The following is a 61,649-nucleotide window of genomic DNA, read 5'->3' as shown; positions in this document are numbered from 1 at the left end:
CGCTTCTCTGTGATAGGCTGTCTCCATGGCACAGTTAGGTACGCCACAGGCTACACTGTGAGGCTCCTCCCACCCACAGATGACACAATCTCCAGGTTCACATTCAGAAAGCAAATCAGGCTTTTGAAGTGGAGCAACAATGTTGATAAGTCGCAATTATTTTTGCTCCCTAAGGGCTCCAAAGGGTCATCGCCTTGTCCCACGTCTGTGGAAGCTGATTGGTTACCCAAAAACTATTCTACCATTTGGTTTCTAGTGTCTGGAAACACTGTGTTTGATATGTTTAGGGCATCATCAGAAATTTCTGGGCCCCATACTGGGAGAACCTACTGGGCTCCCCTTGTGAGCCCTCAATATTTAAAGAGAACCCGAGGTGGTTCCTTGGGGGGCAGATGGGACACTGAGGCATGTTCTCTGCCTCATGACATACCTCTGCGTCCCCACACCACTGCTCTCTGCCCCCCCCCCCCCCCACCGTCGCGCTGTAGCCACTCGAGATTAGCGGCAATATTTGTTGCTATCTCGGAGGGTAAATAGAGGAGAGGGATTCCTTGTTCAAAACTCCCGCTAGGGGCATTCCTACAGGCTTTCCAGAGCTGCCATTGAGCAGCTCTCTCTCCCTGGCCATGCCCCCTACCTCTCCCCGCCTCCCTGCACGCTGGTAGAGAGAGGACTCTCCCCTTCCAGCGTCGTGACCGAGAGGTCACAAAAGTGAAAGTGGGCCAGTGTGGATTCGCTCAGCCCCCCTGATCAGGTAGCATAATTTTTTTTTATTTTATGAGCCCACCTCGGGCTCACTATAAGGGCGTCCCCAGCAATCGGCAAAGCTCTATGACACATGTGATCCTATGGGATTACTTTCACTCAGAGCCGGGACAAGGTCCTCCAGCACCCAAGGCTAAGACACCAAAGTTCGCCCCTCCATCCCTCCCACCCCAGCCGTCACACACTGATTGCTATTAGACTAAGAGGCGCCACAGGGCCCACAACCTCCCCAACACCTTAATATCTAGTTATCTGGCATGCAGTCACTGCCATGTATCCCCTTTTCTTATTTCTTTCTGCTTCAAACACAATTAGGAATGACAGCTGAATGAATTCTGCACCCCCTCCTACCCTGCGCCCCGAGGCTGGAGCCTCTCCAGCCTATGCCTCGGCCAGGCCCTGCTTTCACTGCAGTGCTTGAGCAGCACTTGTGATTTGAAAATCATAAACACACTGCATCCAGCATTTTCTCAGCAATTGCGATTTTCATTAGCTGAAATGGGAATGGCAAACCACAAACATGGCAGAAATCATGAAAAATTGCAATGCAAATTGGCCGGCTGAGGCAAACACAGCCACATTCACTGACAGTCTGTACATTTTGTTACAGATTTGCATCTGGGGCTCATGGTCGTGGCATTGTTGACTGGGCCCCAGACTCACTCGGGCCCCATACTGCAGTCCCACCTGTGATGCCCTGAAGGCGACCCTGGATATGTTTGGAGTCAACAATTGAACTGCAGACATAGTTTGCTTTTTTTATTTACAAAAGAAAGTTCTACACAACATCCTTATATTTCTGCGACCAAAAAATGAGCTTCGATTTGACTTAGTATGGCGTGGGGGAGCATGTCTGTCGGAATACGGTTCCCTCTGATGCTGAAAGTGCACAGCGTTCATCACGGCAGTCGTAAGGTGCAGAGGCGTTTTGACTCTCTCTCTCTCTCTCTATATATATATATATATTGATATCGGATCAGGCATCACATATACATCCACTTTTCTGCAAGGGTGTTGGTAATTTCTCTGAGAAACCTTGGATCTGAAGACGATGCAATATATCATGTTGAGGGGTCTCTGAGCGGAGGGGTGGGTATGCACATGGACTTTGAATCTGGATTTTGTAGGGGTGCTTGTACTTGGTAGCACAGTCCGCAGCTAATGTCCTCAGATTAGTTGGCATCCATGATGCTATTATGGTTGGTATCAGCAGGGGGCGATGTGTCATTGTGGGGCAGTCCCATTTTTGAAGGCAAGTAGGAAGAATGACAGCGTACATTGGGGCATTCTTTATTTCAACATGCTGCATCCAGAGCAATACTGAGCATGACCCGTTCTCTCCAGTTGTGAGTGTGTCTGTATATATATGTTCTAGATCCATATAGACACAGACACATGCTGCATGCATTGACACATTATAGGTAGTTGAGAGCTAGAGATATAAAAGGATTTATATAATTTATATAAAGTGCCAGAGCTGCGTTATTCCTCTTTGTTATATTTTATTTATATTGCTGTCTCCTAGTAAAAGGGAGACGGATGAGGTTTGTACCGGGCGATGCTCAGTATCAGCCACCATCCCTTTGCTCACAGTACTGTGAGGCGCAAGTGTGGCGGAGGAGGGCCTGGGTACCAGATGGCGCTATCCAATCACCTCCTTCAGTGCTTTCCGCTCCCGCTGGCTGGACCGCTGCACTTTCATCTCTGTCAGCTGGATGTACCGAAGGACATTGGTATCTGGGGGAAACACAAGGCAAATATGTGTCTTAGATGTGTAGATAAAAATATACAAATACTGTATAAACATACTGTATGCACATATATAAACTGCCTATACAGCTACCGATTTTGCAGCCCAATCGACCATCTGATTTGATTATTTGATAATCGCCAGCAAGCAAAAATAATACTTAAAATAGTTTTGAAAGTACTTCCCACCTACTTTTTGAACTGCAAAGTGCTAAAAAGTTATTCTAAATAGAAGATGGAAAAATTATCACCTCGGAGAAAACACAAAAGAGAAAACTAATTGCATATGGGCCCTGGCCTTTTCCACTGTCACCCCTTTGGGGCACTTGGCCATGGGTGTAACAATAGCCCCTGTAACCCCGGCCCAGGGGCTTTGGGGGCCAGTCCTTCTCCCATCTGCATGCAGGGTAGTGTTACCTGCTTCCTGTGCCACGAATCTCTGTGCACTCTCTGCTGTCCTTCATCCAGCTCCCGATCATGTGACTCACATAGACTCACTATAGACCTAGGATGAACCATGCATTTTTTTTTTTTTTTTTGCAGGGGGGTCCCATACATGGTAGTTACAGCCCTGCACTAGGCGCATGTAAGTGACATCACACACGTGCCACGTGGTGACAGCGCAGGAGACTGGGAGTCCTGGCAGCGGGACGGGAATTCAAGTAAAACAGAAGTCCAGAACCAGGCACTAGTCACAACTTTAATTCCAGCAGCTGCAATCTGCGAAGCAACATGAGGGCTACAAATCTCGACCGGTGAGATTTTATACATTGTCTGGGCGCCGGGAGGACATTTACACTGGGGGGTGGCCAGGCAGGTGGCGGAGGCGAGTCACTAGGCTGGTTGGGAATTGGTCTGCAGTGTATGGGCAGGAAACAGATCTCTCGCTGATCAGAGAGAGATCTGTCTCTTGGTCGATCTGCCCATACATCACCAGATGTATAGGCACCTTTAGGCCTCTTTTCCATGCACTGTTGAGTTGTGTGCTCAGCAAGCAGTCACCAGGCAGCAGTGAGCAGTTGCCAGGCAGCAGTGAGCAGTTGCCAGGCAGCAGTGAGCAGTTGCCAGGCAGCAGTGAGCAGTTGCCAGGCAGCAGTGAGCAGTTGCCAGGCAGCAGTGAGCAGTTGCCAGGCATTGCCAGGCAGCAGTGAGCAGTTGCCAGGCTGCAGTGAGCAGTTGCCAGGCTGCAGTGAGCAGTTGCCAGGCTGCAGTGAGCAGTTGCCAGGCTGCAGTGAGCAGTTGCCAGGCTGCAGTGAGCAGTTGCCAGGCTGCAGTGAGCAGTTGCCAGGCTGCAGTGAGCAGTTGCCAGGCTGCAGTGAGCAGTTGCCAGGCTGCAGTGAGCAGTTGCCAGGCTGCAGTGAGCAGTTGCCAGGCTGCAGTGAGCAGTTACCAGGCAGCAGCGAGCAGTTGTGAGAGTTTGAGAGGCATTTGACTGCCTATCAACAGTCCGTGGAAAAGAGGCCTTAGTCACATTTCCCCTTTTATCCGGTCATTGGGAAGGGAAGTACACAGAAAATTTCCCAGCTCTGACACGCAATGCAAGTTTTTTTAGTTGACTAGAGGAGGGATTGGAACTTGACCAGCTTTATCAGTGCCTGTGTTCTCTCATGTGGGTCTGAATGCAAAATAGGAAGTTGTAAATATGGTCTTCTGTGACTCACAGGAGAAGAAATCACAGGAAGCGTAGAGAAGTCTAATGAGATGCGGATTGCAATCAAATTTCATGCAAATTGTGGGGTGATTTAAATTGGGCCAATCAAAGTCAGCAGGAAGTTAATTTAACTGGTCCAATTCCATGCTGCCTACGGTTTCCATGAAACTTCCATGCAAGATGGAATTATTATTGTTTATTTAGATAGCACCATCTTAAATTAAAATTGTTGACTTTGATTGGCTCAATTTTAATCAGCTTACAATTTGCATGAAAAATTGATTGCAAGCTGCATCTCATTTGACTAATTTGGAATAACTTGCATCTTGTTGACCATGGCTAAAGAAGTGTCAATAGATCAGGCGTTTACTGGGAACAGCATTACTAAAGTATGCCCTGCATGTTAAAGGACTTCCGAGGTGAAAATAAACTGATTAGATAAACAATTGTGTCTATCCTCTTTCTTCTAAAATTACTTTTTATTTTTTTTAGCTATCCCACAGTTTTATTTTATATTTAAAACTAGTTTTAAGTTTTTACAGTTTCATTATCTCTGCTTAATGACACCTTTATTGAAGTATGCCAGAGCTCAAATCTATGAATTATTGACCCTATTTATCTCTCCTGCTCTCAGATGCCATTTACTGACAGGAAAGTTTTATGGCTGTAATTACTTATCAGTGAGGGTTATGCTATAGTCTGACCCAGTCCAACCTGGTCCCGACCCGGACAGAAACTGTCACTTCCATACCTGATGTTTAACTCTTTCAGGCAGAAAAAGAAGAAATGGAACACAGCCTAGTTATTTGTGTGTTTGGCACTGTACATACACATGTCTATCTCATCATATCGCCTCGGTTGTCCTTTAAGGGAGGGATCTTTGGATCAGGTCATTTGGGTGCAGGGATCAGCAGGCATCTAGTAGACGCTAATGTAAATTATCAGTAATCGGTCACTCAGAAAGTGGGGAGGGGGGGCTCCTGATGCAGACAGTGGCCAATCCACCACTGCACAGGTTAGTGTTAGGTACTATGAGGGGAAGGTAAGTGTAAGAATTGGGGGGGGAGGGGAGTTATTCTATAGTAAGACATCCTACCTAATAAATCCCCTGTGTCTCTGCGTCCCATGTCCCTCTGTGTGTGTTTTTGTAGTGCGCATGTGCAGGGATGCAGAGACACTGAGAGGGAATGATGCGTGGCTTGCAGGGGAGGACGAGGACAGGAAGGGCAGGCGTGTGCGCGCAGCTGGGCAGATGCACGGTGACAGACCTATAGCCCGTTTTTAAACGGGTTTAGGTCGCCTAGTCAGTAATCTAAATTACTGATATATATACAAGCCACACCACCCAGAGCCCAACTGACACAGCGCCGTTGCTACACATAGACATCGCACTTGGGTCCGCAGAAAGTGGGGAGGTATTCTGCATGCGACTTTTTATTTTCAATATACGTTTTTAGAACATTTCAGGTGACAACAGCTCGCTTTTTAAAAGGGAAAGCAGGTGAGTGGTCAATTTACATACAATCATTAATCCTTTGCACTCAAAATGCTCACAGCAAGCTGCAACTTCAGTAGCAACAAAAACAACTAGGCTGAAAAATTATATTCAGCTGCAAAACGTGTATATATCATCCAAGATGAATTGCATGCAACAATATTTTGTACAGGACCCTTTCACCAGTATTGAGGTTCCCACCATAGAAAGGATCCTCACTCTATCTATACCAGTCAGCAAGCAAGCAAACATTGCATGCTCTTGAACCTGTGATTTGAAATGTTATACCAATATCTAAAAGAAGAATTAAGCTACACTTTGTGTTGGGAATAGGCCCTATAGCATTCAAGGTGAGGATGTGGCAATGTGCCCCCATAGTGACCACTGCCATGTCATCAGAGATGGAATAAGCACAGCTGTAACGGGGAGATAGAATGACCACTGTCTTTATGGTGTTAATGCTTGTGGCCTGTTGATGGCACTGTGATTGCTGAGATACTATTGTGACACCGCGTGAGTTCATCTATGCCACTGGTCCTCCAACTAAGGCCCGTGGGCCGAATGTAGCCCCCTAAGGCCTTTATATCGGCCCCCCACACAGAAAATGTATTACTTATAGATGCGTTCAGCTACACCATCGGTAAACTTCCGGAATGACTTTAAAGTCACAAACCACTGTGCCTTCGTGGCCGCGTCCTTGCTCCCACTAACGTCACCGGGAGCGCACTGCGCAGGCACAGGCTGCGCCGCAATGGTGTGTGACCATTAGAAACCCCAGGTAAGTTCAACTCTTTTCCCCCACTCCCTTACAGCATTCCTTTAATGCTTTACAGAACTGCAGTAACTTGTAAATAAACCTAGTTTGAGTTATTCTGCATAAGTGGTTATTGAACACAACAGTCTCTTTACAGAAGACTGAATGAAGACCGCCACATTACAGGAGCCTAAGGAGGTTAGTCACAAAATGCACTGTCAGCCCACTTAATATTTCAAGGTAATTTTGTAAAAGTACTGAGCCTTTCACAAATAGCATAAGAGTGGTATGCACTAAACACCACTTTTACGTAAAAGTCGGGCAATGTATGTGTTGGGTGCTATTTGCATAAGAAGCAGTACACAGTTTACATAGCGCTCTTTACATTTTACATGCATTATCTGCCCAATGTAAAATGTAATATCCATTTGTGAATGGCCCCCTAAGTGAGTGCCACCAGGATACAGGAGTGACTAACTCACCTTACAGACTGAATGATCACGACCATATTATGGAAGACTGAATCACTACCCCTGCGTTACAGAAGACTGAATGACCACTGCCATATTATGGAAGACTGAGTGACTACCCCTGTGTTACAGAAGACTAAATTACTACTGCTATATTATGGAAGACTGAGTGACTACCCCTGCGTTACAGAAGACTAAATGACCACTGCTATATTATGGAAGACTGAGTGACTACCCCTGCGTTACAGAAGATTGGATGACCACTGTGATATTATGGAAGACTGAGTGACTACCCCTTTGTTACAGAATATTGAATGACCACTGCTATATTACGGAAGATTGAGTGACTACCCCTACTTTACAGAAGACCGAATGACCACTGTCATATTATGGAAGACTGAGTGACTACCTCTGCGTTACAGATGACTGAATGATCACTGCTATATTATGGAAGACTGAGTGACTACCTCTGCATTACAGAAGACTGATTGACCATACCCATGTGACAGGAGCCAGAGTGTCCACTGCCCTAAAAAGTGTGTCCTTTTCTCACAGTAGAAAATTAAGAGATATGCATCACACATATATGGAGCAGAGTCCCTGCCACAGAAGCATGATGAAATTCTTCTCCTGTTAGACCTCAGCATTATTGTCGTCCCCCTCCCCACAACTCCCCCCCCCCCCCCCACTCCTCTTCTGTTGAGGCATTTCATTCCCCATCCCCTTCACCCCTGACCTTGTGTTTCATATGTTGCATGCCAAAGTTTAAAAAAAAAATGTTAAATGTTGAGTGATGAATATGCTGCAGGTAGGAGATGTTGTGTTGTGACCTGCTTTTCCTGTCACTTTCTATGTACAGTAAAGATGCGGGTAAAGGCCTTGCAGGCCAAATGATAGACATTTTACTAAGCATTGCTAAGCGGTCACTGTAGGGATGGGATCAGTTTGGTATTTTCCCTTGGGTGCTGAAACTGGTGTGTATTGACCCAGCACAGCAGTAACAATCCAGAAAGATTGTCACTGCTCTCTGTAAGTGGACTTTGTCACAAATGAAGTGTGGTAAACAGCATTAAAGGTAACCACCTTTTCATGCCCACTGTGTGGAACTAAAAACACAAAACAGCTCAGCAGGCCATCTATTGGGTAGGGGTGGAAATCCTCTAGTGTCAAGGACAAGGGGCTCTTCCCCTCCTCTTAGAGTAAATGGGTGCAATAGTGTGGGGGCAACATAAGGTCCCTGCCCGAAGAATCAACATTCTGTCAGGGGAATAAGTACTATAGGGCTACATACAATGACTGACCCAATCCCACATTGAATAAAAAGTAAAAAAAAAAAAAGTTAGCAATTTACCTAAGTAGAGGAAAGCCTCTGGATGATGATCCAAGTCCTCCTCCTCTCAAACCCTCTCGCTTTCCCTTTGCTGCTGAACAGGACCCCCTTCTTCTTCGCCCATGTACGAGTGCATCCATACTGCACATGCACGAGTAGGGTCCGCTCCTCCACAATGCTGCTTGTGCACGGAAGAAACAGCTGTGCACATACAGCAGGGCCAGTTCAAGCTACAATAGGGCCCTGGGGCAAAAGTAACTTCACCTTCCCCCCCACCAAAGGAGCCAGCTGCTAGGCCCAGGACCGGTCCGCCAATGAGGCAGGGTGAGGCGGTTTCTAAGGTGGCAAATTCTGATGGGCAGCACCCGCTTGGCCGTGGGTGGGAGGGGGTTGCAAGCAGGAAGGGGGTATTGGGCACAGTGGCAGGGAGGGAGGTCGGACCCCCCCTCCCTCACCTAAATCCCCCGATCTGTGCTCCCCCTCCGGCTATTAATGCATCAGCGTATATTGTCAGGCAGCGGGCAGGGAGGGAGGACTCACCTCTTCCGTGTTCCACTGTGCCCAATACCCCATTCCTGCTCGCTACCCCTCCCCAGGCTACCTATTGGGGGGGTTATTATACTGAGAGAACAGCATTTTTTTTTATAATCTGCCTGAGGCAGCAAAAAGAACCGGTCCCCTAAAAAGCAATTTTTGGGTTTGCATTATCCACCTTCTTCTTTTCAGTGTTTGCCATAGGTTCTATATTACCCAGATACACCCCTGGCTGCAACCGCACCTGGACGCCTGGACAAAGAAACCCACCTAGAACCTTATTTCAGCTGATGAGTTGTCTCTGTATTGGTGTCATTGTGGTAATGTTCACTAAAATGTGTGCTCTGCTTGGTGGTCTCCTCCCACTGTTTAGTCCTCTGTTACACTGAGGCTGAAAGGGGGGGGGGGAGGATAAATGGTTTGGGGACTGTATTTTTTAATTGCAGCCATGGTCAAAAGTTTGGAGAATGGCACAATTACTGGTTTTCACAAAGTTTGCTGCTTTTGTGTTTTTATATATTTTTGTCAGTTATTTCTGTGGTGTACCCTATGTAATAATTCCCATGTCCCTGCGTACACTCCTGTCCCTGTGTCTGTGCGTTTGCGCTACTTCACATGTGCCGCACGGACAGCGTTGGGACAGGGGGAGGACAGGGCCAGGGGGCCTTGTGGGCATGGGTGCGCGCACGCAGCGGGCATGCAGGCGAAGGTGGGCGCGTGCATATGCGCTGCCATGAGGCTGTGTAACAGAGACCTAGAGCCTATTTTTAAACGGGCTTAGGTCAACTAGTTGAAATATAGTATACAAGCATTCCATAAGCTTCAATTGATGTTACTGACAATTACATCAAGTTTATGCAAGGAGTAAATTTTTGCAGTGTTGACACAGCGCTTCTTTTTCAAGACCTCTGCAGTTCGCTCTGGCAAGCTGTCAGTCAACTTCTGGGCTAAATCCTGACTGATGGCAACCCATTACGTCATAATCAGTGCTGGGCGTTTGTCAGAATTTGTGGGGTTTTGTTTGTCCGCTGCCTCTTGAGGGTTGAAAAGTTCTTGTATTAGGGTCCAGGGAGTTTCCTGGCCATGGACCCAAAGTTTTAATGTATTGTTTCCTGAGCCACTTAGTTATCACTTTATGGCACGGTGCATCATCGTGCTTGAGAAGTTCTTCACCACATGGTTCTTGGATGGTTGGAAGAAGTTGCTGCTGTAGGATGCTTTGGTACTATTCTTTATTCATGGCTGTGTTCTTCGCAAAATTGGTAAGCCCACTCCTTTGGATGAGGAGCAGCCCCACACATGAATGGTCTCAGGATGCTTTACTGTTGGCATGAGACATGATTGATGGTAGAGCTCACCTTTTCTTGTCCAGAAAATACTTTTTTCAGATGGCCCAAACATTTGGAAAGAGGCTTCATCAGAAAAAAATTACTGTACCCCAGTCCTTAGCAGAGTATCAGCCTGTCCCTGCTTTTTTTTCTTGGAGAGAAATGGCTTTTTTGTTGCCTTTCTTGACACCAGGTAATCCTCCAAGAGTCTTTGCCTCACTGTGCGTGCTGTGCAGATGTGCTCACACCTGCCTGCCTGCTGCCATTCCTGAGCAAGCTCTGCACAGGAGGCAGACCGATCCCACAGCTAAATAATCTTTAGGAGATGGTCCTGGGCCTGGCGCTTGCTGGACTTTCTTGGGCACTGAAAGCATTCTTCACAACAATTGAACCTCTCCTTTAGGTTCTTGATAATCCAATAAATGGTTGATTTAGTTGCAATCTTATTAGCAGCAATAACCTTGCCTGTGAAGGCCGTTTTATGCAACACAATGATGACTGCACATGTTTCCTTGCAGGTAACCATGGTCAACAGAGGAAAAACAATGATTTCAAGCATCACCCTCCTTTTGAAGCATCCAGCCTGCTGTTCTAACACAATCAGAATGATAGACAGACAGCAGCCTTGTGCTCGTCAACACTCTCACCTGTGTTAGCAATAACATTAATTAAATGTCCCCAGCAGGGCTTTTTGTGGATGGGCTGAAACACAGTGGAAATGTTTTTTTATATATTAAAGAGAACCTGGGGGGGGGGCAGATGGTTCACAGAGGCATGTTCTCTGCTAGTGGACATGCCTCTGTGTCCCCACACTGCTGCTCTCTGCCCCACCGCACTATAGCCCATCCCCCCTTCCTGAGATTAGCCACAATATTTGCCGATCTCTCGGGGTAATGGGAGGAGAGGGATTCCCTGCTCAAACATCCACTAGGGGAGCTCCTGCGGGCTTTCCAGAGCTGCCATTGGGCAGTTCTCTCTCCCTGGCCACGCCCATGCACACTGGGAGAGAGTGCTCTCTACTTTAAGTGTCGTGACCCAGAGGTCACGAAAGTGAAAGTGGGGCAGTGCGGGCCTCAGGAGCGGTGGAGAGCAGCGGGGATTGCGGCTACCTGATCCGCCCAGACTCGGATCAGGTAGCCTAGGTTTTTTTTTTAACTACCATATGAGCCCATCTCTGGCTCTCTTTAAGTTGTTATTTTCATGGCAAGGAAAGACTTTGTAATTCATCTGGTCGCTCCTTATAACATTCTGGAGTAAATGCAAATTTCCATCATAAAAACTGAATCAGCAAACTTAGTGAAAAACAGTATTTTTTATATTTTTAAAACTTTTGGACAGGAGTCTATGTCCTTTTCTGCCCCTGCAAACGGTTTTATATAGGTCAAACCACACGCCCACTAAAAGAGCAAGTGGGGGAGCACTTAGAATCAGTGAAAAGTGGTAAAGGTTGTGCTCGCTTTATTGCACATATGAGGGAAAAACATAAAGGGGATGTCAAGGGATTGAAATTTGCAGGCTTGGAGAGGGTAAGACGGGGTGGCAACAGGGATAGGTTATTGTTGAAAAGAGAAACCTGGCTGATTTTACAAACTGAAGCCCTGGGACTGCTGGGCCTTAATGATAAGGTGGAGCTCTCAAGTACCTTGGATCCATAATTGTCAATTGATACCGATTTGGGTGCTGATTTCTCATGCTTGTATAAACTATTGGGCGCTAGGTATGAGTATTCCACTGGTGGTTAGTATGTGCAATCTCCGAGTCAATATTTGCATATCTAATGGTTCTAAATTAAGAAGCCACATCCATATGGCTGGCGCGGCCAAGGTTGACCACGATGTCTTTCCCTTGCCCCTTTCCTTTCCCTTTTTGCCCGCTTGGAACCAAATGTCCCATAAGTTGGAATGACAGCCCAGAGATATATTGAATGTAGTTGTAAAGTTTCTACTCCTTAACCCCAGTATTTAATTTTAATGGTATGTCACTTTATGCACTATCACTAATTTTATTATTCCCCCGATGGACGAGCTGGAGGCGTTTATGTAGCGGCAACAGAAATGTATGTGCCTGAGGCTAGCAAATTGGCATATGGGGAGCAGAGCGTAAAATTTTTAGCGCTCTCTACTGGGGATTTTTAATCCAGCATGCGGGCTCCCCAGCAGTGCGATGGAATTACGCATGCACTGTAGGTGAGCCGCATGAGACGCGTCATGTATGACGCATGCTTATGCGACTGTTTGTCTCTGCCGGGCACCGTCCGCGTCATGTGACGTCTCCGGTTCTCCCACTGGTGGAATTTTGAGCCCCAATCACGGCCGGCGCTGTGACGCCACAGTAGAGGCGGGTCCTCTCGTATGTATGCGGTGGCTTTACGGCGCCGGCCTGCAGTGGAACACGGCGTGACCAAGCGTCCAGGAGGACGCGAAATGGCCGTCTCCAGGCCCACATCTGTCCCACACTCCCACCTCCCATGCTGACAGGCCTACACCTGGATTCACAAGGTATCATATCCACAATATTTGCAGTCTTTATATGCAATCATGGAATATACTATGCACAGAATCCATTTTGATGTTGAACACTGGGAATAAATGTGTATGCTTATCTGTTTCTTTTTATGCATAGACTAAGAGGTGCCACAGGGCCCACAACCTCCCCAACACCTTAAAGAGAACCCGAGGTGGGTTTGAAGAATGTTATCTGCATACAGAGGCTGGATCTGCCTATACAGCCCAGCCTCTGTTGCTATCCCAAACCCCCCTGAGGTCCCCCTGCACTCTGCAATCCCTCATAAATCACAGCCACGCTGACACACAGCTTGTCAGAACTGGCTGTGTTTATCTCTATAGTGTCAGTCTGCTGCTCTCCCCGCCTCCTGCAGAACTCCGGTCCCCGCCTGCTTCTCTTCCCTCCCTGCTGATTGGAGGGAAGGGACGGGGGCGGGGACCGGAGCTATGCAGGAGGCGGGGGAGCAGCTGAGACTGACACTACAGATGTAAACACAGCCTCACAGCACGGCTGTGATTTATGAGGGATTGCAGAGTGCAGGGGGACCTTAGTGGGGTTTGGGATAGCAACAGAGGCTGGGCTGTATAGGCAGATCCAGCCTCTGTATGCAGATAACATTCTTTAAACACACCTCGGGTTCTCTTTAATATCTAGTTATCTGGCTTGCAGTCACTGGCATGTATCCCCTTTTCTTATTTCTTTCTGCTTCAAACACAATTAGGAATGAGAGCTGAATGAATTCTGCGCCCCCTCCTACACTGCGCCCTGAGGCTGGAGCCTCTCCAGCCTATGCCTCGGCCCGGCCCTGGACAGGACTGTATAATATTTTCCAAGGTGGCATAATTTATATTTTCTTTGAACTATTTGTGACAGTGGGTAAGGGAGAGAAAATATATCTGGGGGCCCTTGTATTATACAAGTCCCAGCCATCTCTTGCAGAGCACCCCACAATGTCAAGAATCAAGCAGGCTGCAGGGCTGATACTGTTCAGATGACAGAGCTCCACACTTGCAGGATTTGCTCTCCTGGACAATACCACCCTGTGGAGGAGGGAGGGTGACATAGGGTTTCGGCAGCAGGGAATGAGCTCCACAGGTGGAATCTTTGAACTGCCAGTTGCTGCGGACGCTCCCTGGGGAATATGGAACCCTCCACGTGGATGAGCAAATAATTGCCCCCCCCAACACCCAGCCCCTCCCTTACCCAATGGCACACTGCGTTACAAACCTCCCATGTGCAGAGGTTCATTTAAAAAAAAATGGCTACCATTTCCAGTATTGCAACATGAGGGGAGTTTTGTTTGTTTTTTTACATAGATGACATTACTTTAGAGGACAAAGGTAGGTAGAATAACTATATGAGCACGGGGCCAGTTCTCTCATGAAGCAGAGTGAAACATTTGCATCAGGCACAGAGATTACAGGGGCAGCATGTGTGTACTGTGTTTACACTAACAGCAGGCAGTCAGAGGAGGAGGAGAAGCGAGAGGAGAGCAAGGTGAATAGGTCATCATTGGGGAAAAGCAGCTTGTTGTGCTGTGTGAGGAGTCTAACAGAGAGAGAGGAGATGGGAGGCAGGAGAGCAGCAGTGTTTTATTTGACTTGCATAGCAGAAGGGAGGAGGTGGCACTGCTGTCCTGACTGAGAAGGAATGGAGTGGCTGAGGGTGAGCAGTTTGTTTGTCACAGACTCACAGCCAGCCAGTGTGCTATTGTGTTGATCTGCAGCATGTCATGTGAGAACATTAAATTAAGCAGAGTAAATTGTTGGGTGCTATGCGATCATTCCAAATCGGAGGGCGCATCCTCGCAAGTTTGCCTCGGGCAGCAAAAAGTCTGGAACCGTCCCTGTATGAGCAATAAAGCGTTGGGAGGTGTTTATTGTATATTTAAGTCAGATAGTAATTTTGATATAAAACTGGGCCACTGTAACCCTCTAAAAGAGGGTCCCAAAAGTTTTGCTAATGTATTTCTATGTGTGAGGTAACTTTAGCATCTAAGGCTAAGTTTCGCCTAAGATGCTTGCCTGTGGAACCAAAACGGCATATGGGAGGGGAGTGGAGGTGTTGTAATGGTCACATAGACTGTTGCTAAGCGACCAAAGCACACAGAGCAGTGGAACTTTCCAGGAGCCCTGCGCGGCCAGTCAGACACTACAGCGCAGGCGCGGAGGGGCCGAGCTAGAAGGGTGTAGCCAGAGGGAACTGGTCAGAGCCAGCCAGAGCGTGCCAGAGAGCGAGGAGAGCGGAACTTAGGAGACAGGAGCAGCGGTGAGGAGCAGGAAAGGTGGCCATAAGTAGAGGAAGGCTGCGGCAGTCACCCAGGAGACTGAGGGGACCCGGCGGCCACGCAGAGACTACAGTGAAGCAAGTAAGGCAGAGGCAACCCGGCCAGACAGTGACCGGAGACCAGAGGCAGCGTGCACAGAGTCCATCCGAGCTAGTCCGGACAGAAAGGACCCCGGCAGCCAGATAAGTATTAGGCCTGAGAGCCAACTTCAAGTTACAGTGTGTGTTCAGTTAGTAGCCAGTGTTCAGCGGAGGCTTGCTGAGATAGAAATATAGCAACCCAGAACCTGACGAGGCCAATTCTGTTCCAAGTGCTGTTACTAGAAACTGTGTGCTAAAGCTTTAAAGATACAGAGACCTTGTGTTGATGATACAGTTGTTGATGCAAGATAGAGCTGCCCAGCTAAAGTGAAGAAATCTTCTGCCGCTTATATAAAGTGTATTGAGAGTAAAGGCCTTGCTGTCACTAAGAGACATTAACAGCCTCCATAAGTACCCCGCTTGCATTAAGTCCTGTTATAGAGACATTGTTGCTGTCAAGTCCGTTTCAAGTCAAGAGTTAAAGGTTATGTATTCTTCTGTGTTCTAAAGTGTTGCTGTGAGTTTGATACTAGAAGTGAACCAAAGTGTGAATTATGCATATTACCTAAGTACACAGTCCTAAAGAAACCGGAAACTACTAAGACCGTGAGAGTAAAGAGAACCTGTCAGTATTAAAGAAGATAAGTGAAAAGAGGAGGAGTTGCATTGCGTCTTGTGATAATAAAAGTGTGCTACTGTAAAAGTGAACTGACATCTGACCAAGATACAGAGTTAACTTACTCGGGGTACAAGTTTTGCAACAACTCTAAATTAGAGCTTATTCAGCCTAAAAGTCAAAGTGCACTAAAAGAGAGTTATACTGTGGGAGAGTAATCTGGGTGGCATAGCTGGGTGCATTGGTCACTTTATATTTTATTTTGTTTACTTTTATTTTCCGAATCCTTTTTGATTATTTGATTTATATTTGATTTTGTTTGTTATTTTGGGAGGCCCTATCCAGACAGGTGTGTTAAGTGTAAAGTGGGTTTGGGGTAAATGATCAAGGGTAAAGAGTCTAAAGTTGGCCATACACTAGGCCGATTACCCGCCGATCGACAGCAGATTCGATCACTGGGATCGAATCTACTGTCAAATCGTTCACGATCAACGCTAAATTTCGATCGATTTCGTCCCGAAATAGATCGGTCCCGTCGATCGCTCCGTGCGGGAAATTACCGTCGATCGCCCGCGGTATGGGAGCGCATCGCTAGCGGCGTACGATCGACGCAGGTATACATTACCTGAAGCTGGCTCCCGCCATCTTCTCCGCATCACCTCCCGTCTCCCGGCTGGCATCTTCTCCGCATCATGGCATCCGTGTATAACTTCCTGTGTCACTGCAGTGACAGTGGAAGTACAAATAGAGAGCGCTCTATTTGAACTTCCGCTGTCACTGGAGTGTCAGAAAGTTATACACGGATGCCGTGATGCGGAGAAGATGCCCGGGACCAGGCTTCAGGTAATGTATGCAGGGGGGGGGGGGAGGCACAGGCGACAGCGGCAGCTCAGCAGATGGTGAATCGGTTTCAGGCTGAAATCGATTCACAATCTGTTTGCAGTAAAGGCAGCCATACGATCCCTCTCTGATCAGATTCGATCAGAGAGGGATCTATCTGTTGGTCGAATCTGATGGCAAATCGACCAGTGTATGGCTACCTTTACAGATCTTTGGGCAAGGTGAACATCCTTTTTGGGATCAACCAGCGAACTGTGCACCTGTACGGTGCCATCTTGAGAACTGTCACGAGTTCCCCCAAGGTTTTGCTGAGCAATATAGCTTGGACTTGGTTAGAAGTTACTGAGAACTGTTTAGGAACTGAAATTGCTCAGTAGACCATCCCCTTTCGCAGCCCACGCACCAACAGTGGTACTGTGATGTAAACCTGCTGTAAAGTGACTGATTGTTGTACAAGAAGACCTTTGTAGCTCAACTTTCTTTTATAATTTGTATGTAACTTAACCTGTTTTATTCCACAGCATTTACCGGTGCACCGGCTGTGAAGACTAGGAGATTGTGCATTTTGACCTGTGATGTGCAAGGGAAGTGTATTGTGTTGTGAAAAAATGTTGCTGAAACCCATTTTTGCAAAAAATACAAAATGATTTATTATGCAATTAATTTATAAAAAAGCAGTGCTGTGCCCATCCCAAGGATGCTAACCCCCAAAAAAAGAACCCAGACACTGACCTACGCAACCACCCACACACAAAACCCCCAGGTGTATTGTGTTGTTGAAGTGTTATGGGTTGATAGAAGCTGACAGTGACCACCGTTAGATGAAATTATCAAAGATTTATTTGTGACCTGAGTCAGTGTCTGGTGGATTCCTCTCAGCCGGAGCCCAGTGCTAACGGATAAATTGGGTTACACCACCACAAGGGCTTTGACTGCTTCTCTGACCCTTTCTGATACACAGTTTAGGGCACTACCAAAGGCCTTACCTGTTGGCTCTCGGCTGCGGGCTTCCTTGAGATAGAGCAAGGCATTGCCATAGTCACCCAGGTGGTAGAATGCGATGCCAGCTCGATACGTGGCTTTGAAGTTGCTATTCTGTTTCTCGAGCACCTTCAGGCAGTATTCCTTCACACGTTCATAATTCACCAGCTCTGACTGGAGTAAACAGGCTGTGGAGACAGCAATTGTCAGGGGAGAATGAGACAAATACACAAGTACATCACACCATAATCCAGCACATGCAGAGAGAGAGAGCTGAGCCATGCTACTGACATGAGAATCAGACAAGAGCTTATTTATATGAGGTGATGTCAGAACCCCACCAACACCCATCCCTCTCCAGACCCACTAACAATGCACAATACATAAACAATAGAAATCACAACCGTCTCCACACAGCCTATACATTTATCTGAACACATTAGAATAAAAGACCTCTGCTGGCACCGGAGTTGGATTTTAATAAAGTTAGAGAATGCTGGAGACCAAGGCTGTTTCTGCCCATTTTGGGGCCCCAGGCACAGATTAAGATGAGATTGGGCGCTGGGCAAGATAGCAGTTTTTGCCCACTGCTGATGATCACCTGTCTTTTTTTAGTTAGATTTGGTGGGGGTTAAACTGAGGCCCCTAGACTCTCTCCAGGCCCTTGGAAACTGCCTAGTATTGCCTTGTGGATGATCCAGCTCTGCTCAGGCAAGGCACTTTTTGTTTCCTTACCCTAATCCCCCCGACTACCCCAATCCTCCCCCCCCCCCAAATACTGTACTAGCAGGTTCATCATGCAGAGCCCCACATAGATTGTGGCATAGTTTGGGAAACAGTCTCCCCCTGTTATTTTGTATTATCAGTGCGCTCTTACGCTTTCTCTGCCTCACCATCATGCTTTAAGGAATTTATTGTGAATAAGGTTTTTGTATCTTAGTATTTGGGTCCAACAACTGTATATGAAAAGAGACTACTGCATGCACTAGTGCCTGAATCTATTCACTTTTTCTCCTAAGATTTCTCCCTTTCTCCAATACCGGGGACTATACTTACTTTAGATCAGGTGTTTTTGTGGCTGCGCTTGTTATGGGTGTGTAGATGATGAGTGACCCTTGTGAGATGGGCCCCAAGGCACCAAGGGCACCAAGGGGAGGGTTGTGAACATTAGGAGCCCCATAAATGTTTAGCTGGCCACCCAAGAGTTGTAGTTACGCCACTGTTTTCTCCTAGGAGATAATATTTCATCTTCTGTTTAAAGGGATACTTAAGCAACTGTAAAAAAAAACAAAAACTGTTTTACTCACCTGAGGCTTCTGTCAGCCCCTGCAGCGGTCCCGTGTCACTCACGGATCCTCCGGTCTCCTGCCGCCAGCTAGTTCTGTTTTCGGCATCAGGCTCGACAGGCCTGGCCAACTGTATCCTCCTTCGCGTTCCAGTGCGCAATAGCGTCCTGCGTCTGCGCAATAGCATCCTGCACACTGGAACCCAAAGAAGGATACGGGTGGCCAGGCCTGTCAAGCCTGTCGCACGGGACCGCTGCAGGGGGCTGGAAGCCCCAGGTGAGTAAAACTGTTGTTTTTTGTTTTTTTTTACAGTGGCTTAAAGAGAACCAGAGACAAAGCACCCTCCTGCATTTTACCTCATTTATCAGTGGGAACATAACAGTAAACACCTACCCTGCTTTTAGTTTTATTCTTCTCTCCTCAATCTGCCTGTTATCAGCTCTGATAAGAATCCCCGACTGAGCATTCAGTCTAGGTTTGACCTGGAATCATTATAGCGGAGTCAGTCTTCTGAGAAGTCTTTTCAAGCCCAACTCTGCCCCCTCCTGGCTCAGCTTTCCTGCTTTGCATACTCAGCGCTCTGATGACATGGGAGGAGCTGCTCTGCTAAGAAAGAAGCTCTGAAACAATGGACAAGTGTGGCTGCTGTGTGATTTGTGTGCACTGTGCAGTCATCATTATTATCGGTGCAGTTTCATTTCTATGAGAGACACTTCCTACACGGATACGGCTATTTAGCCGCACAATGAAATGGACGCGTGTGTTGTCTAACGGCAAACTTTAATGTTTCATAGCCGGTTGATAGCCGTATATTTTACTTTTTAATATACGGCTATCAACCGGCTATGAAACTTTGAAGGTTGCCGTTAGACATGAGATTTGCGGCAACACACGCGTCCTCTATCATCTGTTACAATGTTTCCTCTCTGGCTCCGGTCTCTCCCCCTCCTCTGATGTGAAATGTTTCCCCTGAGCCTATACATAACAGCTTGTGCTGTGTAAGCTGCAGTACTGGCGTCACTAGCGGGGGTGTGATCCGCACCCCACTTGACTCTATGAAAGGGCCGGAGGGGTGACACTTGCCAATGCCAACCTGTACATGCCTTGTAGCTCTGTCTCTATGCCGCAGTTGCAACTTTCAACAGCGCACAGCTTGTTACAGGCAGAGAATCTCCGACGCTGGCTACAGCAGAAGTTAACATTTCCCCTTCTCTCCCGCCCTCCAATCAGTAAAGTCCTTTACTATGCTGGTGCCTCTCTCCAACCAATGAAACAGAGGCAGCCAGCTGAGAGCCCGCCCACACAATCCCTGGCCAGACCAGCAGCAGCGTGAGTGTGAGAGAAGCGATCCTCCTCAGATTCTTGTGTTCCTTTTCCTGCAGCCAGGTTCATATAAGCTGTCCTGTCCAGGCATAATCTGCGTCCTGTTGTGATCTTATCTTCATTATTCACTCTCTGCACTTTCTGGACGCTGTTTGCCTCCTCCCCTTTTATTTACACTTTTGTTTAGCTCAGGCATGCTGTCTTTCTCAATGGGACAGCTTATTTTAATTTTAACAGCAATTGATTATATTTGGAAATACTGTATTATTAATAGTGCATGAATTATTTTTTATTTCATGTATTGTTTGTCAAATTACTGCAAACTGCAATAGATTAACTCTTAAATAGAACCAGAGATGATCTAAAAAAATATTTTATACATACCTGGGGCTTCCTCCAGCCCCATCCGCACGGATCGCTCCCAAGCCGCCGTCCTCCGTTGCCTGCAACTACGATAACCGGCTCCCCATTTGCGTATCTCTGCAGCAGCCGCTGGAGAGATACGTAGAGGGCGCACTTCTCCTGCATAGCCCGGCTCCGATGACGTCAGTGACGGGAGCCTGCTCTCGTAGTTGCGGGCAGCGGAGGAGGACGGCGGCGTGGGAGCGATCCGTGCGGATGGGGCTGGAGGAAGCCCCAGGTATGTATAAAATCTTTTCTTTAGATGATCTCTGGTTCCCTTTAAGGTGGCCATACATCAGGCGACTTGGCAACTGATTGACCATCTAATTATTATAATCGAAAGTGGATGAAAATTGGTGCCGCCAAGTGCATGCGCGACTGACAATGCAACCAATTTCAGGACGAAATTGGTTGCATTAGGCAATCGGACATGCTGCAAGATGTAAGGCCAACCTGCTTGATAGGGTAACAGCAAACGATATGGGGAGGAGCAACGAAACCCCCGGTACTGTTCCCGCAATATATGTGTGTGTAATGTGTAAATGTGCTGTAATGTTCGTTTATAAATTACCTGTCCTGTGTCGCGGTGGCTGCCTGTCTTCCACCTCTCTTCAATTACCCGCATACATGCTGCTGGCGCATAGCATGCCGGTGCGTGATGTCACACATGCGCCACACCGGCAGCGTGTATGCAGATAATTGAAGAGAGGCGGAAGACGGACGGCCAACGCAACACAGGACAGGTAATGTGTAATTGCACATTACAGCACATATACATTACACACATATATACATACATACACAGCGGCCAGGCAGAGGATGTGCTGTCCGATTCCCAAGAGATTTCAGCATGAAATTGATCGGGAATTGGACTGTGGTGTATGGGCAGCTGAAAGATCACTCTCCTATCAGATTCGATCACAGAGAGATTTGTCTCATGGTCGAATCTGCCCATCATCGCAAAGTGTATGGCTATCTCAAGGTGCCCATATATCTAGTGATGTACGGGCAGATCCACTAAGAAACAAATCTCTCTCTGACCGAATCTGATTAGATAGAGATCTGTTGGTTGCCCATACACAGCAGGCCTATTCCCAATCAATTTCAGCTTGAAAGCTCTCGGGAATCGGCCGCCTCCGTCGCTGCCCCCTAATGTATATGTGCCCCCCGGCCTGTGCATTTATACTGTCCACTGTTGCCTGCCACAGTGCCAGTCCCTCTTCTGCATTTCCACCCTATGTGGCTACTGTCATATAGTGCTAGGGGCCGTGTGTGTGATGTCATGTGCTATACGCCGGCAACGAGTGAGATGCGGAAATGGATGGGCACCACAACAGGCAACAGCAGACAGGTGAAGCATAACTGCACGGGGGCACATTTGCATTAGGGGGGGCAGAATGAGGGGTTCCGTCTTGCTTGTCACGATATCCCATGCCATTACTGCCATGGACCCAATTTACTACGACAGTCCGGGATTTCCCAGCATGTCCGATTGATACATTCAACCAATTTGTTGAATCGTTAAACGGGCATGCTTAGTGTGGCACCAATTTGCATCAGATTTGATCATTATTGAATCGGATGGTTGCTGGGCCGCTGAGTCGTCTCATGTCTTTAATTTTCCCTAGTATTGACTTTATTTAGTATTAATATAGCGCCAACATCTTACGCAGCGCTGTACAGAGTATTATCTTGTCACTGTCCCTCAGAGGAGCTCACAATCTAATCCCTCTCATAGTCATGTGTCTATGTATGTATCGTGTAGTGTATGTATCGCTGTCTTGGGCCATTTTAGGGAGACGCCAATTCACTTATCTGTATGTTTTTGGGATGTAAGAGGAAACTGGAGTGTCTGGAGGAAACCCACACAGACACGGGGAAAACATACAAACTCTGCGCAAAAAGTGCCCTGACTGTGATGTGAAACGAGGACTCAGTGCTGCAAGTCGAGCGTGCTAACCACTATGCCACCATTAGGAGAATTGATATTTTGCACTGGCCACTTTGAGTTACACTGCTACATTACAGTTGGCTCAGCACACACTCTGCCACAGCTATTTTCGTTGTGGTGTGCCCCGCGCGTTGTACTCATCCCTTTTCTCCAAACTTCAGCCGCAACACAGCATGCCACCCCCCCATGGCACACACACACCACACAAAAAAATTGACAGAGGGTGGAGGAGGATGGGGGGGGGGGGGGGGGGGGCAGGGGTGTCCATGAATAGTCCGCACCAGGTGTCAAACACCCTAGCTACGGCACTGCAGCCACCCCACATCCTCTATACAGAGCTGTAGTGTCGCACCCATCTACTTGCTGCAGGGAGACCAGAGGAACTGTAGCTGGAGTTGTCCCATGCCTAGTATAAGCATATAGAACGTGTGCAGGGCTGGTTCTCTCATGAAGCAAGGTGAAACATTTGCTTCAGTTGCAGCATTTTTGTACTGTGTACCTTCCTGGGATGGAGTGGCTGACGGAGAGCAGTTTGTTTGTGACAGACTTATGCTATTGAGCTGCAGCACGCCATGTGAGAACATTGCATGAAGCAAATTGGATGTGTGCGATCTTTCCAAAGTGTGTGTGTGGGGTCTCTGTATTCAGCAGTTGAGAGTGGCGGGATGGCGGCACAGCTGTGCAAAGAGCTGCATGCTACATCCTAGCTGCACTCTGTTCCCCCAGCTCCGGCCTACTCAGCAGCGCTTCCCTGACACCGTCACTAATAATCTCGGGGCTCCGGTGTATATGTTATTCTCTCAACTAATACATTTTAATGATCTTTCTGAATGTAGCTGCTGCCTGTTATAAGGATGATAGAGAAACGTGCATTTCCGGGGACATGGAGAGCTGAGTGCAATTAATAACCCCCGAGATGCTAGAAATGAGCAGTTGCCAGGTCCCCCGACTCCACATCTACATGGGTGGGCATCTGCATACAGAAAGGGAACCAGATCACCCGCTGGGGTCTGTACTCTGACATTCTCTATCCAGGGACAAACTAGCAGCCCTTCAGAGAAAGGTGGGTAGCTCCGAATAGTCACTGTGTTGGGGATGGGTCGACAGCTCCAGCTATACTCGGGTACCTCGGGTATACTCGGGTACCTCTAATTGCCGGAAGCTATTTATAGGACTATTATACTCTGAAGATCAGAACCAGCACGAGTCCACTGTACAGTTCCTGTATGGGTACTAAGCATCACCTAAATGTATGTAGAGGCCAGTGCTCTGTCATGCGTTTCTATATGCCGTGCACCCTCATCTATTCTACATTAGAGCTTATTCCTCTTTCATGATGTGTATATTTTGTATTGTACAGATGTAGTCTTGTCACTTAACTCCCTCAGAGTGGCCACAATCTAATCCTTACCATAGCCATGTCTATGTATGTATGTGAAGTGTATGTATCCTGTCTAGAGCCAATTAAGGGGGATGCCAACTAACTTATATGTATGCTTTCCGGATGTGGGAGGACAACAGAATGCCCGGAGGAAACCCACAGAAACGGGAAAAACATACATACATACATACACCGAGCCGGGGGTCCCAGCGCTGCTAACCTACCCACGCCATCCTGATCGTGCTGCCCCCAACGTAGGTTAAATATCTTTGTTATTCATAGGTGGGCGGATACGGCTATTTAGCCGCCCAATGAAATGATTTATTATTCTCTCTCACTAGTGTTTCAGGAAGCCCACCTATGAATAACGAAGATATTTAACCTACGTTGGGGGCAGCACGATCAGGATGGCGTGGGTAGGTTAGCAGCGCTGGGACCCCCGGCTCGGTGTATGTATGTATGTATGTTTTTCCCGTTTCTGTGGGTTTCCTCCGGGCATTCTGTTGTCCTCCCACATCCGGAAAGCATACATATAAGTTAGTTGGCATCCCCCTTAATTGGCTCTAGACAGGATACATACACTTCACATACATACATAGACATGGCTATGGTAAGGATTAGATTGTGGCCACTCTGAGGGAGTTAAGTGACAAGACTACATCTATACAATACAAAATATACACATCATGAAAGAGGAATAAGCTCTAATGTAGAATAGATGAGGGTGCACGGCATATAGAAACGCATGACAGAGCACTGGCCTCTACATACATTTAGGTGATGCTTAGTACCCATACAGGAACTGTACAGTGGACTCGTGCTGGTTCTGATCTTCAGAGTATAATAGTCCTATAAATAGTTTCCGGCAATTAGAGGTACCCGAGTAAACCCGAGGTACCCGAGTATAGCTGGAGCTGTCGACCCATCCCCAACACAGTCAGAGTACAGACCCCAGCAGGTGATCTGGTTCCCTTTCTGTATGCAGATGCCCACCCATGTAGATGTGGAGTCGGGGGACCTGGCAACTGCTCATTTCTAGCATCTCGGGGGTTATTAATTGCACTCAGCTCTCCATGTCCCCGGAAATGCACGTTTCTCTATCATCCTTATAACAGGCAGCAGCTACATTCAGAAAGATCATTAAAATGTATTAGTTGAGAGAATAACATATACACCGGAGCCCCGAGATTATTAGTGACGGTGTCAGGGAAGCGCTGCTGAGTAGGCCGGAGCTGGGGGAACAGAGTGCAGCTAGGATGTAGCATGCAGCTCTTTGCACAGCTGTGCCGCCATCCCGCCACTCTCAACTGCTGAATACAGAGACCCCACACACACACACTTTGGAAAGATCGCACACATCCAATTTGCTTCATGCAATGTTCTCACATGGCATGCTGCAGCTCAATAGCATAAGTTTGTCACAAACAAACTGCTCTCCGTCAGCCACTCCATCCCAGGAAGGTACACAGTACAAAAATGCTGCAACTGAAGCAAATGTTTCACCTTGCTTCATGAGAGAACCAGCCCTGCACACGTTCTATATGCTTATACTAGGCATGGGACAACTCCAGCTACAGTTCCTCTGGTCTCCCTGCAGCAAGTAGATGGGTGCGACACTACAGCTCTGTATAGAGGATGTGGGGTGGCTGCAGTGCCGTAGCTAGGGTGTTTGACACCTGGTGCGGACTATTCATGGACACCCCTGCCCCCCCCCCCCCCCCATCCTCCCCCACCCTCTGTCAATTTTTTTGTGTGGTGTGTGTGTGCCATGGGGGGGTGGCATGCTGTGTTGCGGCTGAAGTTTGGAGAAAAGGGATGAGTACAACGCGCGGGGCACACCACAACGAAAATAGCTGTGGCAGAGTGTGTGCTGAGCCAACTGTAATGTAGCAGTGTAACTCAAAGTGGCCAGTGCAAAATATCAATTCTCCTAATGGTGGCATAGTGGTTAGCACGCTCGACTTGCAGCACTGAGTCCTCGTTTCACATCACAGTCAGGGCACTTTTTGCGCAGAGTTTGTATGTTTTCCCCGTGTCTGTGTGGGTTTCCTCCAGACACTCCAGTTTCCTCTTACATCCCAAAAACATACAGATAAGTGAATTGGCGTCTCCCTAAAATGGCCCAAGACAGCGATACATACACTACACGATACATACATAGACACATGACTATGAGACTATGAGAGGGATTAGATTGTGAGCTCCTCTGAGGGACAGTGACAAGATAATACTCTGTACAGCGCTGCGTAAGATGTTGGCGCTATATTAATACTAAATAAAGTCAATACTAGGGAAAATTAAAGGTGGCCATACATGAGACGACTCAGCGGCCCAGCAACCATCCGATTCAATAATGATCAAATCTGATGCAAATTGGTGCCACACTAAGCATGCCCGTTTAACGATTCAACAAATTGGTTGAATGTATCAATCGGACATGCTGGGAAATCCCGGACTGTCGTAGTAAATTGGGTCCATGGCAGTAATGGCATGGGATATCGTGACAAGCAAGACGGAACCCCTCATTCTGCCCCCCCTAATGCAAATGTGCCCCCGTGCAGTTATGCTTCACCTGTCTGCTGTTGCCTGTTGTGGTGCCCATCCATTTCCGCATCTCACTCGTTGCCGGCGTATAGCACATGACATCACACACACGGCCCCTAGCACTATATGACAGTAGCCACATAGGGTGGAAATGCAGAAGAGGGACTGGCACTGTGGCAGGCAACAGTGGACAGTATAAATGCACAGGCCGGGGGGCACATATACATTAGGGGGCAGCGACGGAGGCGGCCGATTCCCGAGAGCTTTCAAGCTGAAATTGATTGGGAATAGGCCTGCTGTGTATGGGCAACCAACAGATCTCTATCTAATCAGATTCGGTCAGAGAGAGATTTGTTTCTTAGTGGATCTGCCCGTACATCACTAGATATATGGGCACCTTGAGATAGCCATACACTTTGCGATGATGGGCAGATTCGACCATGAGACAAATCTCTCTGTGATCGAATCTGATAGGAGAGTGATCTTTCAGCTGCCCATACACCACAGTCCAATTCCCGATCAATTTCATGCTGAAATCTCTTGGGAATCGGACAGCACATCCTCTGCCTGGCCGCTGTGTATGTATGTATATATGTGTGTAATGTATATGTGCTGTAATGTGCAATTACACATTACCTGTCCTGTGTTGCGTTGGCCGTCCGTCTTCCGCCTCTCTTCAATTATCTGCATACACGCTGCCGGTGTGGCGCATGTGTGACATCACGCACCGGCATGCTATGCGCCAGCAGCATGTATGCGGGTAATTGAAGAGAGGTGGAAGACAGGCAGCCACCGCGACACAGGACAGGTAATTTATAAACGCACATTACAGCACATTTACACATTACACACACATATATTGCGGGAACAGTACCGGGGGTTTCGTTGCTCCTCCCCATATCGTTTGCTGTTACCCTATCAAGCAGGTTGGCCTTACATCTTGCAGCATGTCCGATTGCCTAATGCAACCAATTTCGTCCTGAAATTGGTTGCATTGTCAGTCGCGCATGCACTTGGCGGCACCAATTTTCATCCACTTTCGATTATAATAATTAGATGGTCAATCAGTTGCCAAGTCGCCTGATGTATGGCCACCTTAAAGGGAACCAGAGATCATCTAAAGAAAAGATTTTATACATACCTGGGGCTTCCTCCAGCCCCATCCGCACGGATCGCTCCCACGCCGCCGTCCTCCTCCGCTGCCCGCAACTACGAGAACAGGCTCCCGTCACTGACGTCATCGGAGCCGGGCTATGCAGGAGAAGTGCGCCCTCTACGTATCTCTCCAGCGGCTGCTGCAGAGATACGCAAATGGGGAGCCGGTTATCGTAGTTGCGGGCAACGGAGGACGGCGGCTTGGGAGCGATCCGTGCGGATGGGGCTGGAGGAAGCCCCAGGTATGTATAAAATATTTTTTTAGATCATCTCTGGTTCTATTTAAGAGTTAATCTATTGCAGTTTGCAGTAATTTGACAAACAATACATGAAATAAAAAATAATTCATGCACTATTAATAATACAGTATTTCCAAATATAATCAATTGCTGTTAAAATTAAAATAAGCTGTCCCATTGAGAAAGACAGCATGCCTGAGCTAAACAAAAGTGTAAATAAAAGGGGAGGAGGCAAACAGCGTCCAGAAAGTGCAGAGAGTGAATAATGAAGATAAGATCACAACAGGACGCAGATTATGCCTGGACAGGACAGCTTATATGAACCTGGCTGCAGGAAAAGGAACACAAGAATCTGAGGAGGATCGCTTCTCTCACACTCACGCTGCTGCTGGTCTGGCCAGGGATTGTGTGGGCGGGCTCTCAGCTGGCTGCCTCTGTTTCATTGGTTGGAGAGAGGCACCAGCATAGTAAAGGACTTTACTGATTGGAGGGCGGGAGAGAAGGGGAAATGTTAACTTCTGCTGTAGCCAGCGTCGGAGATCCTCTGCCTGTAACAAGCTGTGCGCTGTTGAAAGTTGCAACTGCGGCATAGAGACAGAGCTACAAGGCATGTACAGGTTGGCATTGGCAAGTGTCACCCCTCCGGCCCTTTCATAGAGTCAAGTGGGGTGCGGATCACACCCCCGCTAGTGACGCCAGTACTGCAGCTTACACAGCACAAGCTGTTATGTATAGGCTCAGGGGAAACATTTCACATCAGAGGAGGGGGAGAGACCGGAGCCAGAGAGGAAACATTGTAACAGATGATAGAGGACGCGTGTGTTGCCGCAAATCTCATGTCTAACGGCAACCTTCAAAGTTTCATAGCCGGTTGATAGCCGTATATTAAAAAGTAAAATATACGGCTATCAACCGGCTATGAAACATTGAAGTTTGCCGATAGACATGAGCTTTGCGGCAACACACGCGTCCATTTCTAATCGCGGCCAATATTCTCGTACCGCTTCCTACAGGACTCCACACAGCATACCAGAATAATAAAGTTGAAAGCACACAGATGAAAGGCTGCAGCAGCAGCCCTGCTTGTCTATAGTTTCATAGAGCCTAGACAGCACATCCAGAAGAACTCATAACCTGGAAGCAGAAAAGATATGAGCCGTGGCCAAATTGGATTTTTCCTAGAGCAATAATGAATAAAAAACACTCAAAAAGACACACCAGAGCGGTGAAATGATCAGGTAGAGCATTTATTCTTTACAAGCTATCAACTGATATGTTTATTTTGTGTGAAACGTTCATCTCTGTTTTCCTTTAAGTGTCTCTTTACATTAACTTTTAAGTACTTTATTAAGTACCAAAACGTCGGTTAAAAAGTACTGACAAATTATTCTTATTATTTTCTTGCTTGCTGGTGGCTTAAAGGGCATTTTATTGATAAGATGTGAAAATATCAAGTAGGAGAAAACTTAGGAGAAAAAGTGAATTAGATCTGGCCCACTGAGTGTCAGTTCACACTAGACATGAGGATTGTATTGCATGCTAACGCAACACTAATGTGGTCATTGCAGAGACAGGTGTGTGACACTCATCAAATCAGCAGGAATGCAACTTGCTATCTGTTAATGAGTGCAGCAGGACAAAAATGAAACTGTTTATTATGAACTAGCCCTAAGAGAAATCATTGCATTCTTCAACACGTCAGTTTTGACACTGTCCACCAAAATGCTCGGCAGTAGACATAGAGACATAGCGTAAACCAGATCTAATGACTGGCCAGATTTATAGACATGAGCATTTAACCACACTATTAGTTCACCTGTTTGTCCTCCCTAATACTAACCTAACCCTTATCTGACTCCTAAAACTAAACCCAACACTTATCTGACACCCAACATTTACCTAACCCCACCTGACATCCAACACTATCCTATCCCTCATCTGACATCTAACACTAAACCCAACCTTACCTGACACCCAACATTTACCTAACCCTCACCTGACACCTAACACTAACCTAACCCTCACCTGACACACAACACTAACCTAATCCTCACCTGATTACTAACACTAATCTAACCCTCACCTGACCCCTAACACTAACCGTCACCTGACACCCAACACTAACCTAACACTCATCTGACACCCAACACTAACCTAACCGTTACCTGACACCCAACACTAACCTAACCGTTACCTGACACCTAACACTAACCTAATCCTCATCTGACACCCAACACTAACCTAACCCTAACCTGACCCCTAACCCTCACCTGATACCCAACACTAACCTAACACTCACCTGACACCCAATACTAACCTAAACCTCACCTGACCCCTAAAACTAATCTAACCCTCTCCTGACCCCTAACACTAACCTTCACCTGGCACCTAACACTAACCTAACCCTCACTTGACACTCAACACTAACCTAACCATCACCTAACACCAAACACTAACCTAATCCTCACCTGACCCCTAATACTAACCTAACCCTCACCTTACCTCTAACACTAATCAAACCCTCACCCAAGACTAACCTAACCCTCATCTGACACCTAACACTAACCTAACCCTCACCTGACACCCAGCACTAACCTAACCCTCACCTGACCCCTAACACTAGCCTAACCCTCACCTGACACCCAACACTAAACTAACCTTTACCTGACACCCAACATTAACCTAACTCTCACCTGACCCCTAACACTAACCTAACCCCCAACTGACACCTAAAACTAAGCATTGGTTCACACTGGGGGAGATTGAGATGCGTTTGACGATTGCTGGCGATTGGAAAAGCATTTGTGCAGTGTCACCCTATAAGGATGGTCCCACAGCCTTCAAAAATGGATTTGAAAATCGCATTGCAGTTTAAAATAAATCTAACTTAACTCTTACCTGACACCCAACATTCATCAAATCCTAACCTGACACCAAACACTACCCTATCCGATTTGTGACACCCAACACTAGTCTAACCCCTCACTTCAAACCTAAAGCTAACCTGACTGGCTAACTCTCACCTGACACCCAACACTAATCTAACCCTCATCCAGCACCTGTCACTAATAAAACCCTTCCCTTGATACCTAACCCCAACCTAATCCTCACCCAACACCTAACACTAACCTTATCCTCACCTGACACCTAACGCTAACCTAACCATCACCCAACACCTAACACTAACCTAATCCTCACCCAACATCTAACGCTAACCTAACCATCATCCAACACCTAACACTAACCTAATCCTCACCCAACATCTAACACTAACCTAATCCTCACCTGACACCAACGCTAACCTAACCATCACCCAACACCTAACACTAACCTAATCCTCACCTGACACCTAACACTAACCTAACCATCACCCAACACCTAACACTAACCTAATCCTCACCCAACACCTAACACTAACCTAATCCTCACCCAACATCTAACGCTAACCTAACCATCACCCAACACCTAACACTAACCTAATCCTCACCCAACACCTAACACTAACCTAATCCTCACCCAACATCTAACGCTAACCTAACCATCACCCAACACCTAACACTAACCTAATCCTCACCCAACATCTAACACTAACCTAATCCTCACCTGATTCTAAATACTAATCTAACCCTCTCCTAACTGAAACCTAAGAAGAAATTGTGTGCAGTAACCCATAGCAACCAATTCCACGCAGTTTCCTGTAGTCAGATCAGTGCAAAATCAAGCAGAATGGGTGATATGGGTTACTGTACATTCCCAATCACGTCTTGCTTTCCTAATATAACCAAAGGAGCCCTGTATGCAAGTCTCAGTAAATATAAAAACTGATTCATTGATTCAGTTCCTAAATCCAATTGACATTTGCATACAGAGTGAATTTTATACTAATTCCAAGTGGGTATATCATAAATAATCCAGCATACCTTGGCAGGATTAATTAACAGTTGCCTGCTCTTATGTGGTTTGGATCCCCCCATACCTGGGTCAGATCAGATAATAGCCAGGTCTTCTGAAAGTTTTTTTGTTTTTTTTAATAAATCCAGGATAGCCTAATTAGATTTATCACAATGTTCTCTTTATAGGACAGCACATATCAGTCCAGTCATACAACAGAAAATTTAGTAAGCTCTCAGCGGGCGAGCGCTGTTAAAACAGCGCAGGAGATTTGGGCGCAGCTAGCACCACCATAGCCATAGTAGAAATTACGGCTATAGCAGCACTCAGTGAGTAATTTGGGCACTGTCAAAAGATGGAGCTCAAATTACTTTTAAAGCACTGTAATTCAGCCGCAGCAATAGCTGTAAGCCAAATTACATCTTCCACCCACTATCCATGGCTGCCTGGACGGAAGAATAGTAATTAATAACGCCAGGACTTGTGCAGGAGCAGGGTAGGCTGTAGATCAGCTTCATAGCTATGCCTCAGCTCTCCCCAGTATGCTCTGATATGACCTATAGGAGGGTTGCAATTTTTTGCCACCAAATAACAGTTTTTTTTGTTGGATCACTTATGAAATCCCAACGGGTGATCCTTAGAAGGCGCTGGAAATGCTTTATAAGTCAGAGTTATCTTCTCTGCCCTACCACAATAGGGTGTTACGCAGAGAGGGGAAATACTGAAAATGGGATCTTCTAAGCTGGCAAACTTTTCATGAAGTTGTAGGAATCAGCATTAGTATTTTGTTGATGTGACTACAGCGAAGTGATGTGGTTGTTGCTATGAGTTACTGCATCCCAGTACATCATGAGTTCCCCAGTGTGGACCTCTAGCGACTAATGCCAGTGGGGTCTGTCCACATCACAGCTGGGTTGCCTATAATGCAGGCAATGGCATAGCTAGAGATTATGGGGCCCCATAGAAGAACCTTTATGAGGCCATCAGACCTCAAGCACTGCCACCTGCCCTTAGCCTATGGGATAGGAACTAACTGGGCAATGTACATTCCTATACAATATACACTGTGGGCACTGGTATAATGTAAGAGGGTGAAGAAACACAGGAAAATTAATAGTTAACACATCAATTACCACTTTCCCCCACGTGATCCAGGGCCCGTTAGCAGTTGCTAAGCCTGCTATGGCTATTGCTATGCCCCTGAATGCAGTAACTTGTACAGGAATTCAACTTAGGCCATGTGCAAGGTGCTAAGAGCAGTACACTCAGCAGCGTGCCTGGCCTTCATTCTCCTGTCTTTCTACAATACTGAAAGCAAACTGTCACTGCATGCTTTGGGATATAATAGTAAGAAATCCCTATAGAATTTGCCCCTCCCATCACAGGGCGAGAGCGACAAAGAGCAGGAGTGAGGATGGGGCCTCATGTGAAGAAATGACAGGACCTGAAATGTGTCCCTTTGTTATGCAATAACATAGTGAAGCAGGCAGCAATGGAGCCGTGATGTGTATGCCCTTCCTGCTGCAGGGTGATAGGGTGAAACACTCATACACCAGCTACACGGATCAGCTGGCGGTATTTTTCCTGGCCGCCCTTGGAATAGAGAGGGTTAAATGGCCTGGTTGGACCCCCTGTGCCTCCCCCCCACTCACAATGAACAGGGTTAATCTTTGTCACTTCCACATCAGTGAGTCCTCCTCCCCCGCCCCTCCACAGCTGCATCCTTCTTCCATGCCTCTACCACCTACCAGTCAGGCTGTCATAACACTCGATCTCCGTGGCCTCCACCTGCACCTTCTGAGCCTCTGTCAGCCGGGGACCTGCTCCGCCATTGGCTTTCCTCTCATCCCCATCTTCGTGGACATTCTTCAGCGCCAGTAGGGCCCTGTGGTACTTGCCTATTGCATCCCTGAATTTTTTGTCCTTGTAGCAGCGGTTACCCTCCGACTTGAACTCTACTGCTTTCTGGATTCTGGCCTCGACCTCAGGCTCGGGGGTGGTTGGCTGCCTGCCACCCCCTACGTTGCTCGGGTCTCCCATTGCCCTCACTGCGGGTCCATGCTGGGGGTATCCCAGCGCCTGTTCTCTCTGGATGTATGTTCTGTGCATAAGGGATGAATGGCAGAGATGCTGAGGATGCTGGAGGAGGAGGAGGAGGAGGAGGAGAGAGAGAGCATCAGTCCATCCCCCGCTGCATTCTGGGTACCACACAGCTGAGTTAGTCTCCTTAACCCCTTGAGCGTTGCTCTAAGTCAGGAATTCCCATGATGATGGGCAGAATGTGTCATGGTGAAGGCGATAAGTCAACAAAGAGGGATTTGTTCAATGTTTTCTTCAAGTATTAAAAAAATTGCAAACTATAGATAAAGACGGTTGTCATTACTCTGTAATATATACAAAAGGAAACAGTTTTCTATTATGATGCTGACACATACCAGACTCCATTTCTCAAAGAATTGTATTGTGTAATCGCTAATAACCAATCAAATTCTCCCTGCCGCTCTGTACAGACGCTAGATCCGTGGTCAGATGATAGTTTGTAATTGTCTCAAGCAACAATCTAGTATTACTACAGGTAAGATTACAATCTGCCATATAAAAATAGCTGTTGCTCATAGCAACCAGACTGCAGTAGTTATATGGATGGTTGCTATAGACAACAATCCTATTCTTCTTGTGCACCAGGTTTTGCTGATGGTATAATAAATTATTATTAAACACTCCATTATACAGGTGAAACTCGAAAAATTTGACTATTGTGCAAAAGTCCATTTATTTCAGTAATTCAACTTAAAAGGTGAACTTAAGGGGCCCATACACTGGTCAATTTCAGCCATCGATTGGAAATCAATTCAATCAAATCAATCGATCGATTTGAGGCCGATTTTGATCGTTTTTATCTATCTGACAGGATGGAAAATCTGGTTGATCTGTTGCTGGCAGCAGATCGATGGCCCATAGAGTTGCATTGGATCTAATGGTCTAATAATGCATTTAGATCAATTTCCAATAGAGTTCATTCTTAACCTTCCTGGCAGTTACGTTCGGGGTAAGTCGCGCAGGAGGTTTTCTCAGGCCCTGCTGGGCCGATTTGAGTAATTTTTTTTTTGCTGAACGCAGCTAGCACTTTGCTAGCTGCGTCAGCACTTCGATCGCCGCCGCCCCGCGCTCGATCGCCGCTATCCGCGTCGCAATACAGCCCCCCCCCCCCTAGACCCCTGCGCTGCCTGGCCTATCAGCGCCAGGCAGCGGCAAGGGGTGGATCGGGACTCCCTTAGACGTCACGACGTCCATGACGTCGGTAACGTCATCCCGCCCCGTCGCCATGGCGACGGGGGAAGCCCTCCAGGAAATCCCGTTCTTTGAACGGGATTTCCTGATCGCCTATCGCCGGAGGCGATCGGCGGGGCTGGGGGGATGCCGCTGAGCAGCGGCTATCATGTAGCGAGCCCTAGGCTCGCTACATGATTTAAAAAAAAAAAAAAAAACGGCTGCACTGCCCCCTGGCGGTTTTTAAATACCGCCAGGAGGGTTAAAACTGTTGGAAATCTGTTCCTAGTGTGTGGCACACATCAGATAGATTCCTGTCGGATTGGACTTGACAGGCATCTGACAGAAATCTATCTGATGATCGAATCTGCTGCAAATCTTTAAGTGTATGGCCACCTTAATATATGAAATAGGAACCCTTTGCAGGTGTTTTGGATGAATTAGCTGATTAGAGTCTGACACCTTGAGCCTAGAATATTGAACATTTTCACAATATTCAAAGTTTCTGAGATTCTGATCTTGAGGTTCTCATAAGCTGGAAGCCATAATCATCAAAATTATAACAAATTATGGCTTGAAATATCTCGCTTTGCATGTAATGAGTCTATTTCATATATTACTTTCACTTTTTGAGTTACTGAAATCAGGCTCGGATTTACGTCAGAGGACCCTATAGGCACAGATGTCCTGGCACCTTAGATTTCACCCTCCATGAATCTACAAACCGCAATCTAACTGCACTGCAAGTGTACTGGCTGTCCCAGCTGTCACTTCTCCCTTACTTCCCTTGCCCATCATAGGTAGCTACAGGTGTTCCTTAGCATTAGGTAGCCAGAGGTGTACTCAGTATTAAAGGATACCACAACTGACATGTGACATAATGAGATAGACATGGGTATGTACAGTGCCTAGCACACAAATAACTATGCTGTGTTCCTTTTTTTCTTTCTCTGCCTGAAAGAGGTAAATATCAGGTATGTAAGTGGCTGACTCAGTCCTGACTCAGACAGGAAGTGACTACAGTGTGACCTTCACTGATAAGAATTTCCCCCTTTTTTTATCTCTTTCTTGCTCTCAGAAGCCATTTTCTTCTAGGAAAGTGTTTTATAGTTGGAATTTCTTATCAGTGAAGGTCACACTGTAGTCACTTCCTGTCTGAGTCAGGACTGAGTCAGCCACTTACATACCTGATATTTACCTCTTTCAGGCAGGGAAAGAAAAAAAGGAACACAGCATAGTTATTTGTGTGCTAGGCACTGTACATACCCAGGTCTATCTCATTATGCCACATGTCAGTTGTGGTATCCTTTAAGTGGTTAGAGTTGCCCCCAAGTATTAGGTATCTAGAGCAGTAATTTGCAAACTTGGCTCTCCAGCTGTTAAGAACTACACCTCCCACAGTGCCTTTTATGAATCATGACTGTGGTTGTCAGACTTATGCAATGCTTTGTGGGACTTGTAGTTCCTTTACAGCTGGAGAGTCAAGTTTGCAGATCACTGATCTAGAGGGATGTCACTGTTTGGTAGTTAGAGGTGCCCCTGATTCAAGGGAGATCTGACCAGTGGCATGCAGAGAACAGGGTGAGCAAATTCCCATTTACACTCTCATGAGGACTCTGCATAGGGAAGGAGGGAGGGAGGCGCTCAGAGAGGGGAGTGAGCCGCCCTTCCATCATCAGGCGCCTGTAAGCACGTGCCTACAGTGTCTTATGGTAAATCCGGCCTTAGCTGAAATAAATGAACTTTTGCACAATATTCTAATTTCACCTGCTTGTGTTGCTTCTAGCGACCAGGACTTCCTGTCTAGCTTAAAGGACAACTAAAGTAAAAGGTTTATGGAGGCTGCCATATTTATTTCCTTTTAAACAATACCAGTTGCCTGGAAGCCCTGCTGATCTATTTGGCTGCAGTAGTCAATGAATCGCATCAGAAACAAGCACGGAGTTAATCTTATCAGATCTGACAATATTGTCAGAAACACCTGATGTGCTGCATGCTTATTTAGGGTCTATGGCTAAAAGCATTAGAACCGAGGATTAGCAGGACAGCTAGGCAACTGGTATCGCTTAAAAGGAAATAAATATGTCAGCCTCCATATCCCTCTCACTTCAGTTGTGCTTTAAAGAAAACCTGTAATGAGAAAAAGTTCCCCTGGGGGGCACTCACCTTGGGTGGGGGAAGCCTCCGGATCCGATCGAGGCTTCCCCCGTCCTCCTCGGTCCCACGGCGGCCGCGAAAAAGCTCCAGGAACGGCAGGGATGTAAATATTTACCTTCCCGGCTCCAGCGCAGGTGCAGTATCGGCTATCCGCTCGGAGATAGGTGGAAATAGCTGATCGCTGTCGGGCCGCTCTACTGCGCAGGCGCAAGTCTCCTGCGCAGTAGAGCAGACCCGACAGAGATTAGCTATTTTCACCTATCTCCGTGCAGAGAGCCACAACAGCGCCCCCGCTGGAGCCAGGGAAGGTAAATATATCAGCGCCTGTCAGCCTTATCGAGGGAGGATTCCGGGAAACTTCGGGGGAGCCAGCGCTGGATTGCCTGCAGCTACAGCGGAGGGGGAAGTCTCACTGAGGCTTCCCCTACTGAGGTGAAGTACCCCCCAGGGGACTTTTTTTTTGTTACAGGTTATCTTTAAGAAAAAAAAAATTAAATCTGGTTGGATTGCCTGTCATTAGAACATGGGTCAGTTAGGTCAGGTGGAAACATACAGAGCCCACCAATGTCTGCAGTCATATGCCCCTCCAGTACAGCTGCAGTTCCTCCAATACATTAGCAGATCAGTGCACAATGCCACGTCAGGAAGCTCACACTGGCCACACATGTGGAAATCTGATTATTGAGCAATCTTGCCAACAACTATTGGGGTGAGGGTCAGCCAGCTATAAAAGTCTGGTTATATGAATTTTTTAAAAAAAATGATATTTCTGGATCAAGGGTGTAATGACAAATCATGGGGTTCTGCAGCAAAACTTTGATGGGGTCCCCTCCAGTTGTTCACACCCCTCTCCCAGTCTCCCCTTGAGGACACTCATCGCTGTTTGCCGGGGTCAGGGCCGGATTTGTACTCTTTACCGCCCTAGGCCACTGTCACCAGCCGCCCCCCTCCAGTATAGGTAGCGAGATGACCCCTCCCCCTTCCTTCTATTATAGGTAGTCAGATGACCCCTCTTCCTTCACTCTAGTATATGTCGCCAGATGACTCCTCCCCCCTTTCCCTCCAGTATAGGTAGCCAGATGACTCCCTTAATCCCTCCTTTTCCCACCCTCCCCATCTTTCAGTATAGGTAGCCAGCTCGCCTTCACACTGCAGCAGTAATCAGTGTCCCTCATTTCTCCACTCCTCTCCAGTTAAGCAGCTTCCTCTTCCTTTCTGTCTCCAATGCTGCCCAAGTCCATAGCTGCTGGACCCAATGTAAATGTGCACAGAGAGCACAAGGTGGCTGCTACACAGACAGCTTGCAGCAGAGTACCCCGATCAGGCGCTCGTCTGATCTCCCTGCATTGCAGCATTTGCAAGCTTGCAAATGCTGCACTAGTTTAGCCTGCTGCTTTGGTGCCCTGCCTCCTGTGGTGCCCTAGGCCATGGCCTAGGTGGCCTTGGCCTAAATCCGGCCCTGGCCGGGGTGCGTTTCTAGAGGTATAGATTCAGGGAACTGTGCCCCCATTGTCAGGCTGTCAGCACCCAAACATCCGAATATTGCCTGCTGCACCCACACAAATGTATCGTGTCCGGAAGCAGGAAATTTGGGCGCATGAGGCAGGTGGACAAAAAGGGCGCCGCCATTCACTCCCATTATAAATATCGTTTAATGGGCGCCCAACAGGAAAAAAGGGCGCCGGAGAAAAATAACGTTTTAAAAGCGGCGCCCGGAGACTTTTAATGTTTTATAACTGCTTCTCATGATTACACATTATTTAATGATTTATAATTTTTTACACACTATTTTTAAACGAAAAACAGTACAATATTTTTAAAACATTATTTTTAAACGAAAACTTGTAAAATATTTCTTTTTCAAACATTATTTTTAAACGAAAACTTGTAAAATATTTCTTTTTCAAACATTATTTTTAAACGAAAAACCGCACAATATTTTTTAAAACGTTATTAATGCTTATCACAGGGGGTCTTAGGTTTAGGCACCACCGGGAGGGTCTTAGGTTTAGGCACAACCAGGGGGGTCTTAGGTTTAGGCACCACCAGGGGGGTCTTAGGTTTAGGCACCACCAGGGGGGTCTTAGGTTTAGGCACCAACAGGGGGGTCTTAGGTTTAGGCACCACCAGGGGGGTCTTAGGTTTAGGCACCACCAGGGGGGTCTTAGGTTTAGGCACCACCAGGGGGGTCTTAGGTTTAGGCACCACCAGGGGGGTCTTAGGTTTAGGCACCACCAGGGGGGTCTTAGGTTTAGGCACCAACAGGGGGGTCTTAGGTTTAGGCACCAACAGGGGGGTCTTAGGTTTAGGCACCAACAGGGGGGTCTAGGGGTTAGGGGTAGGTACAGGGAGGGTTACTTAGTAATTTTTGTTTTAAACGTTATACGTTTCACTTTTTAAACGGAAGATTAACGTTTTTACAATTGCCGATTTTATACACATTATTTAATGATTTATAACTTTATAAAACATTATTTTTAAACGAAATATAGCACAATTTTTTTTGAAACGTTATTCATGCTTAGCGTTTAAAACCGTGCGCCCTTTTTTCCCGGCGCCCTTTTTTAACGTACGCATCGTGTCCAGTGTCGCTTTCACTTCAGTGTCACATCTCCATGGCGACAGCGGTGTTACTCTTCATGTGAGCTGCCTTCATGTACTTGGGGGTTACATGATGAGAGCCATGAGATGCACCAGCGCCATAAGAGTCAAGATGCTGAAAAGGAAGCATGGAGATTGCATGGCTGGAGGGTGGTAAGGTAAGTTACTGCATATGCTCACCACTCTGCATTGGAAGGTGCACATGAGGCTACCTAATACTGGGGAGAGACACCTGAGGATAACTAATACTGAGTGGGAAACACTTGATGCTACCTAATGCAGGGGAGCAGTACCTGAGGGTATATAATACTGGAGGGAGACACCAGAAGCACTTGAGGATACTTAATACTGGTGGGAAATAACCTGAGGCTACCTAATACAGTACTCTAATATGGGGGGAGGAAACACCTGAAGCTACCTAATACTGGGGGACACACCTGAAGGCCCTTTCACACTGGGGCAGTGCAGTAAATTTACCGCACCCCACCGCAGCCTAATGTTTGTCTATGGGGTAGTTCAAACTACCCACGTTGTGGTACGCTGCTCTTGAAGTGCCCTAACGTGCGCCCATACCTACATCACCGTGTGACTCCTGCGGGGATCTGCGTCAGACCAGAAATCATGTAAGTCTACGGCAACGCAAGTGTATTTAAAAAACCCGCCACCGTTTTTTTGCGTCGCACATGCGTGGAAGCGTATTTTAGCAATATGCTTCCACGCACGTCTTCGATTGGCCTACAGGAAGTGAGCATCATTTCCTGCTTGGCCGGATGCCAGACAGGGATTACTGCATACAATAATGCGGTAATCCCAGAAGGCCTGTTTTTGCCAGACGGTAGTCTGAAGCTGGCCTGAGGCTACCTAATAAAGGGGAAACACCTGTGGATACCTAATACTGGGGGAGCCCCTGAGGGTACCTAATATTGGGGGAAATACCTGAGGCTACTTCATACTGAGGCTACCTAAAACTGGGGGGAAGGGGGCAGCACCTGAGGCTATGTAATATTTGGTAGAGATGGGAAGTTCGGATCTTTTCAATGATTCGGATGATTCGAATCGGATCATTGAAAAGATCTGGATCTTTGATCCGAATCTCGGATCATTTTACTAGGGAAGCATTGGGGGGTGAAATGACTAGCAGGACAGGACTTTCCCTGTGGTGGACGGAGAAGGGGAGGTGGGTGGACACACAGAGAAGGGAAGAAGATGGACAGAGGGCGGGGAGTGGACAGAGAAGGGAGAAGGGACGAGCAGAGAGCAGAAATGTTTGTTTGCACACAATACCCACATGCTGCAATCATATGCTTTACATATATTTCACCTATATGTTCATCTGTATACTTTGAATGCAAGCGTCGCACAAGTGAAAGAAAGCATTCCCCAAAGCATTCCCAGAAGTGATGTACAGCTGTTTAGAGCAGTGCAGGAGGATCATATTGCCCTGCAATCACAGTGCCTGCCCTTCTAGCGCTGTCTGGAAAGTTACTGAGCTGTGCTGAGCTGAGCCAAAAGTTTCCCATTTGTTCATTGTGCACAACTACGGAACAGACAGCCTACAATCAGCAGCACATTGAAGCCAGTATGTGTGCTCTACACATATCTGGCAGTGGCACCCATGTCCCCTCTCTCTCATCTACCTGTCCCTGCAAGGCTGCCATCTCGGCTCTGCTTCCAGGACCCCGCTGCCCGCTGAGAGAGGGGGGAGTGCCGCTCCTGGCCCCGCCCCCTTCACGATCCGAATCACTCATTTTGATGATTCGGATGATTCGACTCACAAAAGAGATTCGGATCAAAGATCCGAATCGTTCATGATCCGGACAACACTAATATTTGGGGAGAGGACAGAGACACCAGCTGAGGCTATGTAATACTCGGGGAGCAGGGGCACCTGATGCTGCACACTACCAAATCAGCACCTCAGCCAATCATATTGGGGCAGGAGAAGGCATGTGTGGGGAGGACAGACACTGCGCCACTGCATCTGGGTGGGGCAGGACAGAAGGACATACAGACACACACCAGATGACTTGGAAATTATTATTATAGGCAAGGTTTGCCGGATCCATTATATTTGCTACACCTTAGTAAATCAGGTCCAGTGAGTTAATCAGAGCGGGTAGTTCTGTGTAAACGTGGATTTTGATTAGTATTACAATTATAACTGTTGCACTTTTTATTCTGTACAATACATCACAGGGAGTCTCATTCACAAAGTTTGAAAAAAAACTCAAGTACTTCTCTTCATTTTGTATCACTAGGCGATCGTGCTTGCGCCTGTCTGTGGGAAGTGTGGTTGTGCGCGGGAATACTCACCTGACGATCATGTTTGCATCTCTCTGTGGAAAGTGTGGTTGTGCATGTGAGTCTTCGCCCTCACCAGGCAATTGTGTTTGCGTCTGTCTGTGGGAAGTGTGGTTGTGCGCAGGAATCCTCACCAGGCGATCATGTTTGCTTCTGTCTGTGGGAAGCATGGTTGTGCATGGGAATCCCCACCAGGCTATCATGTTTGCTTCTGTCTGTGGGAAGTATGGGTGTGAACGGGAATCCTCACCAGGCTATCATGTTTGCGTCTGTCTGTGGGAAGTGTGCTTGTGCGCAGGAATCCTCACCAGGCGATTAGGTTTGCTTCTGTCTGTGGGAAGTGTGGTTGTGCGTGGGAATCCTCACCAGGCGATCAGGTTTGCTTCTGTCTGTGGGAAGTGTGGTTGTGCGTGGGAATCCTCACCAGGCGATTGTGTTTGTGACTGTCCGTGGGAAGTATGGTTGTGTGCGGGAATCCTCACCAGGTGATCGTGTTTGCTTCTGTCTGTGGGAAGTATGGTTGTGCATGGGAATCCTCACCAGGCGATCGTGTTTGCTTCTGTCTGTGGGAAGTATGGTTGTGCATGGGAATCCTCACCAGGTGATCGTGTTTGCTTCTGTCTGTGGGAAGTATGGTTGTGCGTGGGAATCCTCACCAGGTAATCGTGTTTGCTTCTGTCTGTGGGAAGTATGGTTGTGCATGGGAATCCTCACCAGGCGATCAGGTTTGCTTCTGTCTGTGGGAAGTATGGTTGTGCATGGGAATCCTCACCAGGCGATCGTGTTTGCTTCTGTCTGTGGGAAGTATGGTTGTGCATGGGAATCCTCACCAGGCTATCAAGTTTGCTTCTGTCTGTGGGAAGTGTGGTTGTGCGTGGGAATCCTCACCAGGCGATTGTGTTTGTGACTGTCCGTGGGAAGTATGGTTGTGTGCGGGAATCCTCACCAGGCGATCGTGTTTGCTTCTGCCTGTGGGAAGTATGGTTGTGCGTGGGAATCCTCACCAGGTAATCGTGTTAGCTTCTGTCTGTGGGAAGTATGGTTGTGCATGGGAATCCTCACCAGGTGATTGTATTTGCTTCTGTCTGTGGGAAGTATGGTTGTGCGTGGGAATCCTCACCAGGCGATCGTGTTTGCTTCTGCCTGTGGGAAGTATGGTTGTGCGTGGGAATCCTCACCAGGTGATCGTGTTTGCTTCTGTCTGTGGGAAGTATGGTTGTGCATGGGAATCCTCACCAGGCGATCGTGTTTGCTTCTGTCTGTGGGAAGTATGGTTGTGCGCGGGAATCCTCACCAGGTGATTGTATTTGCTTCTGTCTGTGGGAAGTGTGGTTGTGCGTGGGAATCCTCACCAGGCGATCAGGTTTGCTTCTGTCTGTGGGAAGTGTGGTTGTGCGTGGGAATCCTCACCAGGCGATTGTGTTTGTGACTATTCATGGGAAGTATGGTTGTGCGTGGGAATCCTCACCAGGCGATCAGGTTTGCTTCTGTCTGTGGGAAGTGTGGTTGTGCGTGGGAATCCTCACCAGGCGATTGTGTTTGTGACTATTCATGGGAAGTATGGTTGTGCGTGGGAATCCTCACCAGGTGATTGTGTTTGCTTCTGTCTGTGGGAAGTATGGTTGTGCGCGGGAATCCTCACCAGGTGATTGTGTTTGCTTCTGTCTGTGGGAAGTGTGCTTGTGTGCGGGAATCCTCACCAGGCTATCATGTCTGCTTCTGTCTGGGGGAAGTATGGTTGTGCGCGGGAATCCTCACCAGGTGATTGTGTTTGCTTCTGTCTGTGGGAAGTATGGTTGTGCGCGGGAATGCTCGCCTTTTAGCAGTAACCTGAATATCGTATTTCTCTTCATTTGTAGGTCTATGCCCTAAATCTAATTAAAAAGTATTTACTTCTCTGTAATTTTAAGTGAACATTAATCAGTCTCCAAAGTATTTTATTTAATAAAGCATATCTTATTACACTTAATTACCACAAAACTCATTATCTCCCCTTTGCCATTGCAATGAATAGGAGTTCATGCAAAGATTCCATGTGCAGGTTCACTGGCAGCAATTGCACAGCCTTTTGTGCCAGCCGGCCATTCATTAAAAAAATGGCCTCTAGCAATCCAGACCGCTTTGTGTAAAATGGGGCCTTGTGGCAAAAATAAATGTGGTGCTTGCAACATCCTATAATGCTTTAAAGGGAACCTAAACTGAGAAGGATATGGATTTTTCTTTTTAAAATAATACCAGTTGCCTGACTCTCCTGCTGATCCTGTGTCTCTAATACTTTTAGACACAGGCCCCTGAACAAGCATGCAGATCAGGTGCTCTGACTGAAGTCAGACTGGATTAGCTGCATGCTTGTTTTAGGGTGTGATTCAGCCACTATTGCAGTCACAGAGATCAGCTGGACTGCCAGGCAACTGGTATTGTTTAACAGTAAACATCCATATCACTCTCAGTTAAGGTTCACTTTAACTCATTTAGGACCGTATGGCGCTGGCCCCTTTAAGGAGAACTGTAGAGAGAGGTATATAGAGGCTGCAATATTGATTTCCTTTTAGGAAATACCAGTTACCTTACAGCCCTGCTCAGCTATCTGCCTGCAGAATCACACCAGAAACAAGCATGCAGCCAATCTTGTCAGATCTGACAAAAATGTCAGAAACACCTGATATGCTGCATGCTTGTTCAGGGGCTATGGCTAAAGGGATTAGAGGCAGAGGATCAGCAGAACAGCCAGGCAACTGGTATTGCTTAAAAAGAAATCAATATGGCAGCCTCTATATACCTCTCACTACAGTTCTCCTTTAACCACTTGCCGACCAGTGGATTTTACACTGATCGGTGCTGCGTGGGCTCACCAGCCCGCAGCACCGATCAGGTTGCAGCCAGGGCGATCAGACTACCCCCCCTTTTTTCCCCACTAGGGGGATGTCCTGCTGGGGGGGTCTGATCGCTGCCGGCCATCTGCGTTTTGCGGGGGGGGGCTTCTCAAAGCCCCCCTCCGCAGCCATTTCTGCCCTCCCGCTCCTTACCTCCCTCCCTCCCTCTCTCCGTAATGCGCAGGACGGAGTTCCGTCCTGCGCATTGAAGGATAGGCTTCAGCCTATCATATGCCGGCGATCCCCGGCCAATCAGAGGTCGGGGATCGCCGATCTGCCTTACGGCGCTGCTGCGCAGCAGCGCCGTATGATGTAAACAGCGGGGATTTCTTCCCCGCCTGTTTACATTTTGCCGGAGAGCTGCGATCGGCGGCTCTCCGGCTGTTCACGGAGACACCCTCCGTGAACTGACATGGAAAGGCCGCTCTATCGAGCGGCCGTTTCCATGGTAACCCACAGACGACCAGTTTACGCCAATCGGCGTTAGCTGGTCGTCAAGAGGTTAACCACTTCAGGACCACTGTGCTAAACCCCCCTAAAGACCAGGCTATTTTTTGCTAAAAGGGCCACTGCAGCTTTAAGGCCAAGCTGTAGGGCCGCACAACACAGCACACGAGTGATCCCCCCTTTTTCTCCCCACCAACAGAGCTCTCTGTTGGTGGGGTCTGATCGCCCCTCAGTTGTTTCTTTTTAAAATAAATATGTTGTCATATTATTTAAAAAAAACATTTCTCCTGCCTCCCCCAGCCAGCCTATCACTGCCGACCGCTCTTTTGTGCCCCAGGGGGAGAGCCGTGTCTGCACTATGTAAATAGACAGCGATCACACCGTCTAACAGTCTCCCGAGCTGCAATAGCCGCTCGTTGGCTCCATTGATGTGGAGCGGCCTTAGAGTAGTTAACCCTCCTGGCGGTCTATTAAAAACCGCCAGGGGGCAGCGCAGCAGTTTTTTTTTTTTTTTTTTTTAAATCATGTAGCGAGCCTAGGGCTCGCTACATGATAGCCGCTGTGCAGCGGCATCCCCCTACCCTCTTCGATCGCCTCCGGCGATTGGCGATCAAGAAATCCAGTTGAAAGAATGGGATTTCCTGGAGGGCTTCCCCCGTCGCCACGGCGACGGGGCGGGATGACGTCACCAAAGTCATGGACGCCGTGACGCCTAAGGGAGTCCCAATCCACCCCTCAGCGCTGCTTGGCGCTGATAGGCCAGGCAGCGCAGGGGTCTAAGGGGGGGGGGAGGTCTGCAGCGACGCGGATAGCGGCGAATCGGTGCGGGACAGCATCGATCGGTGTGTTCACGCAGCTAGCAAAGTGTTAGCTGCGTGCAGCAAAAAAAAATTTCCGCAAATCGGCCCAGCAGGGCCTGAGAAAACCTCCTGCGCGGCTTACCCCGAACTACGTTCGGGGTTACCGCCTGGAAGGTTAAAGGAAACCAGAGATCAACTGGTATATTTATACTTACCTGTGGCTTCCTCAAGCCCCATGAGGTGCACGGGCTCCCTCGCCATCCTCTCCCACCACTCCGCTCTTTCACTATTCTATTATATATTTTGTGGGGCCATGCATGTGCAGAAGTGCATGACTGGACAGATTACCAGGTGAGGTAACACATGAACGGAGTGGCCAGAGAAGACGGCAAGAAGCCCAAGGTAAACATAAATACACCAATTAATGACATCTCAGGTACACTTTACTTTAAAGGGGTTCTGTGGACTGTTTAAAAGTGAATGGGAGCCGCATTTAAAAAAAAATGAAGCAAATACTTACCTAAGGAGAGGGAAGGCTCTGGGTCGTATAGAGCCTTCCGTCTCCTCTCTCGGTGCTCTCTATCCTGTGCTGACGGCCTGACGCCCCCCCATTTCAATCCCCCGCTGAAAGGGTATTTGGAAGTCTTCTGGAGCCATGTCCTCCCAAAGACGTGCGGCTCCATACTGCACAGGCGTGAGCGTGCAAGAGAGCGTGCTTGCGCAAGCGCAGTACAGGGCCGCCCTTCTTCAGGAGCACTCGGGCTCCCTGAAGACTTCTGAAGCCTCCTTCGGCCAGGTAAAGCAGTATTTGACTAATTTAGTCAAATACTGCTACCGGGCGAGCCAGCACTGGAACAAGGGATCCAGGAGAGGAGCAGGAGGGGGTCCTGGACGATTCGCGACCTAGTGGACAGTGTCATGCAGGAGGGGGGGGGGGGCGCGGGGGACTCTGGGAGTTTAGTTGCCCCAGTATAGCTAGTATAGTGCCCAGTATAGCTAGTATAGTGCCCCAGGATATAGCTCGTATAGTGCCCCAGTATAGTGCCCTAGTATGGGTAGGTAGTGCCCCCCTCCCCCCGCTCCTGTTACCTTATGAGCAGGCGGTCGCTTCCCTTCTTAGATTTCCCCAGCCGCTCACCTTTTATTAGCATCCGGTATTACAGCATCGCGTATTGCGCCTGCTTTAAGGAAAGGAAGGAAGCGCAGCAGCGGCTTCCTGTAGCGGCGATATGCATTGCCGTTACCATGGGAACCGCTGTTGTGCTTCCTTCCCTTCCTTACAGCAGGCGCAATACGCGATGCTGTAATACCGGATGCTAATAAGAGGAGAGCGGCTGGGGGAATCTAAGAGGGGAAGCGGCCGCCTGCTCATAAGGTAACAGGAACGGCGGCCGCCGGGGGGGGAGGGGCGAGAGGCCCGGTGGTTGGGGACCCCTGCTCTATAGGACCCAGAGCCTTCCCTCATTTTTCTTTAAATGCAGTTCCCATTCCCTTTAAACAAAAAAGACACTTATGCTGGGTACACACTATGACATTTTATAGTCGATTTACTGTCAGATCGATTATTTCCAACATGTCCGATTTGCTTTTCGAAGTTAACCCGAAATCAATTGGGAAGCATGTTGGAAATAATCGATCTGACAGTAAATTGGCCATAAAATCCCAGTGTGTACCCAGCATAACCTGGGGCTTCTATCGGCCCCTTGCAGCTGTCATGTCCCACACAGTCCTCCTACGATCCTCCGTTACCTGCCGCCGGTCCAATCAGCCATCTAATTAGACTGCGACTGCTGCACGGCCACGTGCGTCATCGGGAGCTTACTGCACAGGCTCAGTAAAAAACTTCGTACTGCACCGTAAGCTCTCAATGACACACGCAGGAGAGAGTATTACTCGTCTTGTTAGATGAATATTAGACCGGGACCGGCGACGGGGAACCGAGGCTATTAGTAGGACGGCGTGGGACATGACAGCTGCAATGGGCCAATAGAAGCCCCAGGTAAGTGTCGGTTTTTGCTTATTTAACCAGTCCCAGAAACAGAACCCCTTTAACCACTTAAGGACAACGGGCTTAAAACCCCCTAAAGACCAGGCCATTTTAACAAAATAGGCTTTAAGCTTTAAGGGCTGCACAACTCAGCACACAAGTGATTCCTCCCGCCCCCTTTTCTGCCCATCAACAGAGCTCTCTGTTGGTGGAATATGATCGCACTCAGGAGGTTTTCTTTATTTTTTTAATAAATATGTTGTAATACATTTTATATTTATTTTCCACCCGCTCCTCCCTCTCCCTGCTAGCCAATCACCGTGATCTGCTGTCATAGGCATCAGCCTATGACAGTCGATCAGCCAATGTATTGTCTAGGCAGTCTAGCTCTAGTATGTTCACAGCTAGACAGTCTCTGTCCGTCAGAGAGGGTTCCTCATTGTCTGTGTCACTTCTCTCCTCTGTTGCTCTAAGAAATCTCCTGTTTCTTCAGTACAAATGTCCATCTGCTTCAACTACATATGAGAGTGAAGCAACTTGCTGTGCACATGTACCTTTCCGCCACAGTCCTGGTGTCAGAAGTGGGATCTGAACCCACGCCCCCATTCAGGTACACTTTAACTGGTTCGGGACTGTGGAGGTGAGAATCTACAGCACACATGTGGCTCTCTAAGACCAATGCAGTGCAGATTCTACACTGTGGCTTTCTGTGGTCCTGAGCAAATCATGTGACAGCCAAGCTTCCTGCTATGTGTACGGAGCCAGTTTAATTGGCTCCTTAACAGGTGACTGTTGTGAGCCAATCACAATGATCACTAAATGGAATAGCATAAAATAAACAAAATTATATATATATATATATATATATATATATATATATATATATATATAATTTTATTATTATTTATTGTATTTATAAAGCGCCAACATATTACGCAGCGCTGCCCAATAGATAAATGGGTTAACATACAGGTAGAACATACGGAAACTCACAACAAAACAAGATCATGCAAATGATTTGATAACAATACAGTGTCATAGGTCAAGATAGAGACTGTTCGAGTCCACAAGAAGGGTGGTTGTGAGTAAGATTGCATAATCAAGCTGGATATTAACCACCCTGGCGTTCTGATAAGATCGCCAGGGCGGCTGCGGGAGGGTTTTTTTTAAATAAAAAAAAAACTATTCCATGCAGCCAACTGAAAGTTGGCTGCATGAAAGCCCACTAGAGGGCGCTCCGGATGCGTTCTTCTGATCACCTCCGGCGGCCAGAAGTAACACGGAAGGCCGCAATGAGCGGCCTTCCGTGTTTCGCTTACCTCGTCGCCATGGCGACGAGCGGAGTGACGTCATGGACGTCAGCCGACGTCCTGACGTCAGCCGCCTCCGATCCAGCCCTTAGCGCTGGCCGGAACTGTTTGTTCCGGCTACGCTGGGCTCGGGCGGCTGGGGGTAGTGTTGGGCGAACAGTGTTCGCCACTGTTCGGGTTCTGCAGAACATCACCCTGTTCGGGTGATGTTCGAGTTCGGCCGAACACCTGACGGTGCTCGGCCAAACCGTTCGGCCATATGGCCGAACTAAGAGCGCATGGCCGAACGTTCCCCGAACGTTCGGCTAGCGCTGTGATTGGCCGAACGGGTCACGTGGTTCGGACCCGAACGCGCTCTGATTGGCCGAACGGTCACGTGGTTCGGGTAAATAAATACCCGAACCACGTCATATCTCCGCCATTTGTCTGTGGGTTTAGCTTTGGGTAGGCAGGCAGGGTAGTTCGCGCTCCAGCCACGCTAGCCAGGGTCCCCCCTGTCATTGTGTCACTGCTGGGAACAGTAGTACACCGCTTGCTCAGCCACACTATATAGCATTCTGTTTACTGCCACTCTGTGTACCTCGCTCAGCCACACTATATAGCATTCTGTTTACTGCCACTCTGTGTCTGCTGGGAATAGTAGTACACCGCTTGCTCAGCCACACTATATAGCATTCTGTTTACTGCCACTCTGTGTACCTCGCTCAGCCACACTATATAGCATTCTGTTTACTGCCACTCTGTGTCTGCTGGGAATAGTGGTACACCGCTCGCTCAGCCACACTATATAGCATTCTGTTCACTGTTCTGTGTCTGCTTGGAATAGTGGTACACCGCTCGCTCAGCCACACTATATAGCATTCTGTTTACTGTTCTGTGTCTGCTGGGAATAGTGGTACACCGCTCGCTCAGCCACACTATATAGCATTCTGTTTACTGTTCTGTGTCTGCTGGGAATAGTGGTACACCGCTCGCTCAGCCACACTATATAGCATTCTGTTCACTGTTCTGTGTCTGCTGGGAATAGTGGTACACCGCTCGCTCAGCCACACTATATAGCATTCTGTTCACTGTTCTGTGTCTGCTGGGAATAGTGGTACACCGCTCGCTCAGCCACACTATATAGCATTCTGTTTACTGTTCTGTGTCTGCTGGGAATAGTGGTACACCGCTCGCTCATCCACACTATATAGCATTCTGTTCACTGTTCTGTGTCTGCTGGGAATAGTGGTACACCGCTCGCTCAGCCACACTATATAGCATTCTGTTCACTGTTCTGTGTCTGCTGGGAATAGTGGTACACCGCTCGCTCAGCCACACTATATAGCATTCTGTTCACTGTTCTGTGTCTGCTGGGAATAGTGGTACACCGCTCGCTCAGCCACACTATATAGCATTCTGTTTACTGTTCTGTGTCTGCTGGGAATAGTGGTACACCGCTCGCTCAGCCACACTATATAGCATTCTGTTTACTGTTCTGTGTCTGCTGGGAATAGTGGTACACCGCTCGCTCAGCCACACTATATAGCATTCTGTTTACTGTTCTGTGTCTGCTGGGAACAGTAGTACACCGCTCGCTCAGCCAGAGTATATAGCATTGTGTTTACTGCCACTCTGTGTACACCGCTCAGCCAGACTATATACCATTGTTTACTGACACTCTGTGTACACCGCTCAGCCAGACTATATACCATTGTTTACTGACACTCTGTGTACACCGCTCAGCCAGACTATATACCATTGTTTACTGCCACTCTGATTCTGCTGGGAACAGTAGTACACCGCTCGCTCAGCCAGACTATATAGCATTGTGTTTACTGCCACTCTGTGTACACCGCTCAGCCAGACTATATACCATTGTTTACTGACACTCTGTGTACACCGCTCAGCCAGACTATATACCATTGTTTACTGCCACTCTGATTCTGCTGGGAACAGTAGTACACCGCTCGCTCAGCCAGACTATATACCATTGTTTACTGACACTCTGTGTACACCGCTCAGCCAGACTATATACCATTGTTTACTGCCACTCTGATTCTGCTGGGAACAGTAGTACACCGCTCGCTCAGCCACACTATATAGCATTCTGTTTACTGTTCTGTGTCTGCTGGGAATAGTGGTACACCGCTCGCTCAGCCACACTATATAGCATTCTGTTTACTGTTCTGTGTCTGCTGGGAACAGTAGTACACCGCTCGCTCAGCCAGAGTATATAGCATTGTGTTTACTGCCACTCTGTGTACACCGCTCAGCCAGACTATATACCATTGTTTACTGACACTCTGTGTACACCGCTCAGCCAGACTATATACCATTGTTTACTGACACTCTGTGTACACCGCTCAGCCAGACTATATACCATTGTTTACTGCCACTCTGATTCTGCTGGGAACAGTAGTACACCGCTCGCTCAGCCAGACTATATAGCATTGTGTTTACTGCCACTCTGTGTACACCGCTCAGCCAGACTATATACCATTGTTTACTGACACTCTGTGTACACCGCTCAGCCAGACTATATACCATTGTTTACTGCCACTCTGATTCTGCTGGGAACAGTAGTACACCGCTCGCTCAGCCAGACTATATACCATTGTTTACTGACACTCTGTGTACACCGCTCAGCCAGACTATATACCATTGTTTACTGCCACTCTGATTCTGCTGGGAACAGTAGTACACCGCTCGCTCAGCCAGACTATATACCATTGTTTACTGACACTCTGTGTACACCGCTCAGCCAGACTATATACCATTGTTTACTGCCACTCTGATTCTGCTGGGAACAGTAGTACACCGCTCGCTCAGCCAGACTATATAGCATTGTGTTTACTGCCACTCTGTGTACACCGCTCAGCCACACTATATAGCATTGCGTACTCTGCCAGTCAGTGTGTATATTGCTGGGATCAGTAATACTCCACTCACCGTCAACCACTATATGAGCTCAACATGAGTTCCACAGAGACCTCCGCTGTGAGCAGCACTCCCAACAACAGCAACAGCCAACGCCCCACGCAAGCTATAACATCCACCCCAGCAGCCAGTGGTCAGCAGCAGCCCTCCCCGGAGGAGAACGTTGTGTCCATCAGTCTGTCGCCAGAGCGATTAATGAGGGCTGCCATTGAGGAGATGATGGGGCCTGATGTGGAGGAGGAGGTCTGGCTCAGGCCAGCATCCCAAGTTAATGTTGAGGACGATGAGGGGTCTGTGTCTGGGGATGTTGGGGTGGCAGAGGTGGTGGGTGGGTCAGACTCAGGAGAAGAGTTGTATGATGAGGATGATGATCGGGACCATCTGTATGTGCCTCAGAGTCCGACCCCGGAAAACATGTTGTATCGTGTGTTTAGGTACTAAAATCTGCGTTCCCTCCCAGTAGTGTTGGGCGAACAGTGTTTGCCACTGTTCGGGTTCTGCAGAACATCACCCTGTTCGGGGTGACTATATAGCAGACTATATAGCATTGTGTTTAATGCCACTCTGTGTACACGGCTCAGCCACACTATATAGCATTGTGTTTACTTCCACTCTGTGTCTGCTGGGAACAGTAGTACACCGCTCACCCGCCACTGTATAGCATTGTGCTCTGTGTCACTGCTGACAATAGTGGTACACCGCTCACCCACCACTGTATAGCATTTCTGTACTGCCACTGTACTGCTGCCAGTCAGCGTGTACTTTAAGGATAAGTGAAATGAGGAAGAAATCCGGTGAAAGAGGGATGGGCAAGGGAAGAGGTGTTTCCCCTGACGGTTCACGTACAGGCCACAGGGGAGCACCCAAGAAAACCCACTCAATACTGCCCATGTTGTCCAGGACAACAACCCTCACAGATCCAAAAGAACAGGACCAGATAATTACTTGGATGACCTCTCAAGCGTCCAGCAGTGGGTTAAGCAGCAACAGCACATCACGCACGAGGTCCGAGTCCTCAGCCAGTTAAAGTCTGGGCTTTCTTTGAAGACTGCACTGAGGATGTTACCATGGCGATTTGCAAGGTGTGCAAGACCCGCCTGAGCAGGGGGAAAAGTATTAACAACCTCTCCACCACCAGCATGAGCCGCCACATTCTATCCAAACATCCCACTCTGTGGGCAAACGCGGCAGGACAGGGTACCACCAGCAACACTGCCTCCCTTGGGTTCACCAGACTCACCACCAGACCCGCCTCAGCAGCAGCAGTAGCCCAGCCATTGCGTGGTTCACAACATTCACAAACATCAGACGATGCTGACACTGTCACTTTCCGGACTAGTGCTCTTGAGGTCTCCCAGTGTTCATCAAACACAACAACCAACAGCCCTTCGGTGTGCAGCGCTACGGTTGAGTTGTCTGTCTCTGAGATGTTTGAGCACAAGAGGAAATTGCCAGCAAATGACCCCCGGGCCGTGGCAGTAACAGCCAGCCAGCATAGCCAAGCTTCTGGCCTGCGAAATGCTGCCATATCGAGTGGTGGAGACAAACAGCTTCAAGGGCATGATGTCAGTGGCCATCCCACGTTACGTGGTTCCCAGCCGCTACCACTTTGCGCGCTCTGCAGTGCCTGAGTTGCATGAGCACGTGGTCAGCTAAATAACCCGAAGCTTGAAGAATGCCGTTGCCTGCAAGGTTCACCTCACCACTGACACCTGGACGAGTGCGTTCGGCCAGGGTCGATACATCTCCCTTACCGCGCACTGGGTGAACCTTGTGGAGCCTGGCAGCGATTCCTCACCTGCTACGGCGCGGGTGTTGCCCACGCCGCAAACAGCTGGATAACAACAGCAGCACCTACCTCTCTGACTCCTTCTCCTCCAACGCATCTCAAAGCTGTACCTCATCCGGAAATGCTAACCCAGCACCAGCAGCAGTAGGATCGTGGAAGCAGTGCAGCACAGCTGTTGGCATGCGTCAGCAAGCGTTGCTGAAGCTGATCTGCCTTGGGGATAAGCAGCACACAGGGGAGGAAATTTGGAGGGGAATAAAGGAACAGACGGATTTGTGGCTGGCACCGCTGGACCTGAAACCGGGCATGAAGCTAGACACCTGGCACGAACTGGCAATGTACGCAATAGAGGTGCTGGCTTGCCCGGCAGCCAGCGTTATGTCGGAACGCTGTTTCAGTGCTGCCGGAGGCATCATCACAGATCGGCGTATCCGCCTCTCCACAGAAAATGCAGACCGTCTGACTCAAATTAAAATGAATCAATCCTGGATTGGAAACGACTACGCAACACTCCTGGACCCCAACCAAGTAACATGACCGATGAACATCTGGGATGGTTTAGCGTTTCCGGTCCCTGTTTATTGAACCTCTCATCTGTATTACATTTATGACTGCATGGCGGCAAAAAGCATTGCTGCTATATCCGCACGCTTTTTGTCCTCATGCAAGGCCTGGGTTGTTGTGTCTCACAAAGCGTGGCCTTCTCCTCCTGCGCCTCCTCCTGTTCCATCACGTGTGCTGCTGCTGCTGCTGCTGCTGCTGGGTTACCGTTGCCGGTCCCTGTTTATGGAACCTCTTATCTTTATTACATTTATGACTACATGGCGGTACAAAGCATGCTATCCGCACGCTTTTTGTCCTCATGCAAGGCCTGGGTTGTTGTGTCTCACAAAGCGTGGCCTTCTCCTCCTGCGCCTCCTCCTGTTCCATCACGTGTGCTGCTGCTGCTGCTGCTGCTGGGTTAGCGTTGCCGCGTGGTCCCTGTTTATTGAACCTCTTATCTTTATTACATTTATGACTACATGGCGGTACAAAGCATGCTATCCGCACGCTTTTTGTCCTCATGCAAGGCCTGGGTTGTTGTGTCTCACAAAGCGTGGCCTTCTCCTCCTGCGCCTCCTCCTGTTCCATCACGTGTGCTGCTGCTGGGTTAGCGTTGCCGCGTGGTCCCTGTTTATTGAACCACTTATCTTTATTACATTTATGACTGCATGGTGGTACAAAGCATGCTATCCGCACGCTTCTTGTCCTCATGCAAGGCCTGGGTTGTTGTGTCTCAAAGCGTGGCCTTCTCCTCCTGCGCCACCCTCCTCCTGTTCCATCACGTGTGCTGCTGCTGGGTTAGCATTACCGGTCCCTTTTCCTGGAACCTCTTATATGTATTACATTTATGACTGCATGCCGACAAAAAGCATGTTACCTGTGCAAAGAAAACAGACATTTCCCGCATTTAAAAGACAGTTTTCCCTTTGAAACTTTAAAATCGATTTTCTCAAAAACTATAAGCTCTTTTTGCTAAATTTTTTTTTCCTCTTGTACCCACTCCCAAGGTGCACATACCCTGTAAATTTGGGGTATGTAGCATGTAAGGAGGCTTTACAAACCACAAAAGTTCGGGTCCCCATTGACTTCCATTATGTTCGGAGTTCGGGTCGAACACCCGAACATCGCGGCCATGTTCGGCCTGTTCGGCCCGAACCCGAACATCTAGATGTTCGCCCAACACTAGCTGGGGGGACCCTCTTTCGCCGCTGCACGCGGCGGATCGCCGCGCTGCGGTGGCGATCAGGTAGCACACGCGGCTGGCAAAGTGCCGGCTGCGTGTGCTGCTTTTTATTTCATTAAAATCGGCCCAGCAGGGCCTGAGCGGCAGCCTCCGGCGGTGTTGGACGAGCTGAGCTCGTCCAGACCGCTCAGGTGGTTAAGGAGGAGGGCCCTGCTAGAGGCTTACAATCTAAAGGGTGGGGTGGAGACAATAGGTGCGTCTTTTGAGAGGGGGTCTAACAGAACATATTATGATGCTGGTGTAGGGGGGGTATGCGAGCGTGAAGAGGTGAGTCTTGAGAGCTTGTTTGAAGGTATTAAAGGTGGGGACGAGTCTGACGGCTGGTGGGAGAGAGTTCCAGAGAGTAGGGGCAGCCCTGGTGAAGTCCTGCAATCGTGCGTGTGACTGAGCTATGCGAGGTGCGACTAGGCGCAGGTCATTGGAGGATCGGAGGGGGCGGGCTGGTATGTGCCTGTGGACCAGATCAGAGATGTACAGTAGGTCGGTAGGTCTTGTGCACTGATTTGTAGGCCAAGCACAGGATTTTGAAATTGATCCTAAAGCTGATGGGGAGCCAGTGTAGTGCTTTACAGAGCGGAGTTGTAGAGGCGCTGCGGTAAGAAGAATGTATCAGTCTGGCTGCCGCATTCATTACCAATTTAAGTGGGTCAGTACGGTTTTAGGGGAGGCCAGATAAAAAAGAATTGCAGTAGTCTAGGCGGGAGATGACAAGGGCATGGATAAGGAGTTTAGTGGTGTCAGGGGACAGGTAGGAGCGGATCTTGGAGAGGTTGCAGAGGTGGAAGTTGCAGGATCTGGCAATACCTTGGATGTGGGCTGTAAAGGAAAGTTCAGAGTCCAGAGTAAAGGTTCGTATACACGTCCGATAAAGATCGTTCGTTACGAACGATTCGTGACGTTTACACAATATTCAAATTAGACCGAAAAGATCGTTCTTAATGAACGATTGTGTACACACATGAACGATATAAGTATAAAGTACTGAACGACGAACGATAAAAAAATGCGTGCGCAAACGGAAGTGACGTTATGACAGGCAATAAGAACATGCGTACTACTCCACAGATAATCATTATCGGACGATCTTTGTACACACTGCAACGATTGAACGATTATCTTTCGAAAAAATCCGCCGGGTTGGATCGGTCGGATTGAACGATAACGGTCGTTATCGTCCAAAAAAACGATCGTTGGAAAATTTGGAACGCACGATTATCGGTCCGATTGTCGTTATCGTTCGTTTTCGAACGATCGTTATCGTACGTGTGTACTCAGCTTAACACCTAGACAGCGGGCTTGGGAGGTAGGGTGGATTGTATTTTCAATAGTGTCGGCCAAAAAAAGCATCCATGGTTAAAAAAACCAAGCAACCACTGACTTCATGTAGCCAAAAGTATGTAAATTGTATTCAAGGACGTATCCAAAGTAAAAACAGAAACAAATCTCCAGCTGGGAGGGGATATATAGATAATCAAATATTGAATAAATAGTAACCAGGCAGTGTAGGTGAGGAAATATAAAGCATGTCACAGTCATTTTCAGAAACCGAGTATGAGCAGGATAACTAAGGGCAGGTACCCCTGTGGTGCATGTAGTGTCTGTCCCAATATGAGAACTACGAGGACAGTTGAGAACCGCCATAATGGCAAAAGCTTCTACATCAACGATCTCATTAAAGGGAAGGTTCAGGGAAACGTTTAAAAAAATAAAAATCCATATCCACTTACCTGGGGCTTCCTCCAGCCCGTGGCAGGCAGGAGGTGCCCTCGCCGCCGCTCCAGAGGCTTCCGGTCGTCTTCGGTGGCCGACCCGACCTGGCCAGGCCGGCTGCCAGGTCGGGCTCTTCTGCGCTCCAAGGACGGGCTCTTCTGCGTCCCACGCGGGCGCGCTGACGTCATCGGACGTCCTCCGGGCTTTACTGCGCAGGCGCAGAACTACTGCGCCTGCGCAGTACAGCCCGGAGGACGTCCGATGACGTCAGCGCGCCCGCGTGGGACGCAGAAGAGCCCGTCCTTGGAGCGCAGAAGAGCCCGACCTGGCAGCCGGCCTGGCCAGGTCGGGTCGGCCACCGAAGACGACCGGAAGCCTCTGGAGCGGCGGCGAGGGCACCTCCTGCCTGCCACGGGCTGGAGGAAGCCCCAGGTAAGTGGATATGGATTTTTATTTTTTTAAACGTTTCCCTGAACCTTCCCTTTAATTGCAAAACTCGAGCTGTCATTTATATGCTGCAGTGCCCGTGCGGCTGGCAATATGTCGGGCAGACCAAGAATGTCTTGAAGATTCGTTTACAGAAGCACTGTTCGGTGGTCAAATTGGCCGCCAGGGATAGAGAACGAGGTAAAACACTCACTACACTGGCCAATCATGCTCTGAATGCACATCAAGGGTCTCTTAGGGACTGGTTATTTAGTGGACTTGAAACCATTAGGGTTGACAATAGAGGTGGTGATGTTGTCAATAAGCTGTTGCGTGCTGAATTACGGTGGATTTTTAAGTTACAAACAAGGAGCCCGAAGGGTCTCAATGAGGATGCCAGTTTCTCTTGTTTTCTGCCACAATAGATTGTGCTGGTACTTGTCCCTATTTGGATGTATAGTGTCATAATACTAACGAATTTTTTTGTCATCTACAGGTGAAACATTTATATTCTATATGATGACACTATCAGTCATAGATTGGAGTTGTGAATCGAGACATTAACATATTCCCATATAGGTGTGTGTGTGTACATACATGTCTACACACATAAAGTCTTATACAAGTGAGTATTTTCCGTTATGACACTTCCATAGTAAGGGTCTTCTCTGGGCTGTATTTTGGTCTATGGTGGTGAGACACTCTTAATGGTTTTATGGGTTGCCTTTGCGTGTTTTTTTATTTCACTAGATTATTTATACACCTGTCACTTTATTTTGTACTGCACTTTTTATTTGTCAGAAGTGAGTACTGACATCAGTTTGCACTTGTTCAATGTTTTCTCCGATATGTCAGTAGGTAAGTACTGACTTTTGGAGTCTGTTTTGCACTTTTTGCACTTTCATATGGCAGCTAGATTGCACATAGATTGGCACTTTATATGCAACTACATACACTTAGTATGGCCTAGTGCACACCAGAGCGGATCGGCTGCAGTTTGCGATCCGCTTGCGGCTGCGGATACGCTTGGGTAATGTATTTCAATGGGCTGGTGCACACCAGAGCGGGAGGCGTTTTGCAGAAACGCATACTCCCGGGCTGCTGCAGATTTTGGATTGCGGATGCGTTTCTGCCTCAATGTTAAGTATAGGAAAAACGCAAACCGCTCTGAAAAACGGCACTTCAGAGCGGTTTGCCAGGCGTTTTTTGTTACAGTAGCTGTTCAGTAACAGCTTTACTGTAACAATACATGAAATCTACTACACCAAAACCGCTACACAAAACCGCAAAATGCTAGCTGAAACGCTGCAGAAAAATAAGAAAGCGTTTCAAAATCTGCTAGCATTTTGCGGATCTGCTAGCGGTTTTTGGTGTGCACTAGGCCTGTGTCTTAATTTCTATTTGGGGAGTAATTGATGCTTGTTTTATCTACAGTCCTTAGGATTTCTCGATTATACATTGCACATGGCACTTAATTGATATTGACACTGGTATTTTCAAGAATCTTCAATCAAGCCACAGCTCAAGACACCTTATACTATGAATCAGCACGATTATTTATTCTTTACTTACAACTATGTTTATTGTCATTTCCCGATTTTGTAGCACGTTGCACTTTATAAACTTATGTAGTGATTGAGCACATCAACGTTTTCCCTCTATGGATATAACCATACATAGATATATATACTTAAACATCACTTGCATTGTTGTAGAATGATCACTAGATGTCCTCATTGTCCTAATTGTTTCTAATCATTTTTTAGATCTTTATGTGTTGATACAAGTTTGGCCACATGATGGCGCATTGTGATATATATATATATATATATATATATATATATATATATACAGATATTGATATCCCCACGCGTTTCCACTACTATTAATTATTTTGTTATAACAATATTTTTAATGTTAGCATCCGCTTTTAGCATGTAGTTTGGTTTATATATATTTACTTTTGTCATGGCCGTTTCATGCACTGACCCTCCGCATACAGCATCATCGGGTATGCGCCGCTCAGTCTATGCGACCCGAGGTCGCGTAGCGGAGTGACACATAGGGGGTGTGGCCACGCCTCCTGCATCGTTCGGCGGCATTCAGCGTTGTATTTAAGACGGATCTTTTTTAACCTTTTTATCTCCGAAGAAGCACCGTAGGAGGTGCGATACGTGTGAGGTCTCTTGTCTCCGGCGGGGCTGAGAGGGACAGTGCGGAACGGTGAGGTCATTATTTGATACTACTGACAGCCACAATTTGTATGTGTTCAGTACTATTGCATTTAGGAGTAGGTGCTGTTTGGTTAACTATCATATGCACATGTGATCTGCATTATATTTCCTCACCTACACTGCCTGGTTACTATTTATTCAATATTTGATTATCTATATATCCCCTCCCAGCAACGCTGGAGATCTGTTTCTGTTTTTACTTTGGATACGTCCTTGAATAAAATTTACATACTTTTGGCTGCATGAAGTCAGTGGTTGCTTGGTTTTTTAACCATGGATGCTTTTTTTGTCTGACATTGTGCATTATTTTCCATGGATATGGATATTTATAGCGCAAAAGGTGGATCAGCGCAACACCAGGCCGCCTCCGAATGGCCTCCAATCAGAGATGCGCTGAGCCCCCCCAGGAACTACAAACGCACCTTGAACCCAAACAGAAGCTCTGCATATACACCAAAAGCATGGCTGTTAAGTGGGAGCAGCTGACCAAAAACAAATTACATTAGTACATAGCAAGGAAATGAACAGCGCTACTTAAAAACAGACTAGTGCCTACCTGCAAAAGAGTGCAAGCCCCACTTGTGGGGTCGAATACACACCGAGCATACACATGACCTGTCTACCACCAGAGGAGGATGTTGGTTTCCATCAACAGCTTGCATGCAACCTATTAAGCACTCGTCCCTCCCACTGCGAAGAAGTCAATCCTCCATGGGATTCGCAGTGGGAGGGAATCAGAGAATCAGATGGGTCCGGATCTAGGGGGCAGGAAGTGGCAGGTGAAGTTGCCATCAGCTGGTTGACTTCCTCCACCGTGAAAGGATTGAAGGAGGTAAGGGAGGAGAAAGAGGCAGGAGTCGGATGTGGTGGGGAGGCGGGGGCGATAGAGTGGAGGAGAGAAATATCCCTCCGGATGGTTGTAATTTTGTTGATAAAGTAGTTTGATAGGTCAGTGGCTGAGAGAGTGGAGGTTGGGGGGGGGGGGGGGAAGGTGTGGGGTTAAGTAGGGCATTGAAGGTGGCAAAAAGACGACGTGGGTAGGAGGCTTGGGTAGCGATCAAGTGTGTGAAGTATATCTGTTTACTATCAGCGAGGGCAGTATGGAACGTCTGCAACGTTGTCTTGTATCCCAGGAAATCATTGTTGTGGCGGGATTTCCTCCATTTGCGTTCTGCAGCTCGTGTCTCATTTTGTAGTTTTTTTGTGAGTGCAGTGTGCCAAGGTTGGGGGTTGGGGCGACTGTTGGTACGAAAGGTCAGGGGAGCAGCATGGTCTAAGGCTGCGGAGAGGTTACTGTTGTATTGAGCTGCCGCTTCGTTGGGGCAGGTTAGGCTGGGAGAGAGGAGGAGAGAGAGTGGAGGGGTTTGGCTAGTACATTGGGGTCAAGGTTGCGCAGATCTCTCTGCCAACGTCCAGTTTGGGGAGGGGGACAGGGGGTGCTGGATGGAGTGAGGGTGAAGGTAATGAGGTGGTGGTCGGAGA

The 61,649-nt window shown here is 47.8% G+C and overlaps 1 protein-coding gene across 1 annotated transcript; it reads right to left on the bottom strand.

Annotated features, from left to right (window-relative positions):
- Positions 1-1,503: 1,503 nt before the first annotated feature.
- On the bottom strand, positions 1,504-41,253 carry TTC9B (tetratricopeptide repeat domain 9B). The gene is made up of 4 exons (XM_068249507.1): positions 41,223-41,253; positions 33,306-33,804; positions 17,391-17,573; positions 1,504-2,502 (listed from the first exon to the last, which is right to left on the bottom strand). The coding sequence occupies exons 1-4, from the start codon at positions 41,241-41,243 to the stop codon at positions 2,408-2,410; spliced, it is 798 nt and encodes a 265-aa protein (XP_068105608.1). The 5' UTR covers positions 41,244-41,253; the 3' UTR covers positions 1,504-2,407.
- Positions 41,254-61,649: the final 20,396 nt, after the last annotated feature.

This window comes from Hyperolius riggenbachi, chromosome 8 (assembly GCF_040937935.1).
Source record: "Hyperolius riggenbachi isolate aHypRig1 chromosome 8, aHypRig1.pri, whole genome shotgun sequence".
Taxonomy (NCBI): domain Eukaryota; kingdom Metazoa; phylum Chordata; class Amphibia; order Anura; family Hyperoliidae; genus Hyperolius; species Hyperolius riggenbachi.
Note: the sequence above shows the minus strand (reverse complement) of the source record. Positions and strands in the feature narration are given on the sequence as shown.

Bases quoted from the DNA above. Each gene is read 5' to 3' on its own strand.
- TTC9B (XM_068249507.1), bottom strand. From the start codon at position 41,243: ATGGCAGCCTTGCAGGGACAG. The intron at 33,805-41,222 runs GTAGATGAGAGA...TTCCTGACTTAG, and splicing joins TGGCAGCCTTGCAGGGACAG to AGCAACGCTCAAGGGGTTAA. The intron at 2,503-17,390 runs GTAAGGCCTTTG...TGTTTCCCCCAG, and splicing joins CCGCAGCCGAGAGCCAACAG to ATACCAATGTCCTTCGGTAC.